A 58,657-nucleotide genomic window follows, 5' to 3' on the forward strand; every position below is an offset into this window, starting at 1 on the left:
GTGGAACAGGAGAATAAGCGGCCTGGCTGCAGGCATGTGCTGTTCCTCAGGGCTGCATCCGACACACAGCAACCCCACCAGAATTAACAGGCTGCTCCGAGAAAACAGAACCCAAGGGGGAGGGGGACTCGTGCCCTGAGGCCTGCACCACCCCGGCTTGCCCTGTTTTGAATGCAGAATTTGAAATCAGCTGTCACCGTCACTCAGGTCCACAGTGGAGCCTGCTTCTGTCCTGCCTGTCAGACACATGTCCTGCCACCATGAGAAGCTGAATGTGGGAAGGTAAGAAGAGTCCAGAGTGAATATTAGGAGGAGGAAGTAGAAGGTCAAGGGAGGCTGCAAAGCAAAAAATTTTAAAGTAGGTCAAGTTCAAAATTATATCAAGGAGGCAAAGGAAGGTTCCTTTAAGTTTCACCTTGGGAAAACAGAGACACTCCCTGAAAGCGTGCAGGGCATTCCTGGGCACCCAAGTCAATTTCTACTCCAAAGGATATGGAGGAAAGGCTGGAGGGAAACAAAGGGCCTGAAGGGAAAGCAGGAAAAGCAGTCTCTAGTCTCATGTAATGTACACCCCTTGGAGTATGTTCCAAAGAGGAACGGAAGCAGAAGGAAGAGAAGCTCCAAGGTGATGCCTGCTCCAGGACAAGATGATGGGGAGGTGGGGAGGCTGCCCTGCCATCACTTCCCATGTAAGTCACTTAGCTCCATGTCATCCTTTCGGCGCTTGTGGGTGAAGAGGGAGGCGACAGGGTAGAGCTTGGCTTTGGCCTGGAAGCGGTATCCTGCGATGTCAATCTCATACTCTCCCCGGTTGATGAAATCCGCTGTCACCACCTGCTCTTCCCCTGTGTCCTCAGAAAAATTGTGCACAAAGCCCAGGCAAACGTGGCGCTCCAAGCTGTAGCTGTAGGCACTGCTGGTCGTCTTGCCAACATACTGCCCATTCCGGTAAATGGGCTCTCCCCACCAAGGCCAAAGGTCTAGGTCTGTGTCATGGTTGTCCAGAATGAACATGGTGAAGCGTTTATACACTCCATTCTGCTTCTGCTGCAGGAGGGCGTCACGACCAATGAAATCCATGCCCTAAAAAGAAAGGAATGGTCAAGTTGCCCAGCGACACTCAGACCCTTTGCACAGAAAGCAGCAGCATGGGAAGGGTCCCCTGGTGTCACTGCAATTGGGAGCGGCCACCTCCTCCCACAACCTTTCCAGCTTTAGGGAAATGGTGTGCTTGCCACCATGTGAAAAACTGCATTTGCAATATAAAATACCCTTCAGAAATTTTTGTAACAACAGAGGTACACATTTTGTTTCCTATTTTATAAACATAAAGTCACAAGACCAGATAGAACAAAATCATTTAGAAAAAAACTCACTCACTTAATAAAATACTCTATCAGTACAGTACTTTAGAAGAATGTTTTTATACTGGCCAGGCACGATGGCTGACGCCTATAATCCCACCATTTTGGGAGGCTGAGGCGGGTGGATCACCAGAGGTCAGGAGTTTGAGACCAGCCTGGCCAACATGGCAAAACCCCATATCTAGTAAAAATACAAATATTAGCTGGGTGTGGTGGAGTGTGCCTGTAGTTCCAGCTACCTGGGAGACTGAGACAAAACAATCACTTGAACCTGGGAGGCAGAGGCTGCAGTGAGCCGAGATGGCACCACTACACTCCAGCCTGGGCAACAGAACAAGACTCTTGTCTCCAAAAAAAAAAACTGTTTTTTATGTAATCCCAAAAGAAAACCATGTACATATATCTATATTCAATGCATATACATTTATATATGCATATATACAACAACTAAGACTAGAATAAACTATTAACAATTATCTTTTTTTTTTTTTTTTTTTTTTTGAGATGGAGTCTCACTCTGTGGCCGGGCTGGAGGGCAGTGGTGCAATCTCGGCTCACTGTAACATCCACCTCCCAGGTTCAAGCGATTCTGCTGCCTCAGCCTCCCAAGTAGCTGGTCATGCACCACCATGGCCAGCTATTTTTTTGTATTTTTTCTAGAGACAGGGTTTCACCATGTTGGCCAGGATGGTCTTGATCTCCTCACCTCATGATCTGCCCACCTAGGACTCCCAAAGTGCTGGGATTACAAGTGTTAGCCACTGTGCCCAGCTGTGATTATCTTTAAACAGACAAAATATGGGTGATTTTTAATGTCCTGATTTGTATTTTCCAAAATGAGTTATTACCTTTTTTTTTTTTTTTGAGATGGACCCTTGCTCTGTTGCCCAGGTGGGACACTACAACCTCTGCCTCCCAGGTTGGGACACTTCTCGTGCCTCAGCCTCCCGTGTAGCTGGGATTACAGGCCTGCACCATCACGCCTAATTTTTTTATTTTTAGTAGAGACAGGGTTTCACCAAGTTGGCCAGGCTGGTCTCAAACTCCTGACCTCAGGTGATCCGCCTACCTTGGCCTCCCAAAGTGCTGGGATTACAGGCGTGAGCTACTGTGCCCTGCCTACTTTTGTACCAGAGAAAAATCATTACATGTCATTGCTCAAAAAGAATACTGTAGCTCTACTGTACCAACAGGGTTACTTTATTAAGCAAGGTACAATACAGCAAGCAGGTGGTATCCAACCACCTATGTCAAAAAAAAAGTAGGGAGGGGACATACTTGAACAGGACTGGACTACACTGATGCCCTCTAAGAGGAAAGACGAGACACTGGCTCATTCTGGAAAGGAAACAGCAGATTAGGTGGGGTTCAGAGTGGGGAAAGAGACTCACTTTTCATGGGACATTCTCTTGAACTATGATTTTCTTTAAAAAAAAAAAAAAATCATGTTCATATATTACTTTAAGAAAAAAAACAGGCCGGATGCAGTGGCTCACGCCTGTTAATCCCAGCACTCTGGGAGGCCGAGGTGGATGGATCACAAGGTCAAGAGATCGAGACCATCCTGGCCAATAGGGTAAAACCATCTCTACTAAAAATACAAAAATTAGCTGGGCATGGTGGCATGTGCCTGTAGTCCACGCTACTCGGGAGGCTGAGGCAGGAGAACTGCTTGAACCCAGGAGGTGGAAGCTGCAGTGAATTGTGCCACTGCACTCCAGCCAGCCTGGCAAGAGAGCCAGACTCTGTCTCAAAAACAAAACAAAACAAAAAAACCCAGACCGGGCACGGTGGCTCAGGCCTGTAATCCCAGCACTTCAGAAGGCTGAGGTGGGTGAATCACCTGAGGTCAGAAGTTCAAGACCAGCCTGACCAATATGGTAAAACCCTACCTCTGCTAAAACTACAAAAATTAACCAGGCGTGGCAGCACATGCCTGTAATCCTAGCTACCTGGGAGGCTAAGGCAGGAGAACTGCTTAAACCTGGGAGGTGGAGGTTGCAGTGAGCTGAGACTGGGCCACTGTACTCCAGCCTGGGCAAGACAGCAAGACTCAGTCCCCCCCAAAAAAAACAACAAAAGAACCAAAAATTAGGCTGGGCAGGGTGTCTCACGCCTGTAATCCCAGCACTGAGAGGCTGAGGCAGGTGAATCACCTGAGCTCAGGAGTTTGAGACCACCCTGGCCAATGTGGTGAAACCCTGTCTCTACCAAAATACAAAAAAATTAGCTGGGTATGGTGGCATGTGTTTGTGGTCCCAGCTACTTGGGAGGCTGAGGTGGGAGAATCACTTGAGCATGAGAGGCAGACGCTGCAGTGAGCCAACATCGCGCCACTGCATTCCAACCTGGGTGACAGAGTGAAACCCTGTCTCAAAATCAAAAACAAAAAAACCCCAAAAAATTAGGCAGCTGACTATAAGATGACTAATTTGTATAAATATTTGTGGCATGTTAATGAGTCAACAAATCAACTCAGAACAGCTTCCCAGAAAGCACTGTCTTTTAGAGCGCAAAGCACTAGAAATAAATGGGTTTTTGTTTTTCTTTTTTGAAATTTTAATATAGAGACGAGGTCTCGCTGTATTGCCCAGGCTGATGTAGAACTCCTGGGCTCAAGTGATCCTCCTGCCTTGGCCTCCCAAAGTGCTAGGATTACAGTCATGAGCCGCTGCACCTGGCCAAGTGCAGTCTATTTATTTATTATGGTTTTTTGGTTTTTTTGAGACAGAGTCTTGCTCTGTCTCCCAGGCTTGAGTGCAGTAGTGAATCCCAGCTCACTGCAACCTCCGCCTGCTGGGTTCAAGAGATTCTCCTGTCTCGGCCTCCTGGGTAGCTGGGACTACAGGCACCAGGCACCACACTCAGCTATTTTTTGTATTTTTAGTAGAGATGGGGTTTCACCATGTTGGCCAGGCTGGTCTCAAACTTCTGACCTCAGGTGATTGGTCCGCCTCAAGTTTCCCAAAGTGCTGGGATTACAGGTGTGAGCCACTGTTATTATGTTTTCATTTGAAGATATTTCACCCTATAGTTTTCATTCTCAGGACACTCACGTCCCCATTTACCTAATACTAACATCAAGGCCTCAATCTTTTTCCTCTTTTCCTGCCATATCAGTTCTTCTTCCTACTCCAGTACAGATTCACTACTCAGGAAGCTGAGTGAAAGTGGAGTCTGGATAAACACAGTACCTTCTCTAATTTCACCCGAGACTCCCGTCCACATTCCAGGGGCGTGGTGAGGTTATTTATATCCTGACCCCAGAAGGCAAAAAACTTCTCAATTCGGAGACTTCGAAGAGCATAATATCCAGCATTCCGGATTCCGTATTTCTGCCCAACACTCATCACTTCATTGTATACATGCAGGGCATACTATAGGAAGAGATAGAAAGTTAGTAAGCAGTAGACCTTCAGAATTAAGCATGGAACATGTGTGGAAGCGCTGACGGCTCACACTATTAACGTGGACAAGAGAGGAGGCGCATAAAACTCCCAGGATGGGCCGGGCGCGGTGGCTCATGCCTGTAATCCCAGAACTTTCGGAGGCCGAGGCGGGTGGATCACTAGGTCAAGAGATCGAGAACATCCGGTCAACATGGTGAAACCCCGTCTCTACTAAAAATACAAAAAATTAGCTGGGCATGGTGGTGCGTGCCTGTAATCCCAGCTACTCAGGAGGCTGAGACAGGAGAATTGCCTGAACCCAGGAGGCGGAGGTTGCGGTGAGCCGAGATCGTGCCATTGCACTCCAGCCTGGGTAACGAGCGAAACTCCATCTCAGAAAAACAAACAAAACAAACAAACAAACAAACAAAACTCCCAGGATATCTCATCCTTGATGCACTCAGGCACAGCCCAGGAGTGACGAGCTGGGGTCACCCCAGCCTGGACTTAAGCTCCATAACAGCACGATCCATGTCTTTTCACCTCTCTAAAATGTCTTGTGTGGTGATTCTAGCACTCAGCAATTATTTTTTTCTTTGAGACGAAGTTTTGCTCTTGTTGTCCAGGCTGGAGTGCAATGGTGCAATCTCGGCTCACTGCAATCTCCACCTCCCAGGTTTAAGCGATTCTCTTGCCTCAGCCTCCCAAGTAGCTGGGATTACAGGCCTGCGCCACAACATTTGGCTAATTTTGTATTTTTAGTAGAGATGGGATTCCACCATGCTGGCCAGGCTGGTCTCGAACTCCTGATTTCAGGTGATCCACCCACCTCGGCCTCTCAAAATGCTGGGATTACAGGGGTAAGCCACCACACCCAGCCTTTTCAGCAATTCCTTAATAACAACTTGTAGAAGCAGTCTCACCATTTGGTAATTGCCAATCCTATCATCATTTCTACAACAGCCCACTCACCCTCCACAGTCTTCATCTGATTCTGGCTTTGTTGTTTTGCTCCAATTTCCCAACCACTGTCATTTCCTCATTGGCTGGCCCAAGCTGTGAGACCCAGCTCTTACAGGTGACTTGAGATGCGTGCACACATCGGATGAAGCCAGGGGAGCCAGGAAGGCAGGGCTGGCCCGCTCATATTCCACAGCTTTGAGGCTCTCAAGCTGCTCTTTTCTCAGTTTCAGAATCATGTACATTATCAGATAAGTGAACAGAAGGTTTTCCAAACTGGAAGCAAATATTCAATCTCTGTCTGAACATATGCTGTTAAGTTTAAAGTCCAACAAAAATCAGACTATACTGTTTGCTTTAAAAATTGTAAAATGAAATACAAAGCAAGACAGCAAAAAACCAGCTTCAGTGGTACTGCAGTTCTTCATGCTAGCACAGTATGTCTCTAAAAACTGCACCACTGTAGCTGAATAGGCATCCACGAAACACATCACTATGATCAAGACAACTTTATTTATTTATTTTTGAGACAGAGTCTTGCTCTGTTGCCCAGGCTGGAATGCAGTGGCACGATCTTGGCTTACTGCAATCTCCAACTCCTGGGTTCAAGCGATTCTCCTGCCTCAGCCTCCCAAGTAGCTGGGATTCCATAAGCCCGCCACCACACTTGGCTAATTTTTGTATTTTTAGTAGAGACGAGGTTTCACCATGTTGACCAGGCTGGTCTCAAACTCCTGACCTCAGGTGATTCACCCGCCTTGGCTTCCGAAAGTGCTGGGATTACAGGTGTGAGCCACCATGCTGGGAAGACAACCTTAAATATGCAAAAAAGGAATCCATACTATTGCATGCAACACCTGCCTGTGGTATGTGTGAAGGGAAACACCTGAATCAGCCAAGGTGGGTAAGGGGAGCCACAGAATGCGGCAGGACGAGGAGAATACACAGCTGGTATCTCTGGGGAGTGTGGTGCTCTCCCACATCAAGCTCAATCCCCGGTACTTTGAGTAACAGGAAAACCAAGGAGGAAAGCTATAACCAGGTGACTAGTGCTGGGCCAGATCCAACCACATGACTATTGTTTGGAAAATCAAAGAAGAGTGGGTCTCCACCATTTACTCGTCTTTCTCACAAAATACCAGACATTTAGTGGGAAGAAAACAAGAACCTGCCCCCTGCCCCCATGTTTTGGAAAACCTCTTCTCAAAGAGACAAGCATAAGCTTCCCGAGGACAAAAGCCAGCTTAAAAAAGGTCCAAGAATGGCACAATTAATCTCTTGGACTCATGAAAAATCGTAAGAATGGGAACAGCTCAGAGAAATCAGAAGGCTGAAACCAAGGCCTCCAAGCAAGGACGAAGCTGTGAGAGCCCCAGAGCCTCCCCTTCCTAATGAGGTTTGGCCACAAGCACCCAGGTGACAACACCTAAACCAATGTGTAGAACTCAGAATCAACCTGTCTGCACAGGCAAACCATGGGAGTTGCATGTTTAAACTCTTTCCAAGTCTTGAACAATTTCTTCATATTGTTATAATACTTCTGAGTGTAAAAAAGCAGATGAAATTTCATGGGTTGCTTTATTTAATAATCTTAAAAGGGCCAGGCACAGTGGCTCGAATAACTACAAAGAGGGCCAGGCACAGTGGTTCATGCCTGTAATTCCAGCACTTTGGGAGGCTGAGACAGGAGGATCATTTGAGGCTGGAGTTTGAGTCCAGCTTGGGCAACATAATGAGACTCACCGCTACAAAAAATAAAAAACAGCTGGGTACCTGTGGTCCTACCTACTCAGGAAGCTGAGGTAGAAAGACTGCTTGAACCCAGAAGTTCAAGGCTACAGTGAGCTATGATCATGCCATTGCACTAAAAAATAATAACAGGCCAGGTGTGGTGGCTCATGCCTGTAACCTCAGCACTTTGGGAGGCCAAGGTGGGCAGATCATGAGGTCAGGAGTTCGAGACCAGCCTGGCCAATATGGTGAAACCCTGTCTCTACTAAAAATACAAAAATTAGCTGGGTATGGTGGTGCACATCTATAGTCCTAGCTACTCAGGAGGTTGAAGCAGAAGAATTGCTTGAATCTGGGAGGCGGAGGTTACAGTGAGCCAAGATCACACCACTGAACTCTGTCTCAAAATAATAATAATAATAATGAATAATAATAATTAAGGATGGGGTGGTGGCTCACACCTGTAATCCCAATACTTTGGGAAGCTGAGGCGATAGGATCACTAGAGTCCAGGAGATTGAGACCAGCCTAGGCAACACAGCAAGACCAGCCTCTAGAAAAATAAAATTAAAAAATTAGCTGGGCATGTTAGCACATGCCTGTAGTCCCAGCTATTCAGGAAGCTGAGGCAGGAGGATCACTTGAGCCTAGGAGGTCAAGCTGCAGTAAGCCAGCCTGGGCGACAGAGCGACATCCTATCTCAAAAAAAAAAAATTAAAAGAAAACCTATCACTACGAGTAATATGAGGAGCATCAAGAAGAAAACAAGCATGCCTAATGCTTACAATAACTGCTACCTGTAACAGTAGGACAAAGAAAGGAAATTACAGGAATAAAGATTGTGGAGAAGGAAACTATTACTATTTGCATATGGTAAGACTGAACCTGGCCTGCAGACCTTTTTATAACAGCAAAAGACTGGAAATACCATAAATGTCTATTAGTATCGGAATGAATTAGTATCACAATGGAATGCTATGCCACTGTTAAAAAATTTTAAAAGAAAGAACGAGGAAGCTCTTTTTCTTTAGTTACCAACAAAGAAAGAGCTCTAAGAGAAATTGTGACGTGAGACCAGATGCAGTGGCTCACGCCTGTAATCCTTTGGGAGGCTGAGGCAGGTGGATCACTTGAGGTCAGGAGTTCGAGACTAGCCTGGCCAACATGGTGAAACCCCATCTCTACCAAAAATACAAAAATTAGCCAGGCATGGTGTTGTGCACCTGTAATCCCAGCTACTCAGGAGGCTAAGGCAGGAGAATCATTTGAACTCAGGAGACGAAGGTTGCAGTGACCAAGACTGCGCCACTACACTTCAGCCTAGGCAACAGAGTGAGACTCTGTATCAATTAAAAAAAAATATTGTGAAGTGAAAAATAAAAAAGGATGAAGAATAGCAGTATGCTTCTATTTCTGTTTTTAAAAAGGGGGCTTGGGCCGGGCGCAGTGGCTCACGTCTATAATCCTAGCACTTTGGGAGGCCGAGGTGGGTGGATCACCTGAGGTCAGGAGTTTGAGATTAGCCTGAGTGACATGGAAAACCCATCTCTACAAAAAAATACAAAAATCAGCCAGGCATGGTGGCGCATGCCTACAGTCCCAGCTACTTGGGAGGCTGAGGTGAAAGGGTGGCTTGAACTCAGCAGGTCAAGGCTGCAGTAAGCTGCAGTCATGCCACTGCATTGCACCCTAGGCAACAGAGTGAGACCTTGTCTCAAAAAAAAAAAGTCACTGTGAATTTGCTTGCATATGCATAAAAATCGGATATGACATATAAAAATAATACTAATATTATTGGTGGCTGTTGGGGAGAACTGATCAGATGGTGCCAAATACTTTTTAAATGTATTACCTATTCAAAAAAACTTAAGTAACTTAGTTAAAAATGGTCAAATCTCTTCAATGTAGGGTACACCTCAGTTCCCAAGGCCCAATCAGACACAGCCCTCCAAACCCGCCAGTGCTGGTGACTGCTGGGAGCGCCTGCACCCCACAGCATTTCTAGGAAGGGAAGGGTGCCCTCTCACCTCTATGGGGATGTACAGCATGAATCCTGGCTCTCCTGTGTGTGTCATGCTCATCACGCGGATCCCATTTGCATAGCCCACGCTCATCTCCTGCAGGGACAAAGGCAGCAGTCAGCCTGGGCACTCACACCACTTGTTAAGGGAGGGACGCCTGGGAAAATCTTTCATTAATGCTGCACCCTCTGTTTACTGCAGAGGGAGATAGACTTCAAGGCAAGAGTTTCATCCTGAAAGTGGTGCATTTCCAGGTCCTGAGGCACCGAGAATGGAGCACCGTCTCTACGACATCTCTGCCTGCTACTGTTACCATTTCACGAGTTTTAGCCAGGCTGATGGTGGAGAATGGAGGGAAGTCCATGACAAACACAAAATATTCCTCCTTGCCAGGTCCTTGTATTAGTCAGGGATAGCAGACACAACAAGGACAAGACAAGTGTCTTCTCTGGGGGACTCGGCAGACAAAGCCTGGCCACCTGCCATACAAAAGATGATTCTCAATGCCCACAGACATGACTCATCTGCTACCCTGGGGTCAAAGGTGGGCTTTTGATTCTCAGAACATGTTACACAGCAGTTCAGTTCCTGCCGGTGATGCAACTGCTTTTCCTATAAAGTAAAGTGGAAAGTCCCGCACAGCAATGAAGCAAACCGCTTCCATAGTACACAGACAGGATGTGGCACTCGCCAGGCGAGAGGGTATGGGTGACTCCTCCAAGCAGCAGAGATCACTGGGAGGGGACCACTGATGGCTAACAGTGGAGAGTTTTCTATTGCTTTCATTCTACCTACGAGAAGGAAAACTGTAACAATTTGTAGGTGGATCCCAACTTTGGTTGAAATTCAGAGTTTCCATCAGTAACTGGAAGTTGCTGGTTACAGGCTGCCAAAATGGCTGTCCCTTGGCCCTCTCTAATCAGCTGCTTCTTGGGGAGGATTCCGTTGTCCCTGCTTTCATTCAGTTACAGTTTGTTTCACTCAGCTGTGGTAGCCACTTATAGCAAAGAAAATTATGTAAGAAGTTCAGAGATTCACCTACACCATTTCTTCCCTGAAGATGCCACATACACAGAAGTTACTCTGTGTATGGAGAGAAGGTACCTAACCTTGATGGACATTTCTGGGTGTCAGTGTCATAATCCTGTAACTTCAAATTTTAATCCACTGTTACAGAAACTAAAAAGTATACAGACTTTACATTTAGAGAAGCTAAAACCACTTCAAAGATATCCGAATGCTTACTAAATAAAGAAAGCTTGGAGTGTAAAACATAAATATACTCAGTCACTTCCTTGCTAATAAAGGTCAGCCCTTTTTTTTTTTTTTTTTTTTTTTTTGGAGATGGAGTCTCACTCTGTTGCCTAGACTGGAGCGTAATGGTGCAATCTGAGCTCACTACAACCTCCGCCTCCTGGGTTCAAGCAATTCACATGTCTCAGCCTCCCGAGTAGCTGGGACCACAGGCATGCGCCACCACACCTGGCTAATTTTTCTTTTTCTGGTAGAGACAGGGTTTCACCATGTTGGCTAGGCTGGTCTCGAACTCCTCACAAGTGATCCACCTGCCTTGGCCTCCCAAACTGCTGGGATTACAGGCATGAGTCATTGCGCCTGGCCAGCACACTCTTTCATTTGAGACAGAGTCTCACTCTGTTACCCAGGCTGGAATGCAGTGGTGCAATCTCAGCTCACTGGAACCTCTGCCTCCCAGGTTCAAGTGATTCCCAAGCCTCAGTCTCCTGAGTAGCTGGGACTACAGGCGTGCACCACCACACCCAGCTAATTTTTGTATTTTTAATAGAAACAGGGTTTCACCATGTTGGCCAGGCTAGTCTCAAACTCCTGACTTTGGGTGATCTGCCTGCCTCGGCCTCCCAAGTTTTGGGATTACAGGCGTGAGCCCCTGCGCTTGGCCAGGACACTCTTCGTGGGCATTAACGCCATAGTAAGAATATGTAATTGCCCCCGCTATGAGAGATATATTCTCTGCCCATTTAAGAAACAGAAATTTACCAGCACTCACCTTGCAAAAGAGACTTGGGAAGTGGTCTGGAGTCATAGGGGCATACGATAACTCGGACAGCACATCCACAGCTCGAGGGCCAATCAGATTGAGGGCTAAATGGAAAAGATCAAGAGATGTCCAGCTCTCCTGCTGAACAGCTGAACCAATGGTAAAGGTCTACTGTAGACTTGCTTAGCCATGGCCAGGCCTGGGTACTGAGACCAGCAATGTCCACTTGCTTAGGCACTCCAAGGATGGATGCTAAACATCCCAATTCTGGTAAACACACCTCTGCCAAGAGGGCCTGCTGAAGGCAGCTACTGACTGCTGCTTGCATTGAGAGAGCCTGGCTAAATATGCTTCCTCTGCCTGATACCAAGGAAGACAACGTTCCAGATCTCCTCTGCAGTTACAGAGGACTGCAAGACAAGTCCTGGCCAATAAGACACAAGCCCACTTGCAGGGCTGGCCATAACTGCCCTACACAATTCCCATTCTCTTCCCAGCGTGGCTATGTGATGGATGAAGCCCCAAAACCACTAAGTACCTGGAGGAGATCTGCCCAGTCAAAAAGTATACAGACTTTACATTCAGATAAGTGAAATCTACTTCAAAGATATCCTAATGCTTACTAAATAAGGAAAACTTTATTCTGAACTCCCATATCTGTAACAGCAGCTTGTGCCAATTACATGCCATCTATTCTAACACAGGCTAGAACATGACTTTCGTTCAGTAACATTCTATAGTTTGCCAATCTAGAAGCAGAATTTAAATCATATTTGCTACTGTAAGGAGTTCAGAATGAGGGCCTGGGAGGGCAAACGCTGCTAGGGCTGAGGGGCAGGATCAGTTAGGTGGGAGGGCAGGAGGTGTTAAGCCAAGACTGCTGAGGATGAGAAAATCAGGGAACCAAGTCATCCTTAAAAATTAGGTACTCACACACGCACAAAAAGACATTTTGAAGAAAATATTACTTAGGTAGTAAATACAGAAATACTCTAAATATTATTTACTCATTCATTCAATAAATAATTGACCTCCTACATGCAAGCTATACGGGATATAGCAGTGAATAAAACAAATAGAACCAAACCACTAATTCATTTCACAGTCCACTTATAAAAAGAGGAAGGGGCTGGGTGTAGTGGCTCATGTCTGTAATCTCAGTACTTTGGGAGGAGGCAGGCAGATTACTTGAGCCCAGAGTTTGAGACCAGCCTGGGGAAAATGGCGAGATCCTATCTCTACAAAAAAATTAAAAATTAGCTGGGTGCAGTGGCATGTGCCTGTGGTCCCAGATACTCTGGAGGCTGAGGTGGGAGAATCACTTGAGCTCAGGAGGTTGAGGCTACAGTGAGTTGTGATGGCACCACTACAGTCCAGCCTGGGCAAAAGAGCAAGACCTTGTCTCAAAAAAAAAAAAAAGAAAAGGAAGTATTAGATATCAATTATTTTTTTTTTCAGACGGAGTCTCGCTGTGTCACCCAGGCTGGAGTACAGTGGGGTGATCTCGGCTCACTGCAACCTCTGCCTCACGGGTCCAAGCAATTCTTCTGCCTCAGCCTCCAGAGTAGCTGGGACTACAGGTGTGCACTGCCATGCCTGGCTAATTTTTTTTATTTTTAGTAGAAACAGGGTTTCACCTCATTGGCCAGGCTGGTCTTGAACTCCTGACCTGGTGATCTGTCTGCCTCAGCCTCCCAAAGTGCTGGGATTATAGACGTGAGCCACTGCACCCGGCTAAAGATCAATTTTCTATGAGCAGAGATTCGCTTCTATGCTAACTCTGATGTCCATTTTTGAGAGTCAAATATAAAGAAGGCAAACGTGGATGACACATCTGGATCAGCTGGCCTTTTCCACGTAGCTGAGCCCAGAAACCCCAGTACCTGTGTACTTCCAGGTGACATCCTCCAGGAGGAGGTTGCTGTCTTTTGGCATGTGTTTCTTGAGCCAGGCCCAACAGTGGACCTGCTGGTCAGTTGGAGAGATCATGAAGAAACTGAAAAGTGAGACCACAAAATAATCAAAACCAGGCAGCAGAAAAAGGATCAAGAAGCAATCAAACTCTCATTTAGTTTCAAAGCAATAAGGCAAATACTAGGAAATGATTTCTTAGCTTTCACAGAAGGCCAGTAGCACCATTCTAGGATACACCACCTAATGACAGAACAAAATTCTGGCTTCCTGTTAGTGCCAAGAAATTATACAGATTTACTAACGTAAGACATCGGCTGGGCACAGTGGCCCATGCCTGTAATCCCAGAACTTTGGGAGGCCAAGGTGGGTGGACTGCTTGAACTCAAGTGTTCGAGACCAGCCTGAACAATGTTGCAAAAGACTATCTCTACAAAAAAAACAAAAATTAGCTGGGTGAGGTGGCGGGTACCTGTGGTCCCAACCATTTGGCGAGCTGAGGTGGGAGGATTACTTGAGCCCAGGAGGTCAAGGGTACAGTGAGCCATGATCACATCACTGCACTCCAGCCCAGGTGACAAAGTGAGACCCTGTCTCAAAAAAAAAAAAGACAAAGCATCTTCTCCCAGTAGGGCACATAATCTGGTGGGCTTTTTTTTCTTTTCCTTCTGGTCATTCCTTTTTGTTTAGGGCTACTAATAAACTGGCTTTAATTTCATGAAATGATTCTTAGTCCCTGGGATTTATGGTTCCTGGAGAGGTGCCTGAGAGCCTCTGCTCTAGTACCCCTAAGGAGTAAACGTGCTGGAGGGAGCAGAGTGGGGCGTCAGCTCATCTCACCTGCGCTTGCTCAGTCGTGCTATGCTGCAGTCGTTTTCATATCCTCCAACTTCGTTGAGCATGCCGGTATGAACAATGTGGCCCACAGGCACGTCCAGGTCGTTGGAGAAGAGGTACTGTAGAACTTCTAATGCCTGATCCCCAGTGGACTGCAGGGTTAGGGAATGAAGCAGAGAGAGTGAGCGCAGGGGCACCTGGCTGGGCGACATGGCCCAACCAGCAATGAACCTTGCTGAGAAAATTCAATCAGCCAATACCCATGTGACAACATTTGCAGACCTACTCTACTGCAAGAAGCTGCAGGGAATGTTAGCTATTGATTCTTATGATAAACAGACCTAATACATTAAAAACCAGAAACAATGAGCTAAAAATTCATAAAAATGTTATAATACAGACGAAACACTAAAATATACCAGAATTCTTTTTTTTTTTTTGAGACGGAGTTTCGCTCTTGATACCCAGGCTGGAGCGCAATGGCGCGATCTCGGCTCACCGCAATCTCCGCCTCCTGGGTTCAGGCAATTCGCCTGCCTCAGCCTCCTGAGTAGCTGGGATTACAGGCACGCGCCACCGTGCCCAGCTAATTTTTTGTATTAGTAGAGACGGGGTTTCACCATGTTGACCAGGATGGTCTCGATCTCTTGACCTCGTGATCCACCCGCCTCGGCCTCCCAAAGTGCTGGGATTACAGGCTTGAGCCACCGCGCCCGGCCACCAGAATTCTTAAGAAATCAGGTTTTTAAATTTGAGATGGAGTCTCATTCTGTTGCCTAGGCTGAGTGCAATGCCGCAATCTCAGCTCATTGCAACCTCCACCTCCTGGGTTCATGAGATTCTCCTGCTTCAGCCTCCCGAGTAGCTGGGATTACATGCGCCCACCACCACACCTGGCTAATATTTTTTTTTTTGAGACAGAGTTTCACCCTTGCCACCCAGGCTGGAGTGCAATGGTGCCATCTCAGTTCACTGCAACCTCCTGGGTTCAAGCAATTATCCTGCCTCAGCCTCCCAAGTAGCTGGGATTACAAGTACCCACCACCATTCCAGGCTAATTTTTTGTATTTTTAGTAAAGATGGGGTTTCGCCACGTTGGCCAGGCTAGCCTCGAACTCCTGACCTCAGGTGATTTGCCTGTCTCGGCCTCCCAAAGTGCTGGGACTATAGGCGTGAGCCACCACTCTTGGCCTTAATTTTTGTATTTTTAGTTAGAGATGGGGTTTCACCATGTTGACCAGGCTGGTCTTGAATTCTTGACCTCAGGCCATCTGCCCGCCTTGGCCTCCCAAAGTGCTGGGAAAACAGGCATGAGCCACTGGGCCCAGTCAGGAATCAGTTTTGAAGATGAAAAACAAAAGGCATTCAATAAATATGCAAAGTTTCCTAATCTATTATTTTGGTTCCCAAATACTTACTGTTATCTCAAATTTTGTGAAAGAGGACATGTCAATGACACACACAGCTTCCTTACAGCACTTGACTTCAGACTCCACGATGTCAAACCAGTCTGGCTTATAGAAAGTCTTGCTCTGCTCCAATGCCAGGAGGTCTACAGAATGGAAAAATCACAAGGTGGAGAGAAAACAAGCGGGCTTGTACTGGGGAGTCTCCCTGTAGTGTTTAGTGTAGTCTAACAGGTGGTTCTTATTTATTCTTCTGTGAACACATTCTAGCTTATGCATCTGAAAATACGTTTTATAATTTCCAGGACCAAAAAAAAAAAGAGGAGCAAAAATTAGGATGTGACTTCTTACCCTTGTCAGGAGGAACAAAGTACTTCGGCCTCTCAAATCCATGTTTCTCCATCCACCTGGCTCCCTGTGCATCCAGCCGGTCATAGAGAGGAGAAGTGCGTAACTGCCTACCAGTCTGGAAGTCCCAGCGGGGAACCTTCAGATCGTACATCAAAGCTACAACAGACAGGTGTGATATTCGAGAAGATAAAAGTAACATTCTACCAAATATCTGCTGCAATTACTAAAATATTTGCTAAAATTAACCTTAGAGTTAAACATATTACTGTTAGGTCCTTCATCTCCATGGATGGACGCTCTCTCCCAGACCCAAAGTGAGCACTCAGGCATTAAAGACCATCAGAGTCCTCACCATCAATGCTGTCCAACTACCAAACCAACAGTTACTTGTAACCAAGAATGGTGGTCACAACCAACTCAAAACTTAGTCCTGAGCATAAGTATGCTCAAAATATTGAGATATCATTTGTCAAAGTCTGAGAACAGCTCCTCAGTATAGGAAAATGAAATTACAACTTGAATCCACATGGTTTCTTTCAATTCCTGATACAAAAGCTGTCTCAAAGGGCTTCCTAGAAAATAAATCAGAGATCAACGTAGAATAACAAATTAAGATGAAGTGGCCATCCTTCAAAGTTGCAGCAGGGCGAAAACAAGCGAATATAGCTTTTTATATAGCTTTTTTTTTTTTTTTTTTTGAGATGGAGTCTTGCTCTGTTGCCCAGACTGGAGGGCAGTGGCTCCATCTTGGTTCACTGCAACCTCTGCCTCTAAGGTTTAAGCAATTCTCTGCCTCAGCCTCCCGAGTAGCTGGGATTACAGGCCCCCATCACCACGCCTGGCTAATTTTTGTATTTTGAGTAGAGACAGGGTTTTGACATCTTGGCCAGGCTGGTTTTGAGCTCCTGACCTCGTGATCCACCCACCTCAGCCTCCCAAAGTGCTGGGATTACAGGCATGAGCCACCGCACCTGACCTAGGAATGTTTGTTTTGTATTTATAAGTAGTTTCCAATCTTGCTGCTGTAGGGTGATTAACGATGAAAGTCACTCACAGAAGTGTGAAGCTCTGAGACTAACTTGGCAAATTCTCTGACTTGGAAAGAAAACAACTATCTCAAAAACTAATAGGGGAGTGAGAATGTGTTCATTTCAACACAGGGTCTCTCAAGTCAAACTGGGAAGGAGACACCATTGCTAATAATGTTTAGGAAGCTGCTATGTATCATCTGTAAATCCTGTTCTATTTTCTTGTTCCCAGAAAGAAACAAGGTCCAATGCACTAAATAAAATGTTATGTAAGTATCACGTGGAGCATAAAGCCCCTTATTCAGGGCCAAACCAGTCAAACGAGATGCCCAAATCAAAGCAGTTGTTAAGGAACTGAGGAAAACTCTGCCCCCTCTGAATGACAACACGGGCCACCGGGAAGATACCTACAACTAGAAGCAATTGCAATAAAGCTTCACTTACGCATGACTTCCATGACCCGGTGGCGCAGAAAGGTGCGGCTGCTCTGGAGGGCTCCAAAACGTTTCAGGTCCAATTCCCAAACGTTTTCTGAAGGATAACCATGTACCATCCATTCAGCGAGGTACCTATACAGACAGAGGGCATTTGTTGGGGCTCAGGTGTGATATTTGAGAAGATAAAAGTAATATTCTAGAAATTGAGAACCAACAGAATCAAAAGTTCCTATATTGCCACAGACTAGCTGAATAGTTTTGGGCAATTTCCTTAACTTTTTTGGAAGAAACAAACATGGGTCTGTGTACTGCTCTCAAAATGAGGATTTTACACCTGATGATAAGGTTCCCTAGAAAGTATTTAAGATATAAGCCGGCCAGGCACATTGTCTGATACCTATAATCCCAGAACTTTGGGAGGCTGAGGCAGGGGACTGCTTGAAGCCAGGAGTTGAGACCAGCCTGGGCAACATAGTTGAGACCCTGTTTCTACCGGAAAAAAAAAAAAAAAAAAAGTTTCAAAATGAGCCGGGTGTGGTGGCACATGACTTGTAGTTCTAGCTCTTCAGGAGTCTGATGCAGGCTGACCCCTTGAGCCCAGGAGTTTGAGGCTGCAGTGAGCTATAACGGTGCCACTGTACTTCAGCCTGGATGAGAATAAGATCTTGTATCAAAAAAAAAAGGAGAAGACCTTGTATCAAAAAAAGTTATAAACCACATCTATAAAGAAATAAGACTAAAACACATACAAATATACTGTAATTTAAAAATCCAATGTTTTTTTCCTCTGTATAATAGTAACCTCGGCCAGGTGCAGTGGCTCAGATCTGCAATCCCAGCACTTTGGGAGGCTGAGGCGGGCAGATCACGAGGTCAGGAGTTCAAAGACCAGTCTGTCCAATATGGTGAAACCCCGTCTCTATTACAAATACAAAAATTAGCAGGGTGTGGTGGCATGTGCCTGTAGTCCCAGCTACTCAGGAGGCTGAGGCAGGAGAATCGCTTGAACCCAGGGGGCGGAGGTTGCAGTGAGCCAAAATCGCGCTACTGAACTCTAGCCTGGGTGACAGAGCAAAACTCTGTCTCAAAAAAAAAAAAAGAAAAGTCACCTCAAGGAGATTATACAGTTATGTGACCAGATCTCCTTTGCTCCATGTTTTTGGTAATTCCTCTTCTGCAATTATTTTCAGAGCCATTCTACAAATCACTCAAGAGAACTGGTCTCATAAATTTAAAATACACTTTTCATCATGGCTACCATCTTAACCATGTTAACTATTTAAAGTGTTGAGTTCAGCGGCAGTGGGTACATTCACACTCCTGTGTAACCCTCACCACCATCCACCCCAGAACTCTTGCATTTCTGGAACTCTGTGCTCATTAAAGAACAGCTCCCCTATCCTGCCTTGGGCACCCACCATTGTACTTTCTGTCTCTATGATCTGACGACTCTAGGAACTTCATATAAGTGGAACCATATAGTATTTGTCCTTTTGTGACTGGCTTACTTAATGTTCATTAATGTCTAATTTTTAAATGAAAACTTGTGGCTGGGTGTGGTGGCTCATGCCTGTAATCCTAGGACTTTGTGAGGCCTAGGCAGGTGGATCACTTGACATCAGGAGTTCGAGACCAGTCTTGCCAACATGGTGAAACCCCATGTCTACTAAAAATACAACAATTAGCTGTGTATGGTGGCACATGCCTGTGATCCCAGCTACCTGGGAGGCTGAGGCAGGAGAATCACCTGAACCCACGAAGTGGAGGTTGCAGTGAGCCGAGATCATGCCACTGCACTCCAGCCTAGGCGAAACAGTGAAACTCCATCAAAAACAAAACAAAACAAAAACAAAACTTGAATTACCTAGTTCAGTCACCTACCTCAATCAACATACTTGGCTACCAAACTCAAATACACACTCAAATGACCGATATTTGTTACAACTGAAAAAGTACAAAAGAATACCCCACAGGATCTGTGGCTAACTCCAAAAGACAAGTTGCAAAATTTTGCTTGATGACATTTCTGGAACATGGGGAGTCTCCCATACTTAGAAGGATACAACTCTCAAATTACATGCATCTTCTCATTAGTCTTAACATACTAGGTTAATTAAATATAACACATATCATATTAACAACAAGTAATTCTAGAAGGGAAGAAACTCACAACCTGACTTATGTTCACTACTGACTTTGAGTGAAAAAGACTTACTTTCCAGCTCCTCCACCAAATGAAAGGCCAGCAGAGTTCATTCCTGCCAGGACAAAGTAGCCCTGCACTGCAGGAGACTCGCCCATGATGCACCTCATGTCTGGCGTGAAGGTCTCTGGGCAATTCACCAACTTCATGATCTCCAGACTCTCTAATTCTGGCATCCTCCTCAGAAGGGAACTCAATAGAGGCTCTGAGCAATAACAACAAACCCAAATAGAGTTCTCACCTTTAAGGAAGGAATTAAACCACTTTCAACCCCTCTACATTTTTACTCCCTCTCCTTTCAGAAAATCTCTTGGAAGAGATTTTTTTTTCTTTAAGAAGACCCAACTGGGCCATTTATCAGAAAGCAGAGGGCTGGGCATGGTGGCTCACGCTTATAACCCCAGCACTCTGGGAGGTCAAGACAGGCGGACCACAGGGTCAACAGATTGAGACCATCCTGGCCAACATGGTGAAACCCTGTCTCTACCAAAAATACAAAAGTTAGCTGGGCGTGATGGTGCGTGCCTGTAGTCCTAGCTACTCGAGAGGCTGAGGCAGGAGAATCGCCTGAGGAGCCCAGGAGGCAGAGGCTACGGTGAGCACAGATCACGCTACTGCACTCCAACCTGGTGATAGAGCGAGACTTCATCTAAAAAAAAAAAAGGAAAGCAGAAACCTTGGTAGACTTATAGGATTCAGCTGCAAAATATTTGGTATAAAGACAAGGAAAAAAGATACTGGTTAGAAAGGAAAGCAGCAGGCTGGGCGCGGTGGCTTACGCCTGTAATCCCAGCACTTTGGGAGGCCGAGGCGAGTGGATAACGAGGTCAAGAGATCGAGACCATCCTGGCCAACAAAGTGAAACCTCATCTCCACTAAAAATACAAAAAAATTAGCTGGGCGTGGTGGCGTGCGCCTGTAGTCCCAGCTACTCAGGAGGCTGAGGCAGGAGAATTGCTTGAACCCGGGAGGCAGAGGTTGCAGTGAGCTGAGGTCGCACCACTGCACTCCAGCCTGGCGCCTGGTGACGGAGTGAGACTCTGTCTCAAAAAAAAAAAGGAAAGCAGCAGAGAATAGCAAGTAAAATGCACCTACAGATAATAATCTTGAAGGGATCAGTGTGAGTGGAAAAGCTCTTAAATGGCAGCCACAGAGATTTTAATAAAAGGCAATGTTCTGAGCTGGGTACGGTGGCTCGTGCCTGCAATCCCAGCACTTTGGGAGGCCAAGGCGGGGCGGATCATTTGAGGTCAGGAGTTCAAGACAAGTCTAGCCAAAATGGCAAAACCCAGTCTTTACTTAAAATACAAAAATTAGCCGGTTGTGGTGGTGAGCACCTGTAATCTCAGCTACTCTGGAGGCTGAGGCCAGAGAATCGCTTGCATCTGAGAGGCAGAGGTTGCAATGAGCCGAGATCGTGACAGTGCACTCCAGCCTGGGCAACTAAGTGAAACTCCATCTCAAATTTAAAAAAAAAGCAATGTTCTGGATGATGGGTACATGGGGGTTCACCACACTACTTTCACCATGTTTATTTATTTATTTTTTTTTTAGTAGAGACACAGTCTCCAGTCTCACCATGTTGCCCAGGCTGGTCTTGACTTTTTGGGCTCCAAAGATCCTCCCATCTCGACCTCCCAAAGTGCTGGAATTACAGGTGTGAACCACTCTGTCCAGCTTCTATCCACTTTAAAAAGTTTGAAATTTCCCATAAGAATTATTAAAAACAGAAAGCCCATCAAGGGTCAGAGGGAATTTCTTCATCAGAGACTCTTTCATATCTTTTAAATTTGGAACTAGGTAACTATATGATTTATTCAATAAATAAAATTTTAAAACTTAACAAAAGACTACACTAACAAAACAATATTGAAAATCAAAACAAACCAGCTGGGCGCGGTGGCTCACGTCTGTAATTCCAGCACTTTTGGAGGCCAAGGCAGGTGGATCATTTGAGGCCAGGAGTTCAAGACCAGCCTGGCCAACATGGTGAATTGAAACCCCATCTCTACTAAAAATACAAAAATTAGCTGGACATGGTGGTGGTACGCACCTATAATTCCAGTTATTCGGGAGGCCGACGCACAAAAATCGCTTAAACCCAGGAGGCGGAGGTTGCAGTGAGCCTAGATTGCATCACTGCACTCCCATCTGGGTGACAGAGCAAGACTCTTGTCTCAAAAAAAAAAAAAAAAAAAAAAAAAGACCAGGCACAGTGGCTCACATCTGTAATCTCAGCACTTTGGGAGGCTGAGGCGGGTGGATCACCTGAGGTCAGGAGTTCAAGACCAGCCTGATCAACATGGCGAGACCCTGTCTCTACTAAAAATATAAAAATTAGCTAGGTATGGTGGCACCCGCCTGTAGTTCCAGCTACTCCAGATGCTGAGGCAGGAAAATCACTTGAACTCAGGAGGTAGAGGTTGCAGTGAGCTGAGATGATGCTACTGCACTCCAGCCTGGGCAAAAAAAAAAAAAGAAAGAAAAAGAAAAATATAACATCTCAGACCAATATGGGACTGTTGTTATAATCCAGTTCACATACCAAAGTGATCCCAATCTTCCTGTAGATTCTGAATCTCCAGTTGGTTCTTGCCCTCAGTGAAAATTGGTTTCGGGTTCCTCTCAAAGCCCCCAGACAAGATGCCACCCTGCCAGTTCCTAATATAAATTCTTCCATCAGCATCCACAATAGCTGAGCAAGAGAAATGACATGGGAGTGGGGAGTGGAAGATAAAACAAGGGTTTAGAAGCAAGCCAGCTTTCTAAATGGACAGAAAAACAAAACAACACCCATTAATGGCTTTACTAATGAAGTAACTAACATTCAGTGAACACAGGCATTCATTAGCTTTAAAATACCTTTTGAGGTCATAGGGAAGATCCTCCCACTTAGACTTTCAATGCAGACTGTTTCTCTGATTATTCCTTACCTAGAAGCTCTGACTAGTTCTCAAAAGCAAACCATGTAACTGCCACTGTGCCAAACAAAAATTTAACATAAAAGGGGATTGCAGAGCCCATTCTCAGCATGAACACCATCAAAAGGATATAAGAACCCTCACCTACAGTGCTTGGAACTACTAACCCACCTAAGTCTATCGTTCATCTACGACATTTCTACAATCTACAGCATTCAAGTTAAAAAGTCAACAAACAGTCCAAATATTCTCAATGACCTCTGTTTAGGACTAATATTAGCTCGCAAAAAAACAAAAGCAAAAAGAAATTAATGGAAATTTTGGCCATCCTTTCACAAAGAGTTAATAAAATCAGAATTGGGTCCACCTCCCTGTAACATGCTCTAGAAATGAAAGACTCTCTGAGACACAGTCTGTCCTTAGCAGAAAGTTTTCTTTTTCAGAGGACAGGATACTGGCAAAGAAACAAGATTTTTTTAAAAAAGTACAAGTCCTCACTTGGTGTGCTGCTCTGCAGAGGGGTCTCCAAGGGGCGAGTCAGGAGGTAGAAGTGTTCGCAGGCATGTAGCGGGATACTAACCGGCTCCTCGTTGGACAGACCCAGCTCGTATGCCCACTACAAATGGACAGGTTGATTTGTGGGTGGGAAGAGGAACAGAAATACAAATGAGCAAGTTCAGCCTCTTGAAAAGAGATTAATTCCAAGTGGCTTATGTGGGCTCTTGCTACAGTGTCAGGTATGGGAAGTCAGCCTGCTTTAGTTCAATTATTTGGATGGGGAGCAATACTGTCTTTTTTAAGTCATAAAAATTACTTTGAGATCAAAGGAAGAGGTATTTACCAGCTAGTCAAGGAGCTCATGGGAACCAAAGGAGGTCCTTTTGATAAAATGTCTGGGCTCAACTACAAACCCCAAATAGCAATCACTAAATGAACTTCTCATGGCAGAAGTATTTCCCAGTTCACTTCAGGATCATAGCACGGAAGGCAATCTGCCTTAAAAGAAACAGCCTAGTGTCTTGGAAATTAGTGTCCACATTCCTGACACAATAAAATAGCCTAATATTTTATTTGCTAGATTGTAGAATGAATGTTAACACTAAGACCCAGTGCCAAGGATTCATGTCAACACCTGACCATTTGCTGGCTTTCCTGACCAGGATAGCACCAATCAGCCCAGTGTGGAGGAAAGACAAGGTCACACATGCTTCTATTTGTGGACTAAGTATAGGCTTCTGATTTAGAATACCGTACAAGAAACAATGTAGTTACTGATATCTATATAATCAATCACACTATTCTTCTCTACCCCAAAAAAAAATCCTGGAGAAAAAGATAATATAAGAAAATCAGTGCCCAGTGTTGGTGCTGACCTACCTGGCCAGCACAGTTGACGAAATACTGGCATTCAATCTGTCCTTTATCTGTCTCCACTCCAGTAACTTGACCTTTTTTGACCATTACATGAAGAACAGATGTCCGGTCATAGATCTGAACACCTGTTCCAAGGTAAAGAAAGAGTTGGTGCTTCATCTGATGTTCCAGAATAAAGGCATCTGCAACAGGTTCTCCAACCAAAAGAAACACTGGCAAAGTCAAGTCAATGCTTTTTTTATTTCATTTATTTTTTGAGATGGAGTCTCACTCTGCTGCCGAAGGTGGAGTGTAGTGGTGCAATCTTGGCTCACTCTCTGCCTTCTGGGTTCAAGCAATTCTCTGCCTCAGCCTCTCAAGTAGCTGGGATTACAGGTGCACACTACTACACCTGGCTAATTTTTGTATTTCTAACTACATGGTGTTTTCACCATATTGTCAGGCTGGTCTCAAACTCCTGGCCTCGGGTGATCTGCCCACCTTGACCTCCCAAAGTGCTGGGATTACAGGCGTGAGCCACCATGCCTGGCTCAATGCTTTAATTTAAAAAAACAAAAAACCCTAGAATCACATCCTGAGACTATGTAAATGGGCCTTGCCCAAGACTGAAAATAGCAAGTCAGTTTAAAAACAGACTTTGGAACACAGTAATTAAATTCCAGGAATCATAAACTATGGAGCAGAGAAGACAGAATGCAAACAGTACACCTTAAGTCCTAATCTGCTCATGCCATGAATATGATACCCTGGACACTAGTCAGTTTTCCCCTCATTCGATGCAACACGGGCTCATGATTTCAGCTGTGTATTAAGCTTCCAAGGTGTATTTTCACCCTGGAGCTTCTCAGGTCCTGAGGGGGGAAAACGTTACCTTAAGTCCAAATGGCATTAACTGGCCAGGCACGGTGGCTCATGCCTGTAATCCCAGCACTTTGGGAGGCCGAGGCAGGCAGACCACCTGAGGTGAGGAGTTCTAGACCAGCCTGGCCAACAAGGCAAAACCCCATCTCTACTAAAAATACAAAAATTAGCCAGTTGTAGTAGTGCACACCTATAGTCACAGCTACTAGGGAGGCTGAAGCAGGAGGATGGCATAAACCCAAGAGGTGGAGGTTGCAGTGAGGTAAGATTGCACCACTGCACTTCAGCCTGGGCAAAAAGAGTGAAGCTCCGTCTCCAAAAAAAAGGGCATTAATTAACACTAAAACTAAAGGGCATTAATCAAAACTAAAGTTCTTTGGAACTTTAAAAATGTGGCCCTGAGGTAAAACACTTAACAGATAAATAAAATCATACGACACACTGTTCAAAAATGGAAGCTGAGTACTCCAAATAGGATAATCTTTCCAAACCTGAGTTGGACGCTTCCTTAGGTAACCTATTCCCTGCTAACCCATCTTAAGAAAATGCAAAAACCTGCTCACCATTTTGGGAGGCAGCACTTGCCAGGGCAAGAGCCACGTCAGCAGAGGACACCACTGCATCCTCAGGAACATGCATGGCCCCCACCAGGTCGTGCACATTGAGGAGATGGTGAAGCTCGGCCACTTTCTTGGGGGAGATGATCTCAGAAGGGATGCCTATAACACTGCCACAGAACACAAGGGACAATGACATTCACAGGCTCTTTGGCAGAGGCCAGTGTGGTAAAGTCAGGACACGCTTCTAGACTCTTACGTACTTCAGCTTTGAGTTGATGCGCTTCAGAGAGATCAGTCGGTCCTGAGTTTGGGCCAGAAAGACTGAGCCTGTCCTTGTGTAACCTGCAAGAAAAATGGGCCCAAATGAGACAGATCAGACCAAATATATGATGAGAGAATGGAAAATCCACATTATGGGTTAGAAGACCTGCAATGAGTCCTGGGACTGTCACTCAATATCCTTGGGCAGGTAAATCAGCTTCTCTGAGCTTCTAGGAAAAATTTTAAGAACTTCAGATGCACTAAGCCTCCATGCCTTAACCAAACATTCTCAGCTCAGTTTTGTGAGTTGTAAGGATCAAATGAAATTCTAGGCTGGGCGTGGTGGCACATGCCGGTAATCCCAGCACGTTGGGAGGCCAAGGCGGGCGGATCACCTGAGGTCAGGAGTTCGAGACCAGCCTGGCCAGCATGGTGAAACCCATTCTCTACTAAAAATATAAAAATTAGCCGGATGTGGTAGTGCACGCCTGTAATCCCAGCTACTGGGGAGGCTGAGGCAGGAGAATTGCTTGAACCCAGGAGATGGAGCTTGCAGTGAGTCGAGATTTCACCAATGTACTCCATCCAGCCTGGGAGACAGAGCAAGACTGTCTAAGGAAAAAAAAAAGACTCTTTTGGGCAGGGATGTGACCTCGAACCCATTCCTATTCTTTACTCCTTTTAGGCAATTTCACCCTTTCTCCTCCTAGTCTTTGGGGAATGTAATCCTTGGCAAAGGCCACTCACAAGAACATCAGCTACTAAGGGTCAGATCTTCCCTTCTCCTTTCCCAGTATAGCCAAACAGTGGGCATGTGACTTAAACTCATCAGTCAGACCTTCCTGGAATACTCAGTCTTGAGGACACAGGTGAATGGCTGGAAGTCACCACCTCAAGGGCAGCATTATCCAGGCCAGGCTGCTCCTGTTCCTGCTGAGGGACTGCCTGCTGTGCAGTCCCCACATTCTAGCTTCTAGCCTGCCTCCAGTTGGCAGCCTCCTGCCAACTCCATAGGCCCCAAGGTCCTCCCAACAAGCTCCAGGTTGGCCAGAGTCAATTCCTGTTGTTTGTGATCAACATGCCTGCATAATTACATATGGGCCAATGACAATCTTCCTAAAATGCAATGACTCTTAATTCTTATGAAGAAAAAGTTGAAGCAATTTGGTATCTTATTTTCAAAAGAAATAAAGGGCCAGGCACGGTGGCTCACGCCTATAATCCCAGCACTTTGGGAGGCCGAGGCCGGTGGATCACGAGGTCAAGAGATCGAGACCATCCTGGTCAACATGGTGAAACCCCGTCTCTACTAAAAATACAAAAATTAGCTGGGCATGGTGGCAGGCGCCTGTAATCCCAGCTACTCAGGAGGCTGAGACAGGAGAATTGCTTGAACCCAGGAGGCGGAGGTTGCGGTGAGCCGAGATCGCGCCATTGCACTCCAGTCTGGGTAACAACAGCAAAACTCCGTCTCAAAAAAAAAAAAAAAAAAAAAGAAATAAAGTCAGGATATTTTACATGTTTTCTTAATTTCTCTTGCAATCATCAGGTAAATGCCCTTCACTGACATGATAAGAATGTCCCAGTTTGGAGGAACAGAAATTTCTGAGCCTTCTATTTTAGAAATAGCTGGCCTAGTACAGTGATCTCGGCTAGTGATCTATGGGCTAACCACACTTGAATTTCACCTTAAGACATACGAAGAGAACCAGGCACAGTGGCTTATGCCTGTACTCCCAGCACTGTGGGAGGCCGAGGCAGATGGATCACCTGAGGTCAGGAATTCGAGACCAACCTAATCAATATGGTAAAACTCTGTCACTACTAAAAATACAAAAAATTAGCTGGGTATGGGTGCCTGTAATCCTAGCTACTCAGGAGGCTGAGGCAGGAGGACAGCCTGAACCCAGGAGGCGGAGGTTGCAGTAAGCCAAGACTGTGCCACTGTACTCCAGCCACTGCACTCCAGGTGACAGAGCAAGACTCAGTCTCAGTCTCAAAAAAAAAAAAAAAAAAGGAGACAAAGTGTTCAGCAGTTACTTTCTACTCATTATGAAGATTACATACAGGAGAGTATGAGTGCACATACACCTATGCAATATATCATGTTAGGCTGGGTGCAGTGGCTCATGCGTGTAATCCCAGCACTTTGGGAAGCCGAGGCGGGCAGATCACCTGAGGTCACCAGTTTGAGATCAGCCTGGCCAACATGGTGAAACCTCGTCTCTATCAAAAATATAAAAATTAGGTGGGCATAGTGGCCCATGCCTGTAATACCAGCCACTCCTGCTAAGGCAGGAGAATCACTTGAACCTAGGAAGCGAAGGGTACAGTGAGCTGACATCGCACCCCTACACTCCAGCCTGGGTGACGGAGCAAGACTCTGGCACAACAACATCAACAACAAAAACCATGTTATACTAGGTTAAATCATGTTTCCCCAAAGAGAACTATATATCATAACAAACTCAATATGCAACCCATTAACAAAGTTAAAGTTCCACTATTTTCCACAGAGGACTTTTATTTATTTATTTATTTATTTATTTTTGAGACGGAGTTTTGCTCTTGTTGCCCAGGCTGGAGTGCAACAGCACAATCTCGGCTCACCCAAATCACTACCTCCCAGGTTCAAGTGAATCTTCTCCTTCAGCCTCCTGAGTATCTGGGATTACAGGCATGCACCACCATGTATTTTTAGTAGAGACAGGGTTTCTCCATGTTGGTCAGGATGGTTTCGAACTCCCAACCTCAGGTGATCTGTCTGCCTTGGCCTCCCAAAGCGCTGGGATTACAAGGGTGAGCCACCACACCTGGCCAATGACTTTTAACCTTTGACAAAGCAAATTAAATGCCATAATTGATCTAGCCCAAACCTTAGAAGTCCACAGAAGTCACTGGCCAGGCGTGGTGGCTCACGTTTGTAATCCTAATATTTTGGGAGAACGAGGTAAGCAGATCACTTGAGTCCAGGAGTTTGAGGACCAGCCTGGCCAACATGGCAAAACTCTGTCTCTATAAAAACTACAAAAATTAGCTAGGTGTGATGGCATGCACCTGTAGTCGCAGCTACTCAGGGAGCTAAGGTGGGAGGATTGCCTAAGCAGGGAGGTCGAGGTTACAGAGAGCCAGATTGTGCCACAGCATTCCAGTCTAGGTGACAGAGTGAAACCCTGTCTGATTAAAACAAAAAAAGGTTAAGAGTCGCAAAACACAATTCTTACAAATCAATAAGAATAAAAATTAGACATACAGTATTAAATGACAATTCAAAGAAATACAAATGGCCAGTATACCTATGAAATGATGTTTAGTTGAAAGAGATGTAAATTAGAATCTGACAACCTTTTCCATCTCAAAGATTAGAAAAAATTAAAATAATACCCAATGCTGCTGGGCACGGTGGCTCACGCCTGTAATCCCAGGACTTTGGGAGGCCGAAGCAGGCAGATCACCTGAGATCAAGAGTTTGAGACCAGTCTGAGTAACATGGTGAAATTCAGTCTCTACTAAAAATACGAAAATCAGCTGGGTGTGGTGGCAGGCGCCTATAGCCCAAGCTACTTGGGAGGCTGAGGCAGGAGAATCTCCTGAACCCAGGAGGTGGATGTTGCAGTGAGCTGAGATCATGCCACTGCACTCCAGCCTGGGTGACAAGAGTAAGACTTCGTCTCAAAAAGAAAAAAAAACAAAACAAAACAAAACAACAACAACACAGAGAGGTATATAAATAAATAAGCACTCTCAGCTGGGTGCAGTGGCGCAGGCCTGTAATCCCAGAACTTTGGGAGGCCAAAGTGGGTGGATCACCTGACGTTGGGAGTTCGAGACCAGCCCGGCTAACAAGGAGAAACCCTGTCTCTACTAAAATACAAAATTAGCCAGGTGTGGTGGCACATGCCTGTAATCTCAGCTACTCGGGAGACTGAGGCAGGGGTTGTGGTGAGCAGAGATCACTGCACTCTATCCTGGGCATTAAGACCGAAACTCCATCTCAAAATGAATAAATAAATAAGCAAGCACTCTCATACAGTTGGTCAGAGGATGCAACTCTTTTTTCTTTTTGAAGAGGAAAATAAAAGCACATTTATTGGAGGAGAATACTGATAAAGTCACATGGTGATTTTTAAAAGTATAAGACTAAATATGCTTGTTTAAAATTGGAGGATGATTACATTTCATCCAATACGAATTTACAGATTTTCATCATTTTTTTTTTTTTTTTTGAGACAGAGTCTCGCTCTGTAGCTCAGGCTGGAGTGCAGTGGCGTGATCTTGGCTCACCGCAACCTCCACCTCCCAGGTTCAAGTGATTCTTCGGCCCCAGCCTCCCAAGTAGCTGGGATTACAGGCACCCGCCACCACGCCTAGCTAATTTTTATATTTTTAGGAGAGACGGGGTTTCACCATGTTGGCCAGGATGGTCTCGATGTCTTGACCTTGTGATCCACCTGCCTTGGACTCCCAAAGTGCTGGGATTACAGGTGTGAGCCACTGTGCCTGGCCTTTTTTTTTATTTTAAAGAGACAAGGTTGGTCCGTGGTCCTGGCTCGAGCAGGACTGTGATCATGGCTCACCACATCCTTGAACTCAACTCCTGGGCTCAAGGAGTCTGCCTCAGCAGACTGTCCACCTCATCCTCTCAAATACCCAGGACTATAGATATACACCACTACGACCTGCTAATTTTTTAATTTTTTGTAGATATGGGGCTCTTCTGGCTGGGTATGGTGGCTCACGCCTATAATCCCAGCACTTTGGGAGGCCAAGCTGGGTGGATCACAAGGTCAGGAGTTCAAGACCAGCCTGGCCTGTATGGTGAAACCCTGTCTCCACTAAAAATACAAAAATTACTGGGTGTGGTGGCAAATGTCTATAATCCCAGTTACTCAGGAGGCAGAGGCAGGAAAATTGCTTGAATATGGGAGGTGGAGGTGGCAGTGAGCTGAGATCGTGCCACTGCACTCCAGCCTGAGCAACAAAGCAAGATTCCCTCTCAAAAAAAAGAAAAAGGAAAAAAAAAAGATATGGAGCCCTTCCTCCCTTTCTTCCTTTCTCTTTTCTTTTTTAATTTTTTTTGGATATGGGGCCCTTCCTCCCTTTTTTTTTTTTTTTGAGACAGGTTCTCCCTCTATTGCCCAGACTAGAGTGCAGTGGCATGATCACAGCTCACTGGGCTCAAAAGGTCAAAACATTTAGTAGAGGTGAGGTCTCACCATGTTGCTCAGACTGGTCTCAAACTCCTGGGTTCAAGAGGTCTTCCCATGGCCTCTCAAAGTGCTGGGATTACAGACACGAGCCACCATAGCTTGCTTTATTTCTTACACAAAAGTAGCATAGTATATTCTCTCTTTTACGCTCTATTTTACTCAAAAATTTACTCCAAAGCAGTTCACAGAGATCTTCCTCATTTTTTTTTCACCTACCTAGTAGTCTTTTGTATGGATGTAATATTTTTTTCAACCAATCTCCTTTCTACATATGGGCATTTAAGTAGCAATCCTGTTTGCAATTAGACCACACTACAATAAGTAAACATATATTTTTGCATAAAAAATTCTTTTTCTGGGGCAGGGGACAGAGTCTTGCACTGTGACCCAGGCTGGAGTGCAGTGGCATGATCTCAGCTCACTGCAACCTCTGCCTCCCAGATTAGCCTCAAGTAATCAGCCTACCTCAGCCTCCCAAAGAGCTGGGATTATAGGCATGAGCCACCACACCCAGTCTATTATATGGAATATTTTCAAAAGATTATTAGAACTTTTAAATAGTCACACTGATTCCATTCACTTGACAAAAAATTTTAATCACACACAAACTAAAGCACTGCAGAAGCTAATATTCAGTATAGTCAAGGAACGAAAAATCTTAGCGTGATCTGGTATTTTGAATTAAAAAGTAGTTAACATAACACCTCACCTGAAAGAACTATTTTCAGATGATTAGCAGAGAATACAGCTGTCCCTCTTCATCTGTGGGTTCCACATCAGTGGATTAGATCAATCTCAGATAAAAGATATTCACAGGAAAAAAATTCCACAAAACTCCAAAGAGCAAAACTTGAATCTGCCCTGTGCGGAGTCCTATACTGAATCCACAGGAAGGAAGTGATGTGCAGGCAGTGTATTAGGTATTATAAACAATCCAGACATGATTTAAAACAAGGGTCCTCAACCCCTAGGCCACAGACTGGTAATGGTCTGAGACCTGTTAGGAACCGGGCTGCACAGCAGGAGGTGAATGGTGGGCTAGCAAGCATTACCACCTGAGCTCCACCTCCTCTCAGATCAACAGCAGCATTAGATTCCCATAGGATCGCGAACCATGTTGTGAGCTGCACATGCAAGGGACCTAGGTAGCACGCTTCTTATGAGACTCTAATGCCTGATAATCTGACAGTGTATCCAATCACACCCAGATAGGACCATCTAGTTGAAGGAAAACAAGCTCAGGGATCCCACTGATTCTACATTATGGTGAGTTGTATAATTATTTTGGGAGGCTGAGGTGTGAGAACTGCTTGAACCTGAGAGGTGGGAGTTGCAGTGAGCCAAGATCGTGCCACTGCTCTCCAGCCTGGACGACAGAGCAAGACTGTGTTTCAAATTTAAAAAAAGGAAAAAAAAAAAGAAAAGAAAAAGTACATGTCTACACTCTATAATAAAAAATATCCGGCTGGGCGCGGTGGCTCAAGCCTGTAATCCCAGCACTTTGGGAGGCCAAGGCAGGTGGATCACGAGGTCAAGAGATCGAGACCATCCTGGTCAACATGGTGAAACCCTATCTCTACTAAAAATACAAAAAATTAGCTGGGCATGGTGGCGCGTGCCTGTAATCCCAGCTACTCAGGAGGCTGAGGCAGGAGAATTGCCTGAACCCAGGAGGCGGAGGCTGCGGTGAGCCGAGATGGCGCCATTGCATTCCAGCCTGGATAACAAGAGTGAAACTCTGTCTCAAAAAAAAAAATAAATAAAATAAATAAATAAATAAAAATCCTTAAGGCCAGGTGCGATGGCTCACGTCTGTAATCCCAGCACTTTAGGAGGCCGTGGCAGGCAGATCACTTGAGGTCAGGAGTTCCAGACCGGCCTGGATAACCACCATCTCTACTAAAAATCCAAAAATTAGCCAGGCATTGTGGTGTGTGCCTGTAACCCCAGCTACTAGGAAGGCTGAGGTAGGATAATCACTTGAACACGAACTTGAGGGTGCAGGAGTCAGGGCAGGGCAGAGGCTGTAGTGAGTCAAAATCGCATCACTGCACTCCAGCCTGGGTGACAGAGTGAAATTCCGCCTCAAAAAAAAATACATATATATACTTAATAGCAGGTGGTGAAATTTCAGCGGGTCAAACTATGATTTAACTGTCCAGCCCCTAAACTGAAGTTCTTTCTCCTCCTCTTTGTTTAGGAGTCAAGTGTTGCCATTTACTATGCTTCAATGAGTCATACATAGGAAACAGCCCAGGAAAACTTTCATATGACAAGAATTACAGGATCCGAAAAGGATCAGGATATTGACTGAATGCCTTCATTTTATAGATGGGGAAACTGAAGACAGCTCAACAAGCTAAGTGACTTGCCCTGATCGGTGGTAGAGCCTGGCCTAAAACCCAAGTCTTAATTACCAAAGCACCAGGCAAACATAGCAGAGGGACAAATACAGAAGTGAATCTAACAATCTGGGAGACAGGCAAACCAGTAAATAGCAGACACTTGCTTACCTGTTTGGATCCCTGTTTCTTGCTCTAGCTGATGGTAGAGTTTGTTTGAGTAGTCTGCCATCTTCTGTTCAATGGTCAAGTGCCTGGCAGTGCTCAGGATGCCAGCACAGAACCTGGTAGAGCCAGCAGCCAGCCTGCAGGATGGATGCAAAATGCTATTAGGTAGATTCATCTACCTGTGAAAACAAGGTCAAGGTTTCTCACTATACTACTGTTTCTAATACCAAAAGATAGAAGCTGGGCACAGTGGTGCACACTTATAATCCCAGCACTTTAGGAGGCCAAGGTAGGAGGATTGTTTAACGACAGGGTTTTGAGACCAGCCTGGTCAACATAGGGAAATCCCATGTCTACCAACAACAACTAAAAAATTAGCCAGGCGTGGTGGCACATGCCTGTAGTCCCAACTACTTGGGAGGCTGAGGCCAGAGGATCTCTTGAGTCCAGAAGGTAGAGGCTACAGTGAGCTATGATCATACCACTATACTCCAGCTTGGGCAAAAGACTGAGAAAAATATTCATTGACATGGGACAGATTTAAAATGTTTGGAGAGTTTAGGCCAGGCACAGTGGCTAATGCCTATAATCCCAGCACTTTTAGGGGCTGAGGTGGGAGGATCACTTGAGGCCAGGAGTTCAAGACTGGCCTGGGCAATATAGCCAGACCCTGTCTCTACGAAAAAAAAAAAAAAATTATCCAGGCTATTTGGGATGGTGAGGCAGGAGAATCCCCTGATCCCAGAAGTTTGAGGCTGCAGTGAGCTAGGACTGTGTCACTCCACTTCAGACTAAGCAACACAACAAGACTTGATCATAAAATAAATAAAATAAAATAAAATAAAATAAAATAAAAAATTTGGAGTTCATCTATACAATGGAATACTATGCAGCTATAAAAAAGAATGAGAGGCCATGTGAGGTGGCTCACATCTATAATCTTAGCACTTTGGGAGGCTGAGACAGGGAGATCACAAGGTCAGGAGTTCAACCAGCCTGGCCAATATGGTGAAACTCCATCTCTACTAAAAATATAAAAACTAGCCAGGCATGGTGACACGCACCTGTGGTTCCAGGTACTTGGAAAGCTGAGGCAGGAGAATCATTTGAACCTAGGAAGTGGAGCTTTCAGTGAGCCAAAACTGTACTACTGCACTCCAGCCTGACAGAAAAAGTCAGATTGAGAAGGTATCTTTTTCTTGTACATTCTTTTACATATTTTCTTTTATTTTTGGTGGGGAGGGGCGGGGCGCAGTTTTGCTCTTGTAACCCAGCTGGAGTGCAATGGCACAATCTTGGCTTACTGCAACTTCCACCTCCTGGGTTCAAGGGATTCTCCTGCCTCAGTCTCCTGAGTAGCTGAGATTACAGGCAACTGCTATGGTGCCTGGCTTTTTTTTTTTGGAAATGGAGTTTCACTCTTGTTGCCTATGGTGGAGTGCAATGGTGCAATCTTGGCTCACCATAACCTCTGCCTCCTGGGTTCCCTGAGTTCAAGAGATTCTCCTGTCTCAGCCTCCCAAGCAGCTGGGATTATAGGCATATGCCACCATGCCCAGCTAAATCTGTATTTTTAGTAGAGACAGGGTTTCTCCATGTTGGTCAGACGGGTCTCAAACTTCCGACCTCAGGTGATCCGCCCACCTCGGCCTCCTAAAGTGCTGTGATTGCAGGTGTGAGATACCACGCGTGGCCAATTTTTGTATTTTTAGTAGAGACGGGGTTTCGTCATGTTGGCCAGGCTGGTTTTAAATTCTGACCTCAGGTGATCCACCTACCTTGGCCTCCCAAAGTGCTGGGATTATACACATGAGCCACCATGCCCAGCCTCTTTTACATATTTTCAATTTTGAATCATATAAATACATTGCCTATTCAAAAGTACATAAACTTTAAATTGGAAAAAAAGTTCTCTAATTTATGGTAGCAACATAATGTAAAGAGCTACAGTAATGCTAGGGCCCAATACAGACAGGGTTTTGTCATGTTGGCCAGGCTAGTCTTCAACTCCTGACTTCAGGTGATTCATCTGCCTCAGCCTCCCAAAGTGCTGGGATTACAGGCATGAACCACTGCGCCTCGCTGAGGCATAATTTTTTTTTTTGAGACCAAGTCTTGCTCTGTCACCAAGGCTGGAGTGCAGTGGCACAATCTTGGCTTACTGCAACCTTCACCTCCCGGGTTCAAGCGATTTTCCTGCCTCAGCCTCCTGAGTAGCTGGGATTACAGGCGCACACAATCACTCCTGATTAACTTTTGTATTTTTAGTAGAAATAGGTCTCTACCATGTTGGCCAGGCTCGTCTTAAAACTCCTGACGGCTGGTGATCCACCTGCCTTGGCCTCCCAAACTGCTGGGATTACAGGTGTGAGTGACCATGCCTGGGCAGCATAAATATTTTTAAGTGCGAGGCTCAAACAGTTTGCCTCATGTCAATTATATAAGGCATTATATAATCTTGAAGCAACAAATTAAACCAAAAATGAACCTCCCTAGGGTCTCCCGCTTACGAACATTTACACTGAAATTAGTTTATCATTTTTTGTGGAAATACCTGATAAATTTAAAAGAATTTCAATAAATAGGAGAAAGACTTTGATATCAAGGAAGCATTATGAGGCCAGGTGCAGTGGCCCATATCTGTAACCCCAAAAGTCTGTGAGGCTGAGGTGGGTGGACTGCTTGAGCCCAGGAGTTTGAGACCTGCCTGGTCGACATGGTGAAATCACGTCTCTACCAAAAATACAAAAAATTAGCCAGGCATGGCAACACATGCCTGTGGTCCCAGCTACTCACGAGACTGTGGTGGGAGGATCACTTGAGCCCAAGAGGCAGAGGTTATAGTGAGCTGAGATCGAACCACTGCACTCCAGCCTGAATGACAGCGTGAGACCACCTCAAAAACATTAACAAACACAAAAACTCACTTTTGCTCTTAAAAGTAACCACTGTAGCCTGGGTATCATGGTTCACGCCTGTAATCCCAGCACTTTAGGAGGCCGAGGCAGGCGGATCAGCTGAAGTCAGGAGTTTGAGACCTGCCTGGCCAACATGGTGAAACCCTGTCTTTACTAAAAATACAAAAATTAGCCAGGCATGGTGGCACGAGCCTGTAATCCCAGTCACTTCACTTGCGAGTCTGGGGCAGGAGAATCACTGGGACCCAGCAGGCAGAGGTTGCAGTGACCTGAGATCACATCACTGTACTCCAGCCTGGGTGACAGAAAAAGATTCTGCCTCAAAAAAAAAAAAAAAAAAAAGCATCCACTGCATAAAATAGAAATCCATGAGTCTAAACTGATATGCGTATGTGTATATATATTCAGATATATAATTGAGTAAATAAATGGGGGAGAAGGAAATCTCTTTCTGACAGCAATATGCCAACTATAATAAATGCAGAAGGATGACAGAAAAATCAACATTTGTCAACCATCATGGTGGTGGTTGACTCAGGAAACAGTTGTCAATGGATATTAAGCCCGGTAGGTGGAGGTCTGGTATGAACAGGATATTGGCATAATCTCAGAATCCATCTCTCCTCACAGGGCACTGGCCCGTCACAAGGGAAGAAAACAGGGACTCTGTGCTAGAGATTCCTGGAGGACACTAATATAACTGGATGATCAGGGTTATCACCACCAGAAGTAAGACAGTACAGTCATGCACCTCCTGATATGGTGCACCATAGAGAGTCTAGCTTAATTTCTATGGTCTTACTGCCAAAAATGTATGGGCTGGCTGTGATGATAGAGACACAACTCTGTGAACAGACTTGGCACTTAACAAGGATGAGTGTCATGGTATGCAAATTGTATCTCAAAACAGTGGTGTTTGTAAAAGTTTCTGACCTGAGTCTGATCATAAGAAAACAGCCTGGGTAGCCGGGTGCCAAGGCTCATGCCTGTAATCCCAGCACTTTGGGAGGTTAAGGCAGGCGGATCACGAGGTCAGGAGTTCGAGACTAGCCTGACCAACATGGTGAAACTCCATCTCTACTAAAACCACAAAAATTAGCTAGGTGTGGTAGCACGTGCCTGTAATCCCAGCTACTCAGGAGACTGAGGCAGGAGAATTGCTTGAACCCAGGAGGTGGAGGTTGCAGTGAGCCAAGATCATGTCACTGCATTTCAGCCTGGACGACAGAGCGAGACTCTGTCTCAAAAAAGAAAAAGAAAAAAAAAAAGCCTGGGCAACATAGGGAGAACTCATCTCTACAGAAAAATACAAAAATTAGCCAATTAGCTAGATGTGGTGGTGCATGCCAGTAGTCCCAGCTACTTGGGAGGCTATGGCAGGAGGATTGCTTGAACCTACGAAGTCAAGGCTGCAGTCAGCTATTATAGCGTGATTGCACTCCAATGTGAGTGACAGAGCAAGATCCCATCTCAAAAAAAAAAAAAAGGAAAAAGAAAACAACATTAGCTAAATACAGGTTGAGAATTATCACAGTGAAAGGCCTATATTTTCTTTTTTTTTTTTTTTGAGAAAGCATCTCACTCTGTTGCCCAGGCTGGAGTGCAGTGGCATGATCTCCAATCACTGCAACCTCCGCTTCCCAGGTTCAAGTGATTCTCCTGCCTCAGCCTCCTGAGTAGCTGGGACTACAGGCACATGCCACCATGCACAACTAAGTTTTGTATTTTTAGTAAAGACAGGGTTTCACCATGTTGGCCTGGCTGGTCTCAAACTCCTGACCTCAGGTGATCCACCCTCTTCTGCCTTCCAGAGTGCTGGGATTACAGGTGCAAGCCACCACGCATGGCCAATATTGTATGAATCTACTACTACTTGTGTAATGGTAATATTAATTAATGATGGATTTTAAGAATCTATTCTGTAATCTCTGTAAATGTTATGAATATAAAGGGATTTAGCTTACAAGCCAAAAGAACAGAAAACATTTGACCTAAAAGAAGGCAAGCACACAGAAACAAAGCCTACAGAGCATATTTCTTTTGGAGAATGAGAACAATATTAAGAACCTGCCAGGCGCTGTGGCTCACGCCTGTAATCCCAGCACTTTGGGAGGCCGAGGCGGGTGGATCATGAGGTCAAGAGATCGAGACCATCCTGGTCAACGTGGTGAAACCCCGTCTCTAATAAAAATACAAAAAATTAGCTGGGCATGGTAGCGCGTGTCTGTAATCTCAGCTACTCAGGAGGCTGAGGTAGTAGAACTGACTGAACCCAGGAGGCGGAGGTTGCGGTGAGCCGAGATCGCGCCATTGCACTCCAGCCTGGGTAACAAGAGCGAAACTCTGTCTCAAAAAAAAAAAAAAAAAAAAATTAAGAACCTAGCAATTACGTGAACACAAGCAGTTGTCTACTTTGCTTAAATACAATCTACATTATTTACAAATGCAAATTTTTGTCAAAGTCTAAAATGTTGCTGGGTACAGTGGGTCACGCCTGTAGTCCTAGCACTTTGAGAGGCCAAAGTGGGAGGACTGCTTGAGGCTAGGAGTTCGAGCTCAACCTGGATAAGAAAGTGAGATCCTGTCTACCAAAACAAAAAAAGACACCCGGCGCGGTGGCTCACGCCTGTAATCCCAGCACTTTGGGAGGCCGAGGCGGGTGGATCACGAGGTCAAGAGATCGAGACCATCCTGGTCAACATGGTGAAACCCCGTCTCTACCAAAAATACAAAAAATTAGCTGGGCATGGTGGCACGTGCCTGTAATCCCAGCTACTCCGGAGGCTGAGGCAGAAGAATTGCCTGAACCCAGGAGGCAGAGGTTGCAGTGAGCCGAGATCGCGCCATTGCACTCCAGCCTGGGTAACTCCAGCCTGGGTAATAAGAGCGAAACTTCGTCTCAAAAAAAAAAAAAAAGACAGAAAAAGGAAATTTGCCACCTCTCTAAACATCAGAGAACATGAGCATTATTAGTCATCTTGAAAAAGTTCAGGAGATTTCACCTTGATTCTTCTTATGCTACTTAGGAACATTTAGATTAGCTACTGGTAGGGCTGTATCTCTGAAAGGAAAGGAGGGAACGAGGGAATCTTATCATTAGTGCAGCACGGCCAGTCATGACCAAATGCAGTCTGATCCTTACCTGCCCTGCTCCAAAAGGACAATATCCTTCCACCCCATTTTGGAGAGGTGATAGGCCACAGATGTGCCCATGATTCCACCCCCACAGATGACCACCTGTGCCTGCATGGGCAGGGCCACGGAACGCGCCTCGGCAGCTGACGTGCTGCTTCTTGCAGAGGACCAGTTCTGCCATCCTGGGCTGGTTCTTTGTCTTCCAACAACTGACAGCAACCGGCAGAACATCACTTCTCTCACCAACTAGCAGATCTCAGGAATTCAAACTAGACAGAGAAACCAAACATATTTCACGCCATTCAACTCAGTGCACGGGATTAATGAGAAAAGGATTTGACAAAGAACAGTAGTCACTCATTCAACAAATATCTGAGGGCATACTGAGTTTCACTCTGCTAGCAGTGAACAAGAATGGGGAAGTCCCCATCTTTATGAAATTGATATTTGAGAGTCTGCGTATGTGAACAAGGAGAGGGTCAACCACACAAATAAAACAAGTAAATAAAACTGATGTGATAGAATAACTAGGGGCATATTTAAAATGGAATGGTCAGGAACAGCCTCCAAGGAACGGACATTTGGAAACAGACCTGAAGGATAGGGAACCAGTTACACATGTGCAAAGGCCCTGAGGTAAGACTGGTCAAGAACAAAAAGGAGGTCAGCATGTATACAACATGGGGCATGGGGGACAAGATCTAAGACAACGCTGGAGAGGCAGGCGGAGATCAATCACACAGAGCCCTTGGTTGCCATCAAGAGGAGCTGGAATTTTATTCTAAGTACAGAGGAAAATCACTAACACAGGGGAATGAAATGATCTGGGATGTTTTTCATTTTTTTTTTGGTGGAGGCGGGGGGGAGATTTTTTATTTCAAAGGTCAGTCTGGCTCCATAGTGGAGAGCGGATGGTAGAATTATAAGAAAAACAGAGTTGACCTCCTGGGCTCAAGTGGCCCTCCCACCTCGGTCTCCCAAAGTGTTGAGGTTACAGGTGTCAACCTCTGCACTTGGCCAAGGCAGGGTTTTAACAAACTTAATCTAACAGCAAAATAGATGACTGTTCAAGTTTCAAGAAACTGAATAAAGAAAGATCTACTGGCTGTCCATGCAGTCATTTGTACAGGAAGATGAGGACTCTTGAGATGAGAGGTGGTAGACCAGGGCGGCCTCAGGGCAGCTCACTGCTAGTCATCTCACTGCCTCCACTGCCAGCCACAGGACCCACAGATGCTCCCCAATCAACCCAAATCGTCTAAGGCCAAGGTCTCTCAGAATTGCAACCAATGCAAACATCGACTGTGTCCAGGCAGATATCCCATCCAACTGGAGACAAATAATCTTGGCCACCTTGTGGTTGCTACCATGCCTCTCATCCCTGGTCCCTGTTAAGCTCCGTCTCAAGACAAAGCCTTCTCTACCAGGCTAGTCTTTCCATAGTCTCATCTCCACATGACCAAGTTATTTCCCTCACCCAAGCTCTCTTTGCTTTCCTCCCGCTCAAGCTCCTCTACTGTACCCTCTAGAATACCTTTCCCAAAGGTAAACAACCACCCCTTTGCTGACATTCTCTCTACCCTCTGTCCCAACGGCAATGCAGCTTTCCTGGGGAATTGTCGCTGCCAAATGGTAAACCCTGTCCCATTGACTTTGCTGTCATCCTCCTGGCTTCTGACCCGTTACCACTTGGTTATACTTGAAAACTGCCCTGCTCCTTGGAGGCTTAGGCTAGCACATGGTAAGCCACAGGCAGACTTCTGTTTGTATTGTTCCCGAGCCCAGCTGCTCCTCTCTCAACCTTCTGTCTCACCTCCTTTCTTCTCTCATTCGAAGCAGAAAACCTGTCTCACCTCATTCCCTGAAACCCTTCCTAGAGACCCATTTGCATCTGCAATCATCTCTTCCCTCCTTCTTTCATAAAACAGAATGTTAATCTCCCCAAGTGCTCTGGATCCCACTTCCTCCTCTTCTCTTGCCCCTAGCTCCATCAACTGCTCTCTCTCTCATGTACCTGCAATGTTTCCCCCCCTTTTTGCTTCTTTTCCTCAGCATTAAAAATTTTTTTTTTGAGATGGAGTCTCACTGTGTCGCCCAGGCAGGAATGCAATGGCACAATCTTGGCTCACTGCAACCTCCGCCTCCCAGGTTCAAGCAATTCTCCTGCCTCGGCCTCCTGAGTAGCTGGGATTACAGGTGTGCGCCACCACACCCAGCTAATTTTTTGTGTTTTCAGAGATGGGGTTTCACCATGTTGATCAGGCTGGTCTCAAACTCCTGACCTCAGGAGATCCACTTGCCTTGAGCATCCCAAAGTGCTGGGATTACAGACGTGGCCTCAGTGACTCTCTCATGCCTTCAGGAAAAAGGCAAAATTCTTTTATTATCAATTGCAAGATCCTTCACAATCTGGTTCTTATCTGTGGTCTCACTTCTCTTCCCCTCACGCTCTTATCAAGCCAGACTGAACAACCAGTAATTCCTCAAAGGTATCAGGTGAGGTGTGAATGTTCTATTCAGCTCTGGGTTCTGTGCATGCTGTTCCCTCCTGGCATGGTTCCTGCCACCCCTCCCCCAAATACAGGTAATCTCCTCAGGTTGCAGCCTCTTTGACATCTTATCTGACACACTCACTCTCCTACCCCAACACTTGGTTAGGTGGCTCTTCTATGTTTTCCTGTAACAAACTGCACTTCTCCTAGGACAGAATTTACCACACTGCACAATGGTCTGTTTGCCAATCAGAGAAGCAACACGCCAACACAGCAGGGAATCCAGGCTTTGTGGGTGGAGAGGACTGGGTCTGAAAACATTTCCCACCTCTCACTAGCTGTATGACTTTCAGCAAGTTACTAAATCTCTATGCTTTGAAGTCCTTTTTTTTTTTTTTTGAGATGGAGTCTTGCTCTGTCACCAGGCTGGAGTGCAGTGGTGAGATCTTGGTTCACTGCAACTTCCGCCTCCTGGATTCAAGTGATTCCCCTACCTCAGCCTCCCGAGTAGCTGGGACTACAGGTGCACACCACCATGCTCAGCTAATTTTTGTATGTTTTAAGTAGAGATGAGGTTTCACCATGTTTGCCAGGCTGGTCTTGAACTCTTGAGCTTGTTATCCACCCACTTCGGCCTCCCAAAGTGCTGGAATTATAGGTGTGAGCCACTGCGCCCAGCCTGAGGTTCTCATCTGTAACATGGGCTAGGAACACGTACCTCACATGGTTGCTGCAAAGACTAAATCAGACAATGCAGGAAGAACATGGTACAGGCACCCAAGAAGCACTCAGTGAGTGGTAGTTATCCTTTATTTTATTTTTTGAGATAGAGTCTTGCTCTGTCGCCAGACTGGAGCACAGTGGCACGATCGTGGCTCACTGCAACCTCCATCTCCTGGGTTGAACCAATTCCACTGCCTCAGCCTCTTGAGTAGCTGGGACTACAGGCACATGCCACCTTGTCTGGCAATATTTTTTGTATTTTAGTAGAGACATGGTTTCACCATGGCCAGGATGGTCTCAATCTCCTGACCTCGTGATCTGCCCACCTCGGCCTCCCAAAGGGCTGGGATTCTAAGCATGAGCCACCACACCCGGTAATTTTTTAAGATGAGGTCTCACTCTGTCACCCAGGCTGGAGTGCAGTGCCATGATCATGGATCACTGTAGTCTCAACCACCCAGGCTCAACCGATCCTCCCACCTCAGCCTCCAGAGTAGCTGGGACCACAGGTGTGCACCACCACACCCAGCTAATTTTTAAATTATGAATATTTGTAGAGATGGGGGTTTCACTTCCTTGCCCAGGCAGATCTTAAGCTCCTGACTTCAAGTGATCTGCCCACCTTGGCCTCCCAAAGTGCTGGAATTACAGGTATAAGCTACCATGCCTGACCTATTATTTCCCTATTATAATGGAACTAAGAGCAAAAACCTTTTAAATTGCTCAATTTTCCTGGCATTCAGCACAGGTACCTAGGAAATATTCTCTGTTCATGAATGAGAACAGAGAACAAAGAAGATGGGGGAAAAAATCAATGATCACTCAGAGATCTCAAAGGGAGGCCCCCAGATTTGAGGGAATATCTAAATACCTGAGAGAATTTTTATTTTTGTTTATTTATTTTGAGACGGAGTCTCGCTCTGTAGCCCAGACTGGAGTGTAATGGCGTGATCTCGGCTCACTGCAACCTCTACCTCCCCAGTTCAAGCGATTCTCCTGCCTCAGGCTCCCAAGTAGCTGGAATTACAGGCATGTGCCACCACGCCCAACTAATTTTTTGTATTTTTAGTAGAGACAGGGTTTCACCATGCTGGCCTGGCTGGTCTCGAACTCCTGACCTCAGGTGATCCACCCACCTCGGCCTCCACAAAGTGCTTACGGGCATAAGCCACTACACCCAGCCATTTGTAAAGCTAATATTTTTATAAGGAGTTACAACACACCAGATACTGCCTATGTATATGACTAATTTAATCTTCACAATCCTGTGAGGTAGACATTACCCTTTCTATTCTACACTTGAAGAAACAGTCACAGGTAAGAGGAAGTGGCTCACCCAAGGTCCTACCAAACTGCTGAGTAGCAGAACTCTGACAATCTGGCACTAGCAGCCTGTTATTTAATCATGACTCCATGCTACCTTCCAAATAAAAGCAGATGGTAAGGAAAGGACAGCTGCGAGGACTGAACCATTAGGCACATCCCCTAACAGGAAAAAGAGAACTGCAAAGGTAGCAGAAGAAACACAGTAACAGATGAGTTTTAAGATGGAATTTTAAAAAACTTTAGGCCAGGTGTGGTGGCTCACACCTGCAACCCCAGTATTTTGAGAGGCTGAGATGGGTGGATCACTTGAGGTCAGGAGTTCAAGACCAGCCTGGCCAACATGGCAAAATCCTATCTCTACTAAAAACACAAATACTAGCTGGGCATGGTGGCGGGTGCCTGTAATCTCCGCTACTCAGGAGGCTGAGGTGGGAGAATCACTGGAGCCTGGGAGGCGGAGGTTGTAGTGAGCAGAGATCACGCCAGTGCACTCAAGCCTAGGCAACAGAGCAAGAGTCTGTCTTTAAAAAAAAAAAAAAACCACCTTAAAATCCCACAGTGGGCCAGCTGGTGTCTCATGCCTGTAATCCTAGTTCCTAGTGCTTTCAGAAGCCAAGGTGGGAGGATCATATTTGAGCCCAGTAGCCGGCAACACGGCAAGATCCTCTCTGTGGGATTACAGGCACAAAAAATAAAAAAAAAATCAGCCGGGTGTGATGGTACGTGCCTGTGGTTCCAGCTACTCAGAAGGCTGAGGCAGGAAGGCAACTTGAGTCCAGAAGGTGGAGGCTGCAGTGAGACATGATTGCACCACCGCACTTCAGCTTGGGTGACAGAGTCAGACCCTGTCTCAACAAACAAAAATAAACATTTTTTAAAAAAGCCCAGGGTACGTGGTGGCTCAAATCTATAATCCCAGCACTTTGGGAGGCTGAGGCAGATGGATTGCCTGAGCTCAAAAGTTTGTGACCAGACTGGGGACACATGAATCCCATCTTTACCAAAAATACAAAAATTTAGCTGGGTATGGTGGCATGCACCTGTGGTGCCAGCTACTCAGGAAGCTGAGGTAGGAGGATCACTTGAGCCGGGGAGGCAGAGGTTGCAGTGAGCCTAGATTATGCTACTGCACTCCTACCTGGGTGACAATAGTTAGAACCAGCCTTTAAAAAAAAAAAAAGGCCGGGTGCAGTGGCTCACGCCTGTAATCCCAGCACTTTGGAAGGCCAAGGCAGGTGAATTACCTGGGGTCAGGAGTTTGAGACCAGCCTGGGCAATATGGTGAAACCCAGTCTCTATTAAAAACACAAAAATCAGCCAGGCATGATGGCTTGTGCCTGTAGTCCCAGCTACTCAGGAGGCTGACAGGAGAATTGCTTTAACCCGGGAGATGGAGGTTGCAGTGAGCTGAGTCGTACCACTGCACTCCAGCCTGGGCAACAGAACCAGACTCCATCTCAAAAAAAAAAAAGAAAGAAAGAAAAGAAAAAAAGCCCAGGATGCTAGGCACCAAAAAAGAATTTCTGACCTTGTGTTCATTATGACCTTCAAAAGAGTGAAGCGGTGACGACGGCATGAGGGCAGAGGAAAATAGGGCTTAAGACAAACAACGAAGGAAATTAAGGCACCAGAGTCTAGCGCCTTTGCTGCCAAACCTAGGCCTAGTAGGGTTGGCAGGAAAACCAAAGCAAAGCTTGATAGCAAAGGAGGTAAAGATAGGAGAGAAGAAACTGAAGACAACAGAGACAGAAATAAAGCACATCATCTGCTTTAAAACAAGTATTTTTAAAAAGTTCTGGAAAATGACGTTATAATATTCTCTGCTAAGAAGAATAACTTCTGCTAAACAACCGTAAGACTAGGGCTGGCTCTACTCAGATCTGCTTATTCCAACAAGACCAAGGTGCTAGCTCTAACTTCCAGTTGCCCCTCTGTATGGCTTCAGCGTTGTGCACAGTGGACTGACGGTTACAAGGAAGACTGGATGAGCATGGGTGGGCTCACATAAAGTTTCCCACACTTGCCTCAGTAAAAGAACCACCTGTGACACTTGCTTAAAAATGACAGACTCCAGAGGGTGCGGTGGCTCACACCTGTAGTCCCAGCACTTTGGGAGACTAAGGTGGCTGGATCACGAGGTCAGGAGTTAGAGACCAGCCTGGCCAGTATGGTGAAACCCTGTCTCTATTAAAAATAGAAAAATTAGCCGGGCGTGAGGGCGGGCATCTGTAGTCCCAGCTTCTCGGGAGGCAGAGGCAGAAGAATCGCTTGAACCTGGGAGTCAGAGGTTGTAGTGAGCTGAGATCATGTCACTGCACTCCAGCCTGGAGACAGTGAGATTCTATACTCCAGCATGGGCAACAGAGCGAGACTCCGTCTGAAAAACAAACAAACAAAAAAACCACGACAAATTCCCAGCGTCCATCTCTGCAGATTCTGATCCTACCACTCCAGGGAGCTGTATTTTTCAACAAGTGAAACAGGTGATCACGCAAGTTTAAGAAATTAACACAAGTGGCCAGGTGCGATGGCTCATGCCTGTAATCCCAACACTTTGGGAGGCCAAGGAGGGCAGATCACAAGGTCAAGAGATCAAGACCATCCTGGCCAATATAGTGAAACCCCGTCTCTACTAAATACAAAAATTAGCTGGGTGTGGTGGTGCGCGCCTGTAGTCCCAGTCACTCGGGAGGCTGCGGCAGGAGAATTGCTGAATTCGGGAGGTAGAGGTTGCAGTGAGCCGAGGCGGCACCACTGCACTCCAGCCTGGCGCCTGGCGACAGAGCAAGACTCTGTCTCAAAAAAAAAAAAAAAAAAAACCCATGAAGAGGAAGAGGAAGAAGAAAGAAAAAAGAAGAAGAAATAATTACACAAGTCCCTGTCACTGGAAAAGCACACCCGTCGGGCTGGCTCCTCCTCCACCGCCCCCCCATCCCCGTACATTATGTTTACATGCATGTGAGAAATGGGCTTGGAGATTGTTGATTCAAATCCGTGTATCACACATCGGCCCCTAAAGGTCAAACATAAACAAGGAAGCTCACTGCCCTGGCCCAGACTTTTCTGGGTGACTTCTTCCTCCAGACTCTGCAGCTGTCTTACTAGTTATGAAGCACAAGCGGACCGCACGTCTCAACGCGGGAAAACAGTTCCACCTGCAGGGACGTAGGACAGGGTGGGACGAACTGGAGTTCCGCCGCAGGGGTGTGCAAGCCCGTGAGGGGGGAGCCCGAGGCGCAGTCACCTCCGCCACCCTGGCATCCGGGCTGAGGTGCAGGTGCCTGGAGGAGCGGTGCGCAGGCCCCGGGTAAGCCGAGGACACGAGCCAGGGCACGAGCAGACAACCTTCCGGGTACCGAGTCCGAGCGCCTGGACGCGCCTTCGTGAGAGGCCAGGCGGAACCGACTGGAAGCGGGGGCCAGCGGAGACCACCCCCCGGCGAAACCAAAGGAGAAAGAGGGGAACCCGGGGGTCCCAGGGCGCTCAGGCACGCGCAGACGGGGAAGCCAGAGTCGCCCCGCAGCTGTCTCCTTACCTCACGTGCCCCCACGGGCTCCGCGCTCAGCGACAGCCCGGCGGGAGATAGGCGCCAGCCACAACGGTTGCCGGGGGTCGCCTCGGGCCGGAAAGCGGGGATCGGGGTTGGGAAAGGGGCGGGGCGAATCGAGTAAAAAGTTCCGGGGAAGCCGAGACCGCGACCTTCCGCGCTTTACGGCCCGCGGGCAAGGGTACGGCCGGCGCGTGATCTCAGCCGCACACGAGCGCGCCGTGACGTCACCGCGGAGCCCCCGCCCCTGCCACGTGGGCTTGTTTGGGTCTCGCGAGGCACCGCCCCCGGGGCCTCTTTGCCCGCCTCAGAGGCGGCTTGTGGAGGCCTTTTAACTCCGAGTGCCGTTTTAGAACCCGGGCCTTGAACCTGCGTGGTTTCTGCACGTGGAAGCGGAACGTCTGAGATGGCCGCAAGCCCCGTGGAGTGTGGGGAGCGCGGGGGTTCTTTCTTCCCTCGAGGCCCGTGCCAGGGCTTGCCCCACACCCAGTAGGTCCGCGTCCTAAGCCACATCCAGTCCGAGGGGAAAAGACTTCTCTCCCCCTGGGGAGCGCGGCTCTGGGAAGTGGCTCAGGGCTTTCTTGGGCATGGCTCTCGCGGAGCAGATCGGAAATCCATTCTGATGGTCCCCCCCTCACCTCGGAGGCCGGACTAGCGGACCGGAGTTCCCGGCCCTATCTTAATCCCCACAGCTTCTCAGCTTGGCTCAGCTCAGAGAAAGAGGAATCATTCACTCAAACCTCAGAGAAGATTCCACCCCTTCCTCACCGTCACATCAGCCTTTTCTTTTTCTTTTTTGAGACGGAGTTTTGCTCTTGTTGCCCAGGCTGGAGTGCAGTGGTGAGATCTCGGCTCACAGCAATCTCCGCTTCCTAGGTTAAGCTATTCTCCTGCCTCAGCTTCTCGAGTAGCTGGGATTACAGGCATGCGCCACCACTCCCGGCTACTTTTGTATTTTTAGTAGCGACGAGGTTTCTCCATGTTAGGCAGGCTCGTCTCGAACTCCGAACCTCAGGTGATCTGCCCGCCTCAGCTTCCCAAAGTGCTGGGATTACAGGTGTGAGCCACCGTGCCCGGCCCACATCAGCCTTCTTTCCTTCCAGAACTCATCACCATCTCAAAAATATGTTTGTTGATTGCCTTTCCCACTGGTGTTACACAGTCTCTGTCGACAGAACCTTAGTCTTGTGCACAGCTATCTTCTCAGCACCCAGAACAGTGCCTGGCACGACATCCACTAAATATTATATGGATAAGGGTCTCGTGGTGCAGCCGCCATTGCATCTTGGACCCCCACTATCCAGGTCCCGTATGTTGGATTCAATACTGTCTCACCACACAAGCCAATCTTGTGTTTTATTAATTTCTTTTTGAGATGGAGTCTCCCTCTGTTGTCCAAGCTGGAGTGCAGTGGCATGATCTTGGCTCACTGCAACCTCCGCCTCCTGGGTTCAAGCGATTCTCTTGCCTCAACCTCCCGAGTAGCTGGGACTACAAGCGCATGCCACCACACCAGGTTAATTTTTTGTATTTTTAGTAGAGATGGGGTTTCACCATGTTAGCCAGGATGGTCTCGATCTCCTGATCTTGTGATCCACCTGCCTCAGCTTCCCAAAGTGCTGGGTTTACAGGCGTAAGCCACCGGCGCCTGGCCGTTTTATTAATTTTTTTTAATAATTTTTTTTTGTAGAGATGGGGTCTCACTATGTTGCCCAGGCAAGTCCTGAACTCCTGGCCTCAAGTGATCCTTCCATATCAGCTTCCCAAAGTGCTTGGATTACAGGTGTGCGCCACTGTGCCTGCCCCAATCTTGTGTTTTATTGCAGGCCACCTGTGTTTTATTGCGGGGCACTGTGCAGGATGATGGGATCCAGCAGTGTGGAAGAAAGGGGTTTTTGCTCTTAGGGAGTGGCAGTCAAGTTCCAGGGACTTGTCTGTCTGTCACCAGGCCAGGCCACAGCCTACCTAGTTTATACCCCACTTGCCAGTCAACTCACACGAAGACAGCCCAGATGAGGTCTGACTGCCAAAGGACTGAAACTATGCCGTAGGCTCCTGTACTACTTTTATATTTTAGTTAAGATTTAATCTTGGGGACACCTACCTGCCTAAAAAAAGAGAAAAAGGCTGACTGATTTGAGGCATTCTCTGGGAAGGATTTCCTGATGCCCAGATGTGGCAATTTCATGAAAAATATCATAGGTTTTCTTCATGAACCATTTGGTTCAAGCCATTTCCAAGCACATTAATTTGCCACCACACAGAATAAACAATGTACAGACAACAATTTGACGTTCCTGTGTTAGTACAGTGTAAGAATGAATTTTGATCTGAGGTCCCTAAGATGCAGGCGTTTATCTTACCTCCCTGCAGCACCGCCATGGCTGTGGGGAAGGTCTCCCTCCTCCCTCTGAAATTCTTGTCGCTGTTACTAGACTGAACACCTGCCTACAACTGACTTCACAGGAAGGACCTGCCACCTGGCGTGCTACTCATGTACTCACGAGCCTGTGTTTGTATGGAAAGCAGCGATGTGTGTATGTTCTCGTTCACACCATGCATGGGAAGAGAAGGTTACAAGTACTAATCAGTACTCTTTTGCGACACCAACTTCCATCCACAAATCACAGTGCATTTCTGCAGTAAATCAGCTGCGATGGACTCAGTGCTGTGCTGGAGCTATTTCACAGAGTCCATATAAGACAGAGTAAGTAAAACCAGCTGCCCTGCCAGGCACTGTGCCAAATGCCCTAACTGTGCTATCTCATTGAAACGTCCCTGAAACTGTGGACACGAGAAAATTTCTGCTTCACCAATGAGAAAATTGAGGTCTAGAAAAGTACATTCTCAAGTTGCAGAAAATAAAATTAGGACTCCCATCCAAGTCTTTAATGCATGAAATGACCTATTCAAGTAAGACCAAAGTAATGTAGAGACCGGTACATTAGAATCACTGGGGAGATCTGAAATAATACCCACTGAAGAAATTGAGAGCAACAGGGCTGAAGGACCGACTCACTATTTCTAAAGAATTTTCCCCAGGGCCAGGTGTGGCGACTCATACCTGTAATCTCAGCGTTTTGGGAGGCTGAGGTGGGAGGATAACTTGAAGCCAAGAATTTGAGACCAGCCTGGGCAACACATTAAGACCCGGTGTCTACAAAATAAAAAAGAATAAGCTGGTATAGTGGCACACGTCTGTAGTCCCAGCTACTCAGGAGGCTGAGGCAGGAGGATCACTTGAACCTAGGAATCAGAAGTTACAGTGAGCTATGATTACACCACTGTACTCCAGCTTGGGTAACAGAGCAAGACCCTGTCTCTAAAAACAAAATAAAATTTAAGGTTTTTTTTGAAACAGAGTCTTGCCATATCACCCAGGCTGGAGTGCAGTGGCATGATCTTTGCTTACTGCAACCTCCGCCTCCGAGGCTCAAGCAATTCTGGTGTCTTGGCCTCCCAAGTAGCTGGAAGTACAGGTGTGCGCCACAAGCCCAGCTAATTTTTGTATTTTAGTAGAGATGGGGTTTCACCACATTGGCCAGGCTGGTCTTGAACTCCTGGCCTCATGTGATCCACTCACTTCAACCTCCCAAAGTGCTGGGATTACAGGTGTGAGCCACCGTACCTGGCCAAATTTAAGTTTTCAAAAAAGAACTCTCCAGGAATTTCTCCTATATCTAGAAGCCACTGGATGTCGACTATTTAAGAGTTTTGGGGAGAAATGGTAGTTATTTAAAGCTTTTTTAAGTGGGAAGACTTGTGCTGGGTCTTAATGAAAATGCAGAGGACAAAGTTTTTCCTTCTGTACCGGCTCACTTAAAATCTTTCTGGCAATCTCATGAGGTTAAGTTTTAGTAGATGGAGTAGACACAGACGTAACATGACTTTTCCAAGATCACACAGCTAGGAGGAACAGCTAGAAATGGAGCTCTTCCAATGATGAATATCTGAATCCAACGATCTTTGCACTATGCCATAGGACAGGTGACCAAGAGGGCATCTAAGCCTGGGTGACTTAATGGCTGGACACAGAGACAGAAAAGAGTGTAACCGGAAGAAATGCAGCTAGCTATGGTAGATTGGATATTGTTTTCAATTCCTCATTCCCTATTGCCATGTGACCTTGCAGTGGGTGAAATGGGGGGAGTAGGATTCCTGTTCCATTGATGTGGGTTGGCTTCAACCAAACGTATTTTTTAAGGTGGGCAGAAGCCACAGTGCGCAGATCTGGAGCTTGGTCTTAAGAGGTGTTGAGCATGTCATCAGCCCTTGTTACAAGTTTATGTCCTGAGTAGCTGCTGGATCGTGGAAGGTGAAAGATACTTAAAATAGACCTGAACTCAGCCTGAAGCCAAGCCTGCTGACCCTCAGCCTGAAACACAGCTGTTCAGCCAGACCACAGTCACCTGCAGTTATGAGCATGGCACTGAATGCTTTGTTGTAAGGCACTGAGTTTTCAGCTGGTTTGCTAGGTAGCCTTTTTTGCAGCTCAAATACTCTCTGATAGTGCACTTATATAAGAATGATGAAATAAGGGCTAGGCGTGGTGGCTTAGGCCTGTGATCCCAGCACCTTGGGAGGCTAAGGTGGGTGGATCATGAGGTCAGGAATTCAAGACCAGTCTGGCCAACATACTCAAATTCTGTCTCTACTAAAGATACAAAAAATTAGCCAGGCGTGGTAGTGTATGCCTGTAATCCCAGTTACTCTGGAGGCTGAGGCAGGAGAAACATGTGAACCCGGGAGACAGAGGTTGCAGTAAACTGAGACCGCACCATTGCACTCCTGCCTGAACAGTGTGAGACTCTGTCTAAAAAAAAAAAAGATGAAATCAGGGTCTATGCCTTCTTAAGGAAATCTTCAATCTTTGCAGATTTGCAAGTCAATGGTCTTATTCTGCTTATCCAAATAACTCTGGAGCACCTACACCTGGGAATCCTGTACGCTCATGTCTACAACAATATTTTCATCTTGTCTTCTACATCAGCCCCTTCTATTTCCAGTTCCAGGAATGGTGAACCACAACAGAAACCTGGGACTCACCTTCTGTCCCTACTCACCTCTCCCTCCGCCTCCCACTCATCACCCAGCCTCACACGGTCTGTCTCCTCAGTGCCTCTCCTCTGTTCCAGCCTCTGTCCCCACCACCACTGCTGTGGTTGAGAGGGCTGTCAGCCCTGACTTCGAGAACAATCTCTTTTTCTTTCTTTTTCTGAGACGGAGTCTTGCTCTGTCACCAGGCTGGAGTGCAGTGGTGTGATCTCAGATCATTGCAAACTCTGCCTCTCATGTTCAAGTGATTCTCCTGCCTCAGCCTCCCGAGTAGCTGGGACTATAGGTGTGCAACACCATGCCCGGCTAATTTTTATATTTTTAGTAGAGTCGGGGTTTCACCATGTTGGCCAGGATGATCTCGATCTCTTGACCTCGTGATCCGCCTGCCTCGGTCTCCCAAAGTGGTAGGATTACAGGCGTGAGCCACCGCACCTGGCCGAGAACAATCTCTTAATGATTTTCCTGCTTCTTGTGTCATCCCATCCTCCCTGTGCAGCGTTGTCTTTGTAAAACACGGCAGGTCATTTACTTTATTCACTATCTTGAAACCATCGAGAGACTCCCCTTTGTCATGAGACAAAGCTCCAAGTCCTCAGCCTGGCCAGCCAGAGTCTCCAGGGTGTGGCTGGCTGTACTGCATGTGATAAGAGGCCTGCAGCCGGCTGCATGCTCCCCATCCACAGCTGGATCTCACCTCACACCCTGCTCTCCAGTGACACGGAGAGGTTTGCCACTCCCATCTTTTGCTCACTCAAATGCATCCTGGTGGCCGTCTCCTGTGCTCGTGGAAAATCCCGAATCGAGGACCACATGAACCCCATGCCCCTCAAGTTGTACTGACAGAGCCCTCCTGTCTTTCAAAAGCTCAGCCCAAGACCACCACCATCCCGCAGTGAAGACTTTCTTTCCAAGAGAATGGCCCACTTTGGGGTCCCAACACACCCGTTTCTGATGGCTTGATTTGGTTCTCTGCCCTGCTGGTTCTGTAAATCCTTCTGAGAAGGACTCGACTTCTTTGAAACTCCAACACCTCACGTTGTGCCTGGTGTTTAACAGATGATTAAATGAATGGGGAAAAGTGGAGAGCAAAAATTTTTAAATGTCTTTTAAAATTTAAAGATTTTGGGCCAGGCACTGTAGCTCATGCCTGTAATCCCCACTTTGGGAGGCCAAGAAGGGTGGATAACCTGAGGTCAGGAGTTCAAGACCAGCCTGGCCAACATGGCAAAACCCCTTCTCTACTTAATATACAAAATTTAGCCAACTGTGGTGTGCCTGTAAACCCAGCTACTCGGGAGGCTGAGACAAGAGAATCACTTGAACCCAGGAGGCAGAGATTGCAGTGAGCCAAGATAGCGCCACTGCAGTCCAGTCTAGGTGACAGAGCAATACTCTGTCTCAAAAAAAAAAAAAAAAAAAGGCGCGGTGGCTCACGCCTATAATCCCAGCACTTTGGGAGTCCGAGGCAGGTGGATCAGGAAGTTAAGGTGTTTGAGACCAGCCTGACCAACATGGTGAAACCCATCCCTATTAAAAATACAAAAATTAGCTGGGAGTGGTGGCATGCACCTGTAATCCCAGCTACTCAGGAGGCTGAAGCAGGAGAATTGCTTGAACCCGGGAGGTAGAGGCTGCAGTGATCCAAGATCATGCCACTGCACTCCAGTCTGGGCAACTAAGCAAGACTCCATCTTAAAATTAAAAAAAAAAAAAAGATTTAATAATTTTAAATATTTTAAAATGTTTTAGGTCAGGTGTGGTGGCTCACGCCTGTAATCCCAGCACTTTGGGAGACCAAGGCAGGTGGATCACCTGAGGTCAGGAGTTCGAGAGTAGCCTGGTCAACGTGATGAAACCCATCTCTACTTAAAATACAAAAAATTAGCCAGGCATGGTGGCCTGGGCCTGTAATCTCAGCTACTACGGAGACTGAGGCAGGAGAATCGCTTGAACATGGGAGGCGGAAGTTGCAGTGAGCCGAGATCGCGCTACTGCATTCTAGCCTGGGCAACAGAGCGAGACTCCGTCTCAAAAAAAATAAAATAAAAAATTAAGTGATTGCCAACTTTACAATGAGACGATTCAGTTGCTCACAGATCAGATGCGATTCGTTTACTGCCTTGGTTCACGTTCCCCGGCCAGTAGGTGGCGCTGTGGCGCATGATGTGAACCTCCTGAGTTCACACAGTACCTCGTGCAGAGAACGGTGTGCCGGGACCCATTAGCAACCAAGTCAGGCTATGCCAGCCTCCCTCCCAAGGCTGATCATCTAGCGTGGCCTCCATGGCACGGGGAGACTGAGATTGAAGCTCCTTTGGTGCAGCCTCGAGAAGAGCGACGTGCCCTTTTCCTCCATTGCCTCCTCTTGGTGTATAACCTTGGTGTATAACCTTCGGAGGTTACCTTTCCTAGGGCTATTAGTCAAGTCCTCCTGAGAAACAGAACCAATATGAGACGGAACATGTGGATATACAGAGAGAAAAAATGATCTTAAGGAACTGACTCACATGATTGTGGAAACTGGCAACTCTGAAATTTGCAGGGCAGGCTGGAAATTCAGGGAAGAGTTGATGTTGCAGTCCGTCCGTCTTGAGTTGAAGGCAGTCTGGAAGCCAAAGTCCTTCTTCCTGGGGGAAGCTTAGTCTTTTCTCTTAAGGCCTTCAACTGATTGGGTGAGGCCCACCCATATTATGGAGGGTCATCTGCTTTACTCAAGTCTATTGACTTAAACATTAATCACATCCAAAAAGTATCTTCATAACAATATCTAAGCTGGTGTTTGCCAAACATCTGGGCACCAAAGCCCAGAGAAGTTGACACACAAAATTAGCCAGCACAGCATCAACTTGTTTGTAAAATGGGCATGGACACACCTTTTTTTGAGACTCAACTAATGCACACAAAATGCGTGGCCCATTGTAAAAATTTTCCCATACACAACAGTCACTTTTTCCTTTTTTTTTTAAATTTTTTTTTTAATTTTAGAGACAGGGTTTCACCATATTGGCCAAGCTGGTCTCTAACCACTTTTTCCTCTTTTTTTTTTTTTTTTTTTTAATAGAGTCTCACTCTTGTCCCCCAGGCTGGAGTGCAATGGCGTGATCTCGGCTCACCTACACCTCCCAGGTTCAAGCATTACTCCTGCCTCAGCCTCCCAAGTAGCTAGGATTACAGGCGCATCCACCACACCTGGGCTGATTTTTTTTTTTTTTTTTTTTTTTTTTTTGTATTTTTAGTAGAGACAGCGTTTCACCATGTTGGCCAGGCTGGTCTCAAACTCCTGACCTCAGGTGATCCACCCGCCTCAGCCTCCCAAAGTGCTGGGATTACAGGTGTGAGCCACCGTGCCCAGCCTATTTTTTTTAAAATTAATCTCACAAGATGAACTGCGTGGCCTGGCCCCTTGGGTTTCCAGGTTCTGACAGATGACTGGAGATGAGCAAAATGAAATGACCCAAGGAGGCCAAGAGACATTCAGCTGGAGAAGAAAAGAACCCAGGCCCAGGTGTGTTGGTCAGTTGCTTGTGATGGGAGCTGGGCTGGAGTCCACAAGTGCCATTGGCAGTGATGTCTTCCAACCGAGCTCATCGTATCTGTTTACTAACTACGTGGCTTAGTGTAGACTTCCTCTAGGTTGCAGCCTGGGAGTTGGGGCAATGGTCTGAGTGCAGGGAGCTAGCTCTGCATGCCCAGGACATGCCCCTGTGTGCGTATCATATGTGAGCAGCTCTCCTCCCTGCCCCTGGGGATCTTGGCTAGCATGGGCCCTGTGCTTTCCAGCATCTTCTGGGCCCTGCGTATAGTTGGAAGTTTGTGCTTCATTTCCTCCTCAGACCAGCTGGCCCACTCTGCTGCTGTGCTCTAGCACCTCCCCATTGGGTGACTAGTTTGAACACCCAACCTCTGCAGCTATCCTCTACCTTTCAGCAGCCTCACAGGAAAGCTTTGTGCCCAGTCTTTCCCAGCCCATCTGCATGGGAACCAACTGCTGCCAGCCTTGCAGAACAAAGGTGGCTGGGACCATTGGCCACAGAAGAGGGTGCAGACATGGGGAAGGCTGGCTAGAATCTCATCCAAACACAGATGAGAGCCCATACTTGTGACACATTCCACATTCTCCTTTACCTGGAAGTTTTTTTTTTTTTGAGACAGGCTCTCACTCTATCACCCAGGCTGGACTGCGGTGACCCTATTACAGCTCACTGCTCCCCTCGACAGGAGCAACCCTCCTGTTGACAGCTATTGTGAAGCCTTGGTTCTTTTCTTCTTGGTTTAAAAGAATTTAAACGAGACACACAGCAAAAGAAGTGCAACATAGAGTCATGTATTGTAAAGGAAAACGCATATGTTGAAAGTTAAGGCCAGGCGCGGTGGCTCACGCCTGTAATCCTAGCACTCTGGGAGGCTGATGCGGGTGGATCACCTGAGGTCGGGAGTTCGAGATCAGCCTGACCAACATGGTGAAACCCAGTCTCTACTAAAAATACAAAATTAGCTGGGCGTGGTGGCGCATGCCTATAATCCAAGCTACTCGGGAGGCTGAGGCAGGAGAATTGCTTGAACCTGGGAGGCAGATGTTGTGGTGAGCCAAGATTGTGCCATTGCACTCCAGCCTGGGCAACAAGAGCCACATTCTGCCTTAAAAAAAAAAAAAAAGCTGGGTGTGGTGGCTCACGCCTGTAATCCTAGCACTTTGGGAGGCCGAGGTGGGTGGATCACCTGAGGTCAGGAGTTCAAGACCAGCCTGGCCATCATGGAGAAACCCCATCTTTAAAAAAAAAAAAAAAAAAAAAACTTAAGTACTGAATAGACATTTCCCTGAGAGAGAGGATTCAGGGCAGGCAGTTCTTAAGGATGAGACAGCAAAGACGGGAGCTAGGGAGGCTGCCTTTCTTGGAGTCTTTCATGAGTATTTATAAGGGGGTGGGAAGAGGCATAAATTGTACAAATAGTAGTTACTGTTTCTAACTTGTTTCTAAACTGCTTCTAGTTTGTCACACATAGGCATATTTTCCAGAGGCTTGAGTTTACACATGGAATTGGGAGTTCCCCCTCTTTGGCTCTCTCCCTGCTCACTCTCTGTCAGCCCAGATTACTGAGGCAACTTCCCTTCTTTCCAGAAACATGGTGAGTTTCACTATCGGCGTTTTAGCTCCGAGGTGCTGCAGATTGTTTGCTCCAAGTTTTGACTCCCCTCTAAAAGCCTGTTTTTGTTCAGTTTCCAGAGCTCTTGAATAGTTGTTTTCTAAATATTGTCCAGAGCATCTAATTATTTGTAAGAAGATGACTTGTTGGAAGCTTTCTCCTCTACAATGGAAGTGACAGCCCATCTCCCAAATACTTGACCTTTTATACCATCAATCCTTTTTTTTTCTTTTTGAGACCAAGGCTGGAAGGCTGGAGTGCATCTCGGCTCACTACAACCTCTGCCTCCCAGGTTCAAGCGATTCTCCGGCCTCAGCTTCCCGAGCAGCGGGGATTACAAGCGTGTGCCACCATGCCTGACTAATTTTTGTATTTTTAGTAGAGATAGGGTTTCACCATGTTGGCCAGGCGGGTTTCACCATGTTGGCCAGGCTGGTTTCGAACTCCTGGCCTCAAGGGATCCTCTGGTCTTGGCCTCCCAAAGTGCTGGGATTACAGGCATGAGCCACCATACCCGGCCTAGAGTTCGATATTGTTATAGTTTTGTTTTTTGGTAAAATTTACTTGTAATGAAAAGTGCAAGTGAACTTTATAAAAATAACTTCTTTTAAGTGTTTTTCTGGGAACATAGTGATGCATATGTGTGCTTTGTTCTATAAAGCAATACTTCTCTTAAAGTTTGCCTAATTAAAAAATGAAAATTCTTGCTTTTATCTCCTTCCCTTTGGGGTTTGGTTATAGACTCTCTGATGACTTCAGGCTCTCTTGATGGTAGCCTCTGATCACAACGCTTACGTAAAGCCACTCTCGTTTTATCTGCTGATCCATCAGTTCTAACAGCCCTATCAGCTGTGGGTTTCCTGTATTGTATCTGACAGTGGTCACTTCTCAGAATATAATTTTTTATTTTTTTAAGATGGAGTTTCGCTCATTACCCAGGCTGGAGTGCAATGGCGCGATC

At 46.4% G+C, this 58,657-nt stretch overlaps 1 protein-coding gene across 3 annotated transcripts; it reads right to left on the reverse strand.

Moving 5' to 3' along the window:
• Window positions 1–375: 375 nt before the first annotated feature.
• Window positions 376–47,559, reverse strand: PDPR (pyruvate dehydrogenase phosphatase regulatory subunit). 3 transcript variants are annotated; one of them, XM_021672587.2, is made up of 18 exons: window positions 47,482–47,559; window positions 39,413–39,674; window positions 33,356–33,489; window positions 25,632–25,713; window positions 25,375–25,538; window positions 23,954–24,075; window positions 23,075–23,192; window positions 22,201–22,350; window positions 19,668–19,860; window positions 17,460–17,584; window positions 15,988–16,143; window positions 15,649–15,782; window positions 14,234–14,382; window positions 13,366–13,478; window positions 11,492–11,586; window positions 9,472–9,561; window positions 4,559–4,741; window positions 376–1,083 (listed from the first exon to the last, which is right to left on the reverse strand). In XM_021672587.2, exons 2-18 carry the CDS (start codon window positions 39,634–39,636, stop codon window positions 679–681), a joined length of 2,637 nt encoding a protein of 878 aa, XP_021528262.1. In that variant the 5' UTR covers window positions 39,637–39,674; window positions 47,482–47,559; the 3' UTR covers window positions 376–678. The 3 variants fall into 3 exon arrangements, with proteins under 3 accessions (XP_021528262.1, XP_064239378.1, XP_064239379.1); XM_064383308.1 differs by lacking the exon at window positions 47,482–47,559 and having other exon boundaries at window positions 39,413–39,863; XM_064383309.1 differs by lacking the exons at window positions 23,075–23,192; window positions 25,375–25,538; window positions 25,632–25,713; ... (1 more) ...; window positions 39,413–39,674; window positions 47,482–47,559 and having other exon boundaries at window positions 23,954–24,069.
• Window positions 47,560–58,657: the final 11,098 nt, after the last annotated feature.

Source organism: Aotus nancymaae, unplaced genomic scaffold (assembly GCF_030222135.1).
Source record: "Aotus nancymaae isolate 86718 unplaced genomic scaffold, 86718_ANA_hifiasm-v0.15.2.pri h1tg000030l, whole genome shotgun sequence".
Taxonomy (NCBI): domain Eukaryota; kingdom Metazoa; phylum Chordata; class Mammalia; order Primates; family Aotidae; genus Aotus; species Aotus nancymaae.

Excerpts from the sequence above, each read along its gene's own strand:
- PDPR (XM_021672587.2), bottom strand. The coding sequence starts at position 39,636 with ATGTTCTGCCGGTTGCTGTCAGTTGTTGGAAGACAAAGAACCAGCCCA. Across the intron at positions 25,539-25,631 it reads CGCATCAACTCAAAGCTGAA|TGTTATAGGCATCCCTTCTG; the intron begins GTACGTAAGAGT and ends GTTCTGTGGCAG. Across the intron at positions 14,383-15,648 it reads TCACAAAATTTGAGATAACA|TCCACTGGGGATCAGGCATT; the intron begins GTAAGTATTTGG and ends CTAACCCTGCAG.